This window comes from Hibiscus syriacus, unplaced genomic scaffold, assembly GCF_006381635.1.
Source record: "Hibiscus syriacus cultivar Baekdansim isolate YM2019G1 unplaced genomic scaffold, ASM638163v2 tig00110957_pilon, whole genome shotgun sequence".
Lineage (NCBI taxonomy): Eukaryota > Viridiplantae > Streptophyta > Magnoliopsida > Malvales > Malvaceae > Hibiscus > Hibiscus syriacus.
In genome coordinates, this window is record NW_024062933.1 from 186,521 (window position 1) to 253,880 (window position 67,360).

Sequence of the window (67,360 nt, forward strand, 5' to 3'; positions counted from 1 at the left end):
CATATATCTGGCAAAGGAACCCAATCTCGCTCTCCACATCGGTAAAGTATATCCGAAGAGACATTCCACAAAACTCGCCACAAAATATCACCATCTCTGATATCCTTGAAGATGACCATTCATTTTTCTTTGGTGAAGCCCCCAGGCCATTCTTTAGAAAGAAAATCCTTCAAAGGCAAATACCCATCTAGAAACACTCATCATGGTGCCCTTTCAACATGTTTGAAATGACTCAGAATCCACAGTAGCAACAAAGGCACACATCTTATACAATGTCCTTCTCCCTCGCGCCTACAAGAACTCAAAGACCGGAACGTCTCAGCTAGAATGACTGGAACATGATCCACATACTTGTCTAATCTTTCAAACAGGTCAACGACTGATACGTCTACATATCCTAGCACCTTTGGAAAAATAACAAGCCTATAAATCCCTAAATCAAACAAGTCAAGCTTCTTTCTCTTATCAGGGTGATGATCAATTACTTCTTTCAGAGCAGCCCAAGAGATGCACTCACTGTCTCCCTTCTTCTTAATATTTCTAACAACCCAATCTTCACTCATTCCGGTCATCAATAGTAATTTCTTCTTAAATGAAGGAGTGACTGGCAGCTTGGTATATATTCTATTTATTTGGGACCTCGGACAACGGACCAAAGCTTGATACTCCTCTATTGTTGGTGTCAGATCCACCCTACCAAATGTGAAACAGCTATAAGCTGGGTTCCAGAACTGCGTCAATGCTCTAAATAGATTTCGGTCAATAGGAACATCTAGAAGATAAGGAATATCGCCGTACAACTGATAAAACATCTCCTTATCGGCTGCTTCCCATCTTCTCCCTACCTCTCTTAGCTCTCTCAGATCATTCTGACGTACATTGATGTGAGTGTAATAACTCCGACACGTATTCAGGCATCACACTGTCCTCGTTGGTCAGTTGGGATTGTTTCGACCACCTCAGAACATCTGCATTGTCCTCAACCTCTTTCTAAACCATTCGTTTCCATATTATTGGCCTTCTATATGGACATCGATCTCAAATCAACACCATGTAATGAATAGTGCAATGCAAAACAAAAAAGAAACAAAGCAAAGACAACAAAAGATCGGTTAGTAAACATAAAGCAATTAAGTCGGGATAATATTTTGTTAAAGAATCTTACCCACATGTTGGCTACCCAATCATGCTTTATCAGATCCTACCCAACATGATATCTATCCCCATGCTTTGTTATTCATGTAATATCCTCCATACCGGGTTAGTGATTAAATTGTAAAGTTTCAGAATTTGGTGATTTAAAGTAGAATGATGGAAAAGTTCAATGACTTATTTGAATTATTTTGTGTAGGATTGAATTATAAAGAAGGAGGATTAGAAGGACAAAATGGTCTTTTTATAGTAATATAATTATTTGGGGTTAGTATTATATTAACCACGTAGAAGTATAAGAAATCAAAACAAGCTTCCAGAGTCCTCTTTTTCTTTCTTCTTCTTCATACGTGAGACCCAAGCTAAGGTAAGATCTCTTGTTAGTGAATTTCTTGATGAATTTATAATTGATTCATGACCATTAGGCAATAGTTAAGTTTAAAGGAAGTTTAAATTGTTTTAAAACCTCAAGATGAGAAGTATATGAAGAATTAAAGAAATGAAGTAGAAAAGTGAAATCTTATATTAGAGTTCATAATAAGAATTGGAAGTGAGATTTGACTTGTCATCAAGTTAATTAAGGGATAGGAAGTGTTAGAATATGAATGTGAACATGTTGCAAAACTAGTATAATATTTGCAATTACATAGGAATGACTAGATTTGGAGTTTAAAGAAGTGATTATGGAGTAGAAATGAGTTTAAGTATGTGTATTAAAGTTAGGAATATTAAAGGGAGTGAAATAGGAAGGTTTGAGCTGAAATAAGGTGATTTTCGAGCTCAAAATGGGATTTCTGGGCTAGGGGAATTGGTACCCATTCAAGGGGAATCGGTACCCATTCAAGGGGAATCGATATCCATTCAAGGGGAATCGATATCCATTCAATGGGAATCGATCCCCCCTCAAACGAATATGAATTTCCAGAATGCTAGAGGGGAATTGATACCCCCAGGGGGGAACCGATTCCCCCATAAAAAAAAGAGAAGAGAAACTAAACTATCAATCACTTAAATTGTTAGGCTATTAGAGGTTAATTTCAAGACTTAGACATATGATAATCATCTTGAAAATTTTGCTTATGTAGATATTGAGCCTAATCGAGTTCTGGAACAATCGACAAGTAGGATTGATCGAGGGAAAGACAAAGAAATCTAGGTGAGTGCATATGCATAACATGAATATGTATTCTATTTAGTTCTAGACTTGTGATAAGTCTAGATTTAATATTTTAATACATGATCGTATTTCATATTATGATACATGACATGAATTCATACTATATGCATTATGTGACATGAATATGCAAGAAAAAGGTGTATGAGTTATGTGATAAAGGTATGAAAATAATATGTCTACGTGATACAAATTATGTGAATTGTGAAAGCCCATGTTATGTAGATGAGAACTATAGGTATAGTTGGCATGCCAAGGGTAAAGGGTCTACGTGGTCCTTCGGGATATATATATATTCTTTGGAACATGTGTGAAGTCTTGTGAGACACATACTTGATCCCTAGTATATGTATATGATTCTTAAGGAATGATATGTGATCTTTATGGACATTATTATATGGCACTACAGTGCAATTCTACGCAGCACTCTGGTGTAATTCTACGTGGCACTTCGGTGCAATTATACGAGCTGTGGTGACAGCATAGTGCACAACCTCACAATACTCACATACCTTAGGTTCTCAGTATGGTACCATGGGCTAATGAACTTAATAAGGTGAACTTATGAAGGTGAATGTGATAAGTATATGTGTAAGAAACATGGTTCTGGTTATTGCACTATTTACATACATCTTATCATTGCAACCCATCTCATTATGGCAATTCCTTTATATTTATTGATATTATTATATTACCTCACTAAGTCGATGACTTAGCGTGTGAGAGTTTCACACGTAGGATCCGATAAAGTAGACAATCGAGGTTAAGCAGCTGGACAACATTACTCCTGCAACTATCAGATCAGAAGCAACTTAATCAGTAGGTCATTTTGTTATAGAAATGTATGTTGGCATGTAACTAAAGGGTTAAGTTGTGTATGCTCTGAGTATTTTGTGAACCTTGTATAAACTTATACACATATATATATGTAGATTATCGTATTTTCTTAATATAATTTAAATGTTTTGTTATTTTGTTAAGAATAATGCTTTAAAAAGATAATGTGACATCTCAGACTCGTACCCGGGTCGGGTACGGGTTGGGGGTGTTACAATTCACAAAAAGAAATCCTAACCGCATGATATCTAATTCGCATGCTTGTTCGAAAAATAAACCTCACCGCGTGATATCTAGTTCGCATGCATTTATTCGAAAAACGACAATAAATGACTCAAAAAAAACTTTTCCTTGTGTACCCTCCTCACGAGATTCTTAAGGTTCGGGTTTAGCTCAACCTAAGTTCAAGCTCTATGTTCACTATATGTTGGGTTAGGTTCTAAAGTAATAGGTTCTCGAATTGCCCTTGCCGGTGCCCCCTTGGGCTGCCGAACCCTCAATCCTGGCTCATCACAGGCTTTAGGGGATCGAGTTCAATTTCGAGGGAACACACCTCCTTATGTCCATGCGGAGGTGATTACCATCACGAGGACCATAAGGCGTGAGCTCCAGGAGCGATCCACTATCCCATGCGGAGGTGAAAACCACACGAGGGCATAGTCTCTCACTCCTACTTAATTAGGACGGAGCTGGGTTTTAGCTCATGTCATGAAAATGCAACTGTGCAGTGTGCGAGGAAAAGAGAAAAAAAGACACAATAAAAACACTCAAAATATCCTAAATTCACACAATTAATCTGAAATCATTAGCAAACAAATCAGTAAAACTATTTAATTGTTAATCGAATTAAATCAAAATACAAACAAAACTTATTAAAAACCAAACAAGGGATCAAAAATCAAATTAAAACGAATTTATAACTTTCAATTGCAAAGACAATTAATTAATCGACTATCGGCCTGACTCTCTAAAAAAAGTCCCCAGCAGAGTCGCCAAGCGGTCGAAACGATTTTTTTCTTAAAAGTGAAAAAGTGGGATTTTGAAAACCACATTAATTTTTAATTTACCTATTTCAATTTAAAAACAAATGTGATTTAAAAGACCTCTCGTTTTGATTTTTTTTTGGATTTCCTTTACGATTGAAAAAATACGGTTCAAAGAGTCGCCACCAATCTTTGATTAGGGTGTGATTGGACCCAAAAACGTTTTGTCATTTTAAATAAAAATTAATTTTAATTAAAATAACAAATTAAGGTCTACGTTACCAAAAATGAGTTCGGGAGTTGGTTATGTGTGGGGAAGGATTAGCACCCCCACAACGCCCTAAATCGGTACCTCGTCGATTAATTAAAGTCTTTGCAATGAACTTTACAAATTTGAATTTAATTTGATTTTTGATCCCATAAAACAAAGATGTAAATTTAAAACATTTAAAAGCACTCAAATAAATTAAATTAAAATTACCGAGTCATTTTAGAAAAATAAAAAATGTTCGATTATTTACAAATATCGAGACCAGATCTTAAAAGCTATAACAACCTTTTCTCGGTAAATTTAAATAGCCGAACATTTCTTTTTCTTTCATTCCCAAATTTTAAAGTGATGGATCAATTTTTAGGCGTCATTAATGGGATACACTTTTATCTTAAAATCATTAAAAGCGGACCTCAAATGCGTTATGACAACCCACTTAAAATAATTTTAAATTAAAAGTGTATTACCCTTAATCCAATTATGTAATATATCGAGTTATGCAAATAAGGATATCATACAAATTGTGCAAAAAGTATGTCATGTCAAAAATTAATTAAACAAAATTAAAAATATCATACAACGTGACATACAAAAAATTATATACATATGTTTTAATTAAAAATCATAAATTATGCATATTAACATATTATGTACACATGTAACCTAAATATAAAAACAAAATCATAACATTCTAAACTATAAATTTTAAAAAGTGTATATATACATAAATGTAATGATTAAATTTAAATGAATGTAAAATTCGACATGCAAATTAAAACTAAAGTATGGATCAAAATGAAACATGCGCATAAATGAGGGATATACACCCAAATAATCTAATAAAATTATAACTAAAACTGGAAACTGGAAATGACTAAATTAGGACAAACATAAAAGGTTGATTCAAAAACAGTCCTAAGGGTGACTAAAGTATAAAACAAGCTTAAACATTGGGGAATGGAAACATGATTTTACTAAGAAATTCAGTGACTAAATACTAATTTAACCAAAAACTCTAATATATAACCTAAATAAAAAGCAAACCTAAACTAATTTACTAACCTCACCTCTGTCGCTCCTCATCTCTCAACTCTATCTCACGCCTCTCCACTTATCCCACGCAACTGTAGACCAAAAAAAAGCAGACCAGAAAAAAAGGAACCGACTGCCACTCCTCTCTTACATGATGATCGGACACCTCACACTTCCATCTCCGACGACCTCATCAGCGAGACTCTCTAAGGTAAACGTTTCCTTTTCTCTCTTATCTAAACCCTTAAATCAAATCATATGGGATTAACAGTTACAACAACCTTTAACCTCCCATCACTGGAAATGGCTTCGATCACTAAATGTAAATATACTACTATTCTTTTATGCTTTTGACTTGGTTTCAATTCGAAACATATGCACAATTCAGAATATTATGAAAGCAATGGAAAATGGAAATTGAAAACAAATACCCTTTTGATGCTATGCGTTGCTTTGATTCAATGAAAAATGGAGTTCCACCGTTTCCTTTGACTTTCAAATAAAAAGAAAAATCCACCATTGTACAATGTTTTTTCTTCTCTGTAAAAAAGAACCAACAGGTTTCCCTCTTTTCGTTTACAATGATTTTCTAAAAACCCAAAAAAAAAATTAAAAATTGCCCCCTCTTTTTCTTTAGTGGTAATTGAAAAATAAAAGACCCCCCACTTTTCGTCCTCAATTCCAGTAGTTAATATCCATTAAAAAACTGATCCTTTACAGTTTTTTAATCCACCCCCGGAAGACTGGCCTCCACATTTTTGCTCAATCTTTCAATAACTGTTTTAGTTTTCCAGGGAATTTTCATGTGGGCTAGAAGTTGGATCGTTGAATTGGGCCTCCAACTGCTCTGTTTCGGATTTGCTTTGACTTAATCCCGGATAAAAACGAGCATCTACAATTATTACTAACTTGATTCGGCTAAATACTGAATATCTCCAATCTCTCCCTGACTCCCTCCATGTCTCTTATAGGCTAGTCTTTGGATCTGCAGTGCATGATTTGCACTGCAATATAAACTCTGTCCTCAGAGTAGCTGAAATTTTGGTATGTTAACGAGTATCCATATCATATAAAATAAATATATAGAGGAGAGAAGAGAAGAATTGTGGTTCCATTCCATGTATTAGAATCACCAATAATTTATATATATATATATATATATATATATATATATATATATATATATATGTCTAAACTATAACATAAAAACAAAACAATGAAGATGGTCAAGTACAGTTTACAGCTCAGCTCGGTCGGACGCCAATACTTTTTAGTAATATAATATTATATCCCGAGAGGCAGGATTAGCATGTAAATGAATTAATAATAATGCCCTTGTGAAAAATTGGATGTGAACACGTGAATTAATTTTGATGGTCCAGCGAACATGAAGACTGGCTTGAAATGGTAGTGGCGGAGGCCGATGATGTTCTCGGCGTCGCCGTCGACGACTGCTTCTGCTTTAACACCACCACCGGCAGGATGCTGGTTTTCCGCCTTTCTTGCTCTTTCACTAACTCACCTCCCATCATCTCTAATATCTCCAAATTCGTCGCCTCACTCCTCTTCTTCCCTTTGAAGAGATGAGATTCCACGTTTCTTTGCCCCAGCATGTCCTTTGTAATGCTTATTACGGCATCGTTTTTACATTCGGATGAATATTGGGTGTCGTCGTCAAGTTCAACCCATTCCCCTGAATTCTCACGTAGTTGCTTCCGTTTCCGCTTTCTCCGAATGCCATTGAAATTGCTTAATCAACCTATAAGTATATATATTGTAGTATTCGTTAATTTTGGTCATGGAAGATAGCTTGCTTTTGATTAATATGTTTTGGATTTTGTTTATTTATTGAGCTTGATTTTGGTACTTACGACGTCAGAAGCACCCTCGCCGGCGATTCTAAGAAACTTTGTTCGCGTCGGAGTAAGAGTAACGTCGCTGGAACCGAAACCAGACTCTCCGTTCCCCAAAGACAACACCAAGAGTTCTTCCACTCCGTTACAAAACGGAAATTCCTGCTTATTATTCAGCACGTGTGTTATGGCCGCCGCCGTCGGGTTGTTCATCGCTACCCCGCCTTCCACCGCCAGGATCTTCGTTCTCTCATCTACCGATCTCACTTCCACCGCACCCACCACCGTAGGATCAGCTGACGTCGCGTAGCACACGTCCTTCATCTTGAAATCATAGCCGTGCATTTCCAATGCATCAGCGCGGGAAAACAAGAACGGCGATTTGGAACAAAGATCGTAGAAGGGTATCAGCACCGGCTTCAGAGTATCCTTCAAGGTCAGCTCCCCGAAGGTTCTGCCCAACCGTTTCTTCACCCCGTATGGACGGAAAAGTCGACGGAATAACCCTTGAGGGGTGGAGGGAAACAGTTTCCGACAGTTTTTCACGAGGAACTGAAAAGCTTGGTCGGCAGTAAAAAGGGGGGCGCCATTTTCAGCCCGAGTGAACAATAACGCGGCGAGAATCGCACCGGCTCCAGATCCTGCAACGACATCGAAATATTGGGCAACGGAGGCATTGGGATTTCCCGACTTTTGACGGAGAAAAGTTTGGAGGGTAAGGAGGGACCGAGCCGCCAATATACCATCGGAAAAGCTACCGCTGTCAATGGAAAGGATTCTTACTTTCCCATAAAAACGATTCCCGGATTTCACAGGATCTTCAAGGTGAGTTTTTGCGGCGCCGGCATTCTCGTGATCACCGAAAAGGAATTTGTTTTCAAGGATGGAAAATATTTGGTTAGTGAGGTTGTCGACTTCGTTAACTAGGAGTGCCATTTGATCAAACAAAAAACTTAAAAAGAATTAAAGATATGAAAATGGAACTGGAAGAATAGACAAGTTGATAATCGGACTTGGACTTGAACTTGGAGAGCTCAGAGATCTATATGCTATATATACACAGTGATGGAATTGACGAAGAATAAAACGAAAAAAATAAAGTAGTGTGAAATTGTCGGCTGTTGACGAATTCGTGCATTTATTTTTATTATAAATAAGAGTGTGAAAGGAAGAATCCAGGAACATTCTTTACGCTCAAGATTAATCGGCGAGTTTTGAATTGGATTTGCCTTGCCTCGCTTTGTTGTTCAAATTGTATTTGGCGCTGTCCTTTTGGTGTACTCAAGTATTATCTCCTTTTCTTATAAATATATTTTCTTCTTTCAATTTTATGCGTTTGCATTTATGCCGTACCTTGCTCAAAGTAAAGCGACAGACAAAAATAAAAAAGTGTTGGCCATATTTTTTTGGAAAACTATATTTGTGGTCCTTTGATTATAAGGTACATTTTATCTAGTCCGTCTAATTATAAAAAGTTATAAAATTATCACTCAATTAATTGAACGTTATAAAATATTCTATTTTCGTTATCTTTTTTATATAATATGATATGTTGATTTTTCACACATAATAAATTTAATAACCAATGTTTATAAATTACTTTTAAATCAATCTTAATCTACATAAATTAAATTTAATTTTTTCTCCTCACTTGGCCTTTACATTGAAATAAAATTTTTCTTCTTCTTCTTCCTTTCCCTTTACTTCCTCTTTTCCATCCTTCCCTCGTCTATAATTTAAATTTAAATTTACGCAGTAGTAAAATAAGCTTGAAGATGTAATGTACTTTCAGGTCGATCCTAGAGACAGTCATGTTGACAGAATGTCACATGTATGGAATGGCAGGAAACCAAGTGTAAGTACCTATAATATGTTTTATAGGAGTCTTTATTTACCAAAATAACATTTGAATAGATAAAAATTATTAATTAGCTAATTAACGTTTTAACATAACATGATAATCTAATACAAAATCACATACCGATATAGTAGTATTACATGTACTCAAGATTCTCGATAATTCAAACGTTGGTACATAACAACATTTGATTTATTTAAAATTAAAGAAAAATATTAAAGAAAAATATTTTAAAATAATAAAATTTGAAGATCATTTTTTATCATTAAATCATATTATTTTATTGGTTATATTTTGATAGGATTATTATATAATTAAACAAATGTTTCTTTCAAGGTTTTTTTTTAATTACACAAATGTTGCCGACTATAGGATGTTACTCTATTAAATATTTCAACTATTAAAAGTTATAAAATTGTCTCTTGATTATAGGTGTTATTTTGTTGAGTCTCTCGATTATTAAAAGTTATAAAATGATCACTCGACTATTTATATGTTCTAAGCTCATCATTTTCCGTTAAAAATTGACGATGATCTAAATTGAATGTTAACGAACTGATTGGGATATGATAATATGATATCATAATCTCAAGCGACTATTATATCTTAGTCAGCAAATTAACTTCAAACTCAGACTATCATCAAATTTTTAACCAAAAAAAAAGAATTTGGAACATATAAAGAGTCAATTGAGCATTTTGTAACTTTTAATATTCGATAGACTCAACAAAATAATACTCTATAATTAAGAGGCTATTTTATAAATTTTAATAATTAAAATACTTAACGAAATAATATCTTATAATAGATAGAATCGTTTATATTTATTACTTTTTTTCCATTAAATTGTCTAAAATAGTCACTCCAATAGCTGAGCAATTAATGGACAGTACCCTACAAAGTAAAGGCAGTGGTTGTTTGAGAGAAAAATCCAACTAGGCCCATGTAAGATCATGTGTTACTGCTGCTCTTCATATATATATTTGGGATTATTTAATAAATGCAGGTCTGGTTTGTTGTACCGACAGTTTTATTACTGGCTACTCCTATCAAGATGTGAATAAACACCATCAAACTGACTACACAATGCATATATGCAATTCTGCATATGTACATTAAAAGATTGTGTGAATTTCGTTAGTCAATGGGTCCGTACGACAGCGTAGGACTAGGGATATATCAATATGCCGTCTTTGTTCATTTTTTTTCATTATTCACTCTTGTGTATAGTTTTGACTCTCTTCTATTTTCGTACAAATAATATTTTAATATTTAAATCATAAGATTTAAAAAAAAAATATTTGTGTAGTATTTATCGGCTATCAATTCATCTTTAATTTGATTATAATTTTAAAATAAATGTGTTATATTTTTTTTGAAAACGTCGTCAAATAATTGTTAATTATTTGCCATTCTAAAATCTTAGACATAATCCCCCATTTATCATCACCTCAAAAAAGTTTAATTATTTCGGGTAAAAGCTTTTAGGACGTTTATAGTGTATAGACAAGATCTTTAGACAATACTCATAATAAACTCATGTAACTTACTAAAACATGATTCAAAGTCTGATTAATAAATTCATCTAACATATTAATCTACAAATAGTTATAATGATCATATGACTTACACGTGCACTAAAGATTACTATAAAACACCCCGATTAATACTGGAAAAAATGATGAACCGCCCACAATTACGACAATCCTTTTTTAAACACAACTATAACTTTATTCTTCCTTATGATGATTCATTCACTTCTTTCTCGAAACAAGTTAACAAATATTTTCTCATTGATAAAGGCAATCCACCTAAATAAAAAAAAACAAACTATTAACAATTATCGAAACCAATTTATTTCCCACAACAAAATATGTGTTATATTGCTTATTTTGAACGAGTTCATCAATATATTTTCTTGATGATGCACTCAGAATTACTACTTAAATTCAATTTCTCATAATTATAATAAAGAATTAGAAGAATATTTTAATTAAATGAGAGGTTAGGCGTGAAAGGCGATGATTAAGGAGGCATCGTCCCTTTTCTATTTTGATAATTAGGAATGAGTGTGTACACATTCTAGTCTCCATTATTATTGGATGAAATTAAATTTTTGACCTAGTTTTGCTGTAGTGGAACTTTTTTTTTTTTGTTAATAATAACCAAGCCGATTGATTAATATCAATATTATTATAATTTGGTCGTATAGTTAATTAACCATTAACTTTTCGAGAAAGAATGTGTATGAAAAAAATGCAAACATAGGATGTCTCAAATTTAAGTTAACAACTTATAATTGATGAAAGGATTTATTTGCTATGAATTAAATATGAAAATTTGAGAATAGAAGAGAGAATTGGTAATCGTTGAGAGAAATGGTTAGTAAGGGGGATCGAGGAGGATATGTGTGTGTTGGGGCGAGTAGGGAGACCGCCAAAAGTGGCGGTTGGTGATTGAGAGAGGAAGAATAATAAAATACGATAGAAATCGTTGAGAGAAATGGTTAGTAATGGGGATTTATTGGATGAAAATTTGAAAATTTGAGAATTAAATTAATACAAAAATACACGAAAATAATAAATTGAGTCTACTACTAAAGGGATAAAATTATTCCTTTGCCTTAAATTAACATTATATTATGTTTTATTGTTGGTTTAAGGCTTCAATTGTCTAGTTTCAATTTTACATTGATTAATTTTACTCGTGTTACAATTTTATTTTATATTTAAAATGATCAATTTAATTCGTATTTTATAAAAATTGATTACGATATTAGAATGAGATTTATGAATACAAATTTTTAATGTATATTGTTATCATAAAAGATTATAGAAATTAAGTGATCAATAATGTTATAAAATTATAGGGTATTAGAAATATTGTGAAAATAAAATTATATATATTATTAAAGTTGTATTTATAATTTGACGGAAAGTGTTATAAGTACAAATAATAATTTATTCTTAAATCAGTTATGGGTTATGGTCTCCGATAAGTAGACAATCTTGTATTTTCTCTTATCTCCGATAGAGAGTTTATATTCAAGAGAATTTCATCTCATCTTCTTGGAAGATCATAACAAAAGGAAGATTAAAAAATTTCAACCTATTAATAAATCCAAGTATATTTTTTAAATTAACATTTTATTCTTGATGATTTGACATGATATATCCTGATTATTTTTATTTTTGTTATCATTTGTTTCTAACATATCATTATAATTTATTATAATTTTATTCATGTATTGACTAAACTAATTATATTTATATAGACACATATTGATTATTTATTACTCAGAAACTATTACGATTTTTCTTACATTTAATTATTCATTTGTAGGATTTTAAAATTTAAAACATATTTAAATAACATTGGATTTTTTATCAAATAATCCAATAAATATTGATATAATTAGTATTATGTTTGTTCATGTGAAAGAAAAGACAAGTCCTTCTCTTATTTTTTTAATAAATCATGTGTTTAGGTATATGATCAATTATGTTCTTTACTATTTAAATAATAATAAATAATAATATTAATGTTCGTTCCAAACATGGGGTTTATCCTTTTAAATTATATAAACAATATATGCAGTGTTTGTTAATTGATTAGTCAACAACTGTTGTTAAAGTGACAGTAATCTTAAGAACAAAATGTTTGCCTTAATAATTTCATATTTGTATATTATTATTCCTGTAATTGAGATAAGACGAGACGAGCTTGAGCTGTCCGATTTAGAGATTGCATACATGCATGGTACGTGTCAGCAAGTCATAATTGTTAACATTAATTAATTAATTAATATGTTACAATTTGGCTTAACAAGTGACTGGCCTGTTTGCATGAATGTTGATATTGGAGAGTAGATGTTTATTTTAGAGAATTAATTAGAAAAAAAAAAGAAAGAAAAAGACAAATGCCAACCGATTGATGATATATATTTAGACCGGTATTTATCATTACAGTACACCGATCTGAATAGAAAATCAGAATCATTGAATGTATTTCATGACTCTAGGTGAAAAGTGATTTTTCACTCGACTTGCTGCAGCAGTTTACAACAAGGTGTAAACTTGAAAAAGTCTTAGTTATTGAAACAATTGAAGTACATAAATTATCACAACAAGTGAGTGAAACGGTCCTCAAAAGTATTAGGCGTCAAGCAAATGATGACTGGTAGGCACAACGGAAAGAGTAGTCTTATCTATTCCAAGTTGTTTGTGCTTAACTTATCTATTTATAAATTGTTTAAATTATTTAATGTTTTCTAAATTGTTAGTCCATGACCCAACAACGCCGAGCCCAGTGTCGTTCGGGCCCAACAAGCTTAAACATTTTGAACTTATAAGCGTCATATTTCAGTTTTTTTGGCCCAATAGGCCACCCGGGTTTTTTCTTTAGCCCATTGGGGCATCGGTTTTATTTTGGAGAATATGACAAAACCTTTAATGATTCAGAACTCGTCACCTCGAGGTGAGGATACTAAAATATCCTACTATAATTGATTAAGGCTGCTCGGTATCGATACTACCCTTGTGAGTATCGATACCAAGCCATCAGTATCGATACCCCATGAATGAGTACCGATACTTCCCTTCCCAAAACCCTTGTATTTTTAATGGTCTGAAGAACAATATCGATGTTGTTCCTCCAATACCGGTATTCGGGTCCAGGGGTGCCTTATTTAGACACAAATTTGGCTCTCTAAACTCCTTTAAAAGCCCTATTGAGGTTCCCAAGTGCTCTTGAAGTCTTATGTGAGTTATTAGGGGTCATAAAAGGTCTTTAAACATGATAATAACATCAAATACAAGAATCTACCATGAAAGCTTACTCATGCTCAACAACTTCCATTTTCTAACTAAATGCATCTTATTGACTCACAAATGATATGAGGAAGTTGTAAATGTGACAAGTTCTAATTGACCATTGGTCATGACCATTGCTCAAATAGCCATTGACCAACTAATATTTTTTTGAATTTGAAAGAATTCGTCACGTCGATGTGATAAGTTCTACGCAATTTTTTTAATTTATACATTTTATTTTATTTTTGTAATTTTAAAAAATATTTTTTAAACGGACTCTTCATGTCGAGGTGACGAGTCATTTTAATGATAATAAAATAATAGTCCACGAGGGGCCCACTTCACGGGGACAATTTAAAAATAATATCTTCAGGAACTTGTCATCTCGAGGTGATGAGTTCGATGTTCACTGTAGAGAATGTCGTAGATTTTAAAATAAAATCTATGTTGGTCTAATACCCTAAATAATTAACCCGGTTGGGGTATTGGGCCCAAAAAAAACCTGAAAAGCTGTTACTAAACATTACAACACCTGAAACCTTGAAAGTTGTTAGAAATGAAGAGCGGTTCTTGAAGCTAAGATGTGGGTCATGAGACTCACCCCGTTGTTGATGCATTGTATTTCTGCATCGTCACAATTGGGCATGGTGATAACAAAGTTTTTGTGAGGTATGTTTTTTTAATAAAATCTGGTTACTAATTACCATCTTCATATTGTTTGCTCTTGAAGCTTGCTTATTAGTTGAGGCTATAATGCTTCAATATGCTTGCTATTGACACTAATTGTTGTGGTCCTCTTAACTGCTTACTTAACATTTTATCCTATTGCAAAATACAAAGCGAAGGTTCTGTGGATTTAAATATGATCAAGGCCCTCCTTATTGGGATTTCTGCGTATTCTTCTATTGAACCTTGTTTTAAATTTCATTTTGGCTGTCCAATTAGATACCCAAACTTTGCTTCTTATCGGTACTTTATTAGTGTAGTAATTTGTACTTGATTTCATTTTTTTCACAATAAAACCAAACCCAATCAACCTTAGTATTAGGTTAAGTCACCAAATATCCACTAACAAAATTCAACAATTGAAATAGTGCCCCACACTATCATCAGTAGATCAATGACTTCATTGGCCGCAATCACTTCCTTTTGCTTCTTTCACAGGCATTAAAGGACAAAGTATCGGCAACATTTCCAGTTCATAAACAACATTCCAAAAACACCAGATGATAACACCTAACCAAGGCTTGCAACATTAAGAAACTTTACATTGAAGTCTAGTCTTCTTTTTTAATTATGCACATGATCATCATAATAAGAAGAATGAAATCTTTTTTGTTGTGATTTAGCTAGAGAAAATTCAGTGTACCTTTTTTGAACGTTGAACAAATTAATGAAACAAAGAAGGTGTTCTTTTAGACCATAGTTAGCTATGTCTTCCATAAACCCAACCTTTATGTTTACATTCAAGTTCACTTGATTATATAAAAAGCTATGAATCCTCAATAATCTCTTTGCTCTACTTTCTGATGCTGGATTACCCCAACCTTAACTCCAAAAGCTTCTTTTTCATCTTCCCCACATTATTTCTTTATCCTCAATCTAATGGGAGAATCAAAATCAAACTCTTTCTAGCTGAGCTGTACTGAAGTAGACTGGACTGTCCATGTCCTCATCGCTAATCTTAACTGTGGGACTAACACAACCTTGAATTTTATTTAGGGTAAAATCCATGTTTAGTCACTCAACTATCACTTTGATTTTGTTTCTGGTACCAACTATTTTTTTTTTCCAAATCATCATTAATGTTAACATTTTGGTTTCGTTTTGGTCACCTACTGTTAAAACATTAACATAATTGATGACAAATTTTTTTATTTTTAATAACGACACGCACCTTATGATGACATGTCAGCATCATCGTTAATTTTTTAACCGTAGGTGACCAAAATAAAATAAAAATGTAATATTAGTGATTCTTTTGAAAGAAAATATAGTTAGGTGACCAAACCATAACCAAAGTGATAGTTGAGTGATTAAATAGTTAATTTACCCTTGTATTTAAGCAATGCGCCATGTATCTTGTCTTTTTGACCAAATAAGATATAATATATGCGTTGCCGGGTCAAACTCGATAAATTTGTAAAACTTTATTGAAGTAAATAAAAGAAACAAGAAAGGAATCGATTTCATTCTATATCTTCTTAAAAAATAAAGCATTGTGGTTGGTAAAATGGTGGGGCAGATTATTAAGATAAATTATGTCGTTAAGCAGTGGGATTAGATATAATTGCAAACAAATCATGAAAGAAAAGATGTTACGTGATAATCAACAACTGCTCTAATATAGCAAGCTTGGGCTTGGCGTTACGCAAACTTCGTTATTTATAGATTTAATAGTATCCGAGGTCTTTAAATTAAAATATCTATAAATAGCTAACCCTATTCCATATGTAATCGGGTGAGAGGAAGTAAGGTAGTAGGTTGTCCCAACGCCAGATTGAAAGCAGCTTCCTTGAAAGACCTCCGGCAGTCAGAATTATGATATTTACGTGAGACTCCACGACAATCAATGGCAGTGAAAGAAAACAATATCTTAACTTTAATTATATTAAAAAAAAATTAAAGTTCGAAACATTATCACTAAGTGAATGTAAGAACCATTAGAAAAACGTTGGAATTTCGGTTGATGTCATGGATAAGTAACTTCCTCTAACCTAAGTATTATTCTGATATCAGCAACTTAGAAAGAATTAATAATTTTGTCACCCATCAACTAACAATTATAAGAAGTGGGTAGATTTATGTCATTCCATATTAGATAGAAAAGGGTCCTTTGCCCTTTGAAACTTTGATTACTATACTCAATAAAATAATGCACTAAAATTAATGAAATAAAAAAAATAAAGGAGTCGATGATCTAATTTTATATACAGTTTAGTTTTAATATAAAAATATAATATCGAAACGTCTTCTAAATAATTGAATGAAATGTTTTTTATATTAAATTATTAATTATATTTGATAATTTTTATAGTTTACGAAAAACTTAATTAATAACCGTATATATTATTTTCAGTTTGAATTAGATGGAAACAAGTGAATAATTAATAATGCAAATCCACAACAAAGACAGGTTAATAGAGTTCATGTTCAAGCAAACAATTAGCCACAGATTACGGCTCCTTTATTTTTATTTTCATTATTTTATGAATGCTCCATTAATTCATTATAGCTTTTGCTTAGGACAAAGACAACCTTTATTAATTATAAGTTGATCTCATTTGATCCTTTTAAGTAATAAAAGTTATAAATAATTGTATGGTTTTAATTAATGAATCATTGAATTAAATATTAATAATTTGAAAATAATTGTAATCATTAAAATAAAAATAATTAACTCGACCATTCGAAAAAAATTGTGATTTCCATATGACCATGCATGTACACAAGTTTCACTCTTTTTTTTTGAATTAATCACTAATATCCGATCTATTGACCGACTAACTCAAATTCAACTATATTAGGAATTAAAAAATATCACTTACATTATCTCAACCATTTTGCTCGGTGTTGAACGTGATTATTCAAAATGAAACAAATACTTTTACATTATAATTTTTTTTTCATTTCTGACCAATTCTTTTGCGAACTGGTGAGTTTGGTCTGAGTTATTTCTTCCGCTTCTAGTTTATTAACTCGCAAACTTTCTTTTGGGTTAATATATTATTTGATACTTTTAAGTTTACTTCTAATATTTGTTTTTTATTTCAGTTTAATACATGAATTTTATTTTAATGTTGAGTTTGAATAATCATATTCATAAGCTAATGGATATTTTCTTTGCTCAGCATAAATATTTTATTAATGATAAAGTTAAATATTCCTTAAGTCTGAAACGTGTCTTATTAAAAATCTCATAATCTTATGTGGAGAAAAAGATTACAACACATCAAACATAAAATATTCAACTTATGTCTTTTTCCTAAAATACTATAGAAATTTTAAATATTCAATAACTATTGTTATATTCAACTTAATGTCTTCTATTAAGAATATATATTTGTTCGACTCAAATGTTATAAAAGCTTAGACGTGGTTTTATATTTTTTAGGCTTATTTAGAAATAAGTGTTTAAAGTAAACCGTTTTCTTCAAATAACAGTCTAAATCTTTTTTTTTTGATTCATCCAAGTGTCTAATGTTACAAATATTACCATTTTAGATGTTCAAGCCATATATTCGTTAAAACTTCGTTAAGTGACATGTATCGCATTCTAATAATTTTAAAAAGCTTATTTTAATTTAATTTTAATTTTTATATTCTTTTAAAACTGTAATTTCTTTTAAATTACAAAAACTCATAAATCCCTAAAAATCTTAAATCTCTAACCCTAATATGATGACATCATCCTTGCATGCCATGACCACCGATGTTGACGTTGTTCTTTCCATCTCCCTAGTCATATGTCATTATCCTTGTCATTGATTGGTCATCAGGATTGCGTGGAGTAGTGATTTGCAGCGTCGGAGTCCATCGGGTTCTGCGTTGATTGGCTCCTGTTCTGGTGGCTTTTCATAGGGTTGTTGATTGTCGGGTGGAGGTTCGACAACCAACATGGGTTTAGGGTTTGAAATTAGAGTTTTGAAAGTTTTGGGATTTTTTTGAAATATTTGGGTCTTTTTAAATAGAGAAAATCGCCTCAGTGACCAAAAAAAAGTTATAATATACGATTTTAACCAACTTTTTTTGGATTTGCCAAAATGACCAACAAAATCGCAACGCGAAATAAAAATCGCAACGCGATCCCCAGAATCGCAAATCAGTTTCCAGAATCGCAAATCAGTTTCCAAAATCGCAACGCGATTCTTGAAAATCGCGATGCGATAGTACAAATTCGCATTGCGATTTTCCATAATCGCAACGCGAATATGAAAATCGCAACGCGAACACATAAATCGCAACGCGTATTCGTAAATCGCAACGTGTATCCGTAAATCGCAACGCGTATGGGTAAATCGCAATGCGTATCCGTATATCGCAACGCGTATCCGTAAATCGCAACGATAATACATAAAATCGCAACGCGTATCCGTAAATCGCAACGCGATATTTAAAGCGCCATTATAATCGCTACGCGTATTTTATTTTCAAATTACAAAAAGAATATTAAGACAAAATCCCGTAATCGCAACTCATAACCTAAACCTAAAATCACAACTCAGTCCCATCTCCATCTCTCACTCTCTACGGCGAAGAAATCCGTCCCCATCTCCGAAGATTTCCGTCCCCATCTCCGGCGAAATCCCTCACAACCATTCACGGTCAGAAATCCCTCACAATATTCAGAAATGGAAAATCAACCTCCGAGGGTTAGTTTTTTTAATTATTTTTATTTTGAAATGTTTGCATTATTGTAGGTTTTCATATTGAAACTGATGATAAGTTTACTGGTCATTTCAATAATAGATTAACCATTTCACTTAGATTTCATTTCGCGTTACGATTCTGTCGTTGCGATTTTCATTTCGCGTTGCTATTCTCTCGTTGCGATTTTCAAGTTAGTATTTGTCTTTGTCTTTGTTCTGTCTTTTGGTTGAAGTAATGCAATCCATTCAAGTTTCAATTTGCAGAAGAGTCGCAACGAGATAAATGAAAATCGCAACGAGAGAATGACTGTCGCAACGAGAGAATCGCAACGCGAAATGAAAATCGCAACGAGAGAATCGCAACGCGAAACCAAAATCGCATTGCGATTTTCATTTCGCGTTGCGATTCTCTCGTTGCGATTTTCATTTCGCGTTGCGATTCTCTCGTTGCGATTGTCATCTCGCGTTGCGATTCTCTCGTTGCGATTTCATTTCAACCAAAAGACAAAACAGTGTTGCAAATTTTAGTTTCAAGAATAAACTACTACTTTTTATGTTTATTGTTTTTGGTATATCTTCACAGTGTAGTTTTGGTATATCTAACTTGGTATGTTTATTGTTTTTGTAGAAATTTTTTTCGGCTCAATTGACCTTGAGAAATAAAGTCAGCCTGGCCACTACAATTGCAAAGAAGCTTTCACCTGCTCAAAGACAATTGTTTGAGGAAACCTGCTTCGGGCCATGGCTGAGAGTACAGCATCCGGGTGGAGATGCTAATTTGACCCATTTGTGGCTTCAGACCATGACATCAAATCTACCCGACAGTATACACGTGGTGAGGAAGAGATATGGTTTCATTTTCCACCAGCGTATACTTGCTTTGGGCGGAAGGAGTTCTGCTTAATCACTGGTCTACGATTCGGACACGATGATGTAGGCCGGTACACTCGTCATATCGCCCGCCCATCATGGTTATCCCGGGTTTTTCCGGATGAGTCAATGGAGAAGCCGAACCTACATGTCGACGACCTGAAGAAATTATTTAATAAGAAAGCTGGTTTCACTCGGATGGAAGACGTCGATGTTGTCCGAGTATGCCTTCTACTACTTGTGTATGCCGGCTTTTTAGGCAGAGAGGCCAGACAACCTATTCATCGGGAGCTAATAATATTGGTAGAGGACCTGAATGCATGGAATCTGTTTCCGTGGGGTTCGTATATATGGAAAGCTACCTGGACTAAGTTGTCGTCTGCCTTTGATGACCGCAAAAGTTTGCGGGGCGATGGGTCCAAATACACTTTGTCAGGCTTTGTTTGGGCCTTTAAGGTAAGAATTTCTATATAATGTTTCTAAAATTATAATTAATTATTTAACAATTACTAATTTTGTTATTATATTGTTTGTAGATTTGGATATTCGAGGCTTTCCCCAGCATGCGTACATATGCAATAAAAACGTCAAATGATATTCCCAGGGCTATTTCCTGGAAGAGGAAAACTCTGTTGGATTGGGAAGACTTAATACCATATGCCACAATAAATAATGTAAGTTAACACAAATACTTTCATATAATATAAACAAGTTATTAATAGTAGACGTTTAACTTTGTTTGAGTTTTTATATTTTAGGAGGCCAACATTCCATTACAAAGACTGACACCCACGGAGGAAGAGCTTGCCACTGATTGGTGGCAAGCTAGTCAGAATTTTTTTGATGGCACGGATGATGAGCAGCATCCACTTCCTCCAATTCGAGAGCCATCACCTCACCTAGAGCCATCACCCGATCGACCCGACTATACACCTCTAGAACGAGAGCCATCACCTATCCCGTCACATCATCGAGCCTCTTCTCCACCATCACCTCATGATAGGCGACCGGCAAAGATGCCACGACTCCTATCTCCCTGTTCTCCACCTCCACCTCAACGGGATGAGTCAAGGGAGTTACGTGATGAGGTCAATGCCTTGCGTGAGGAGATCGGTACTCTACGCGATAACGATGGTGCATGGCGTGTGGAGGTGTCAACTTTACGTGGTGAGGTTGCCGCTCTACGTGAGATGATAGTATCGTTGCAGAATGAGGTTCATACTCTACGCAACGAGGTAAGTTTAAGATTTTCCATATTTAACTTAATGATAAATTTACTCGTAATTTCACTTAGATTAGCCATTTCACTTAGATTGCTTAGTAAATTTATTCGGTTGCTGCCAATTCTGCTAAACTGTGTATTCTTTAACACTGTGAAATAGTATTTGTCTTTGTTTGTCTTTTGGTTGAAAGTAAATTTGTTCGGTTGCTGCCAATTCTGCTAAACTGTGTATTCTTTAACACTGTGAAATATATTTGTCTTTGTTTTGTCTTTTGGTTGAAAGTAAATTTGTTCGGTTGCTGCCAATTCTGCTAAACTGTGTATTCTTTAACACTGTGAAATAGTATTTGTCTTTGTTTTGTCTTTTGGTTGAAAGTAAATTTGTTCGGTTGCTGCCAATTCTGCTAAACTGTGTATTCTTTAACACTGTGAAATAGTATTTGTCTTTGTTTTGTCTTTTGGTTGAAAGTAAATTTATCCATTCAAGTTTCAATTTGCAGAAGAAGAAATAGTTTACTTTCGCAACACGAAACTTAAAATCGCAACGCGAAACCAAAATCGCAACGCGAAATGAAAATCGCAACGACAGAATCGCAACGCGAAACCAAAATCGCAACGACAAGATCGCAACGCGAAACCAAAATCGCATTGCGATTTTCATTTCGCGTTGCGATTCTTTCGTTGCGATTTTCATTTCGCATTGCGATTCTGTCGTTGCGATTTTCATTTCGCGTTGCGATTTTGGTTTCGCGTTGCGATTTTAAGTTTCGTGTTGCGAAAGTAAACTATTTCTTCTTCTGCAAATTGAAACTTGAATGGATTGCATTACTTCAACCAATAGACAAAACAAAGACAAATACTAACTTCAGGGTATTAGTTTTGAAACATATTTTTCTTTGTTATCTGATGCATTTTGTGAACTATGATAGAATAATGACTTGGGTGAATACAATGCAAGTTTGAAACATATTTGTCTTTGTTTTCACTGTTTAAATATCATGTCTGTTTATTTACTGATTTTTGTATTTAATTATTTAGCGGCCCGATAGAGTGGATGCTTTACGTCGGGTTATGCTTGCACGACGGAGTTCACGCATCAGACAGCGTGCACGTGCTATTAAGTCTCCGTACACCCCAATAGTGCGAAGACACCGCAAGAAGAAGCCCGACTCGCCTGTCATCCCTCAAGAGTCCACTCCTATCGTTGAAGAGGCCCCCCATATCATTCCTCGAGAGTCCCCTCCCACCGTTCAAGAGGCCACTGTCATCATTGAAGAGGTCCCTCCCACCATTCAAGAGCCCGATTCACATGGCGTCATATGTAGGCTTCTTGAGAAACCCTCTGACGTGCCGGACATGATGGATTCAAGTTGGCTCTCGTATGAGTTACCGGCCAGTACCATACCGGTATCTGAAGAGGAGAGGGAACAACTACCGGACACAATTTTGGATAACACCCTTTGGGCTAAGACCGCAGTTGATTTTTATCTACATGAGCGGAGCAAGGGGTGTTTCACTGACATATGCAAGCTCACCGATGATATCTTTTTGTTGCTTGAACGGCCTTGGTGGGGCGTATTATTAGGGGTCGAAGACAATGCTATTTCGATGGGGGTAAGTCTTATATTTTTCTTATATTTCATTTGATTAATTTTTTTTTTAAATTTATGTAAGTCACTAATATATGTCTTTTTTTGTAAAACAGCATATCGATGCGTGGGTGACACGTCTTCTAATAATAAGAAAACTTAAGAAAAATAAAAATATACGATATACAATAATGCCGACGTCTTTTCACGCCGTTCACTTGAAGAATGCACGAGATGAATCATTTGATTTGGGCAATGGACAAGCTAAACTTTATCCTGCATGGTGGGAGGTCGATAAGGTTAGTATTTATTTTAGATTGAGTTTAAAGGTTTTATGAAATAAGTGCGCAAATGAATGAATTATTACTTATGATTGCAGGTGTTTATCCCTGTTTTGGAACGTAAACATTGGATTCTCGTCGAGCTTCAGCTCCCATCCCTTAAGACAATAGTGTATGACAGCATGATAAATTACATATCATTGGCTGATTTAAGAGATGTTATTAAGGGATGGAGCTCTCATTTGGCTAAATTCTTGGATGCGATCAATTATTGGACTCGTTCTGGAAACAAGAAGCCAAAGAAGCTCAATATTACAGTTATTAGAGACGAGACCGCGCCACAACAAACGAGCGGAGCCAGAGGAGATTGTGGTCCTCTCGTATGCTTGACGTTGGAGCGTTTGACGACGGGAAGCATCAAGTATCTACCTCCCACCGATAGAGATAAAGCTGCAGTAGGCTTGTGGTTTCGGCATTATATGGCTAATCGATATATACGAGACGCTGCCTACCTGCATCCGCGTTATAAAAATGTCCATAAACAATTGGTAAGTTTATATACTTTTGGTTTGAAAATGTTTGGTTAAGTAACTAGAATTCAATAATTTGCTGTTTGTAGGTTTTAGATGTGTAGAAAGTGTTGTTTGAACAAATGTTTGGTTTCTGCAGGTTAATCTCAGAAGTGAACTGCGTGAAAATGATGTCGAGCTGCAAAAGTTGATTCAATAGTTTAATTGATTGTTTTTGATTGTTTAATTGATTTGTAAAAGTTGATTCAAGTAGATGATCGGAAATAAGAATTATTGCTTATTTTTTGATTGTTTAATTGATTTGTAAAAGATGATTTGTAAAAGTTGATTTGTGTAATTGATGCGAACATAATTCTTATTTGTGCTTGTTTAATTGATTGAAATGTAATGGTTGATTTTGTTGATTTCAATCTGCATTATGTTGAAGGCAAAAATGACTATCGCAATGCGAAATGAAAATCGCAATGCGAAATGAAAATCGCAACGAGAGAATCGCAATGCGAAATGAAAATCGCAATGCGGAAATGAAAATCGCAATGCGTTTATAATTTCGCATTGCGATTATCTCGTTGCGATTTTCATTTCGCATTGCGATTTTCATTTCGCATTGCGATTCTTTCGTTGCGATTTTCATTTCGCATTGCGATTTTCATTTCGCATTGCGATTTTCATTTCGCATTGCGATTTTAATTTCGCATTGCGATTCTGTCGTTGCGATTTTCATTTCGCATTGCGATTTTCATTTCGCATTGCGATTCTCTCGTTGCGATTTTCATTTCGCATTGCGATTTTCATTTCGCATTGCGATTCTCTCGTTGCGATTTTCATTTCCGCATTGCGATTTTCATGTTGGGATTTTCATTTCGCGTTGCGATTGTATTTTCCGTGTTGCGATAGTCAAATGCATGCCTAATAGTGATAACAACTGAATAACAAGAGTTGGTTAAGTCAAAATGGTTGGCCTGAGTCATTAATTCAACTGAAAATGTTAAAAGTTCACACATAAAATCCACATAATACAACGTTTGCATTTAAAAATCACCTAAGTTAACAGTCTCAAAAGGTGAAGCCAATCGTGATTGGGATTTTAAAGATGATTGCCTTTTGCTTGACACATATGAGCTTTGGATTTTGATGAGGATCCATATTTTGGTAGAGGAAAAGATGATTTTGATGGCACTGGTGATCCACATGTCAACCTTGTATGACCACTTTCCTTGCACCGACTACATGTCGATCTCTTCTTCTCTTCACCCTTAGACGGTATACGATCGTGACTTTTTGGTCGGCCAGGTAGCCTTCTGTCCATGGCTGGTGGCAAAACTGTTTGTAAGTCATCTGGTATGTCCCACTCAGAAGGATGTGGAATAGGGTAGACAATCTCGGCATAAGTCTGTCGATAAACTTCTGTAGTGTAGCAATCCATAGCGTATGCGCTTGAATCATCTTGGTTTAAATGAAGAGCAACTTTTATAACATGGCCACACGGATAACCAGATGTTTGCCATTTCATACAACTACACGTCTTTGCATTTAGATCGACTAGCCCATTTAAGTTATTATCCAGTACTTGAAACAAAGTGTTTGAACATGGTTCAACTCTCCATGACGTTGACTTCACAACACGTTTCGTTATCTTTTTTCAGTCCATGGTGTAACACGATGTTCCAATGTTCCTGTAAATTTAAATAAACAATACTTAGTAAAATATATAAATATGATAAGTTACGAATTCAAAGAAATAATACCTGCATGGTTTCTTTTCTTGTAGTACCACTGTTGAATAGAGGCTCGAAAAAACTCCATTAACATAGTAATGGGTAATTTCCGGGAATGACGACTTAGAGCGTTGATTGATTCTGCACTATTAGACGTCATGAAACCATATCTTGCTCCAAGTTGATGTACTCTTGACCATCTTTCAAACCCGACATCTTCTAGTGTTTGAGCACACTGAGGCAAAACACGTCTTAAACAATTTATATGCTTATTGAAATCCACTTCCCGATAAGCTTTTACAGCCTTCCAGTATGTCCATTTGTGCTTTTTATACCAGCAGACCTTGATTTTAGATTTCTATACAAATGAACACCACAAAGTCCATGAAAAGCATCTGGGAAACACCTTCTAACAGCGTTGTCAATTGAGTTTGCCCTATCGGATATGATTGTCAGATTGCTAATAGGACCTATGCAATCCCTAAGATGCCCCATAAACCATGTCCATGAATCAGAGGTTTCAGATTTGCCAACCCCGTAAGCTATTGGCAATATCCCATTGTTAGCATCCATGGCTACTGCTAATAAGTTTACTCCAAGGTATCGACCTTTCAAATGTGCTCCGTCAACTATAATAACTGGGCGCATGCAAGTAATAAACGAACGAATCTACAAAATAATATACACAAGAATATAATCATTTAAATGTGAAATGCATGTAACTAACAAAAATGAGTCAACAAATTATATTGATTTACTAACCGTAGCACCAATGGCGATAAACAGCAACTCAAAGCGTCCATCTCTATCTGTTTTGATATGAGTTACCGACCCAGGATTTTTCAGCTTTAAATTGTGACAATAAGCCGGCAGTTGGGCAAACGATGCTTCTGGCGACCCCCTCAACAATTCCAAGGCATAACATTTGGCTCTCCAAGCTTGAGAATATGATATACTAATCTTGAACCGAGCATTCATGTCAGTCATAATTTCATGTCCCCGATATACCCTGCCATTCAAAAACATTAACTCAGCCAGAAAACCACCCAACACCTTTTGTTTGCCTGTCTATGGTGAGGAAAAACTTGGGTTCTTGAACATGTATGTTTATCAATAAAAGTCCTAACTTGAAACATTTTGCAATCTTTTATTCTCTTTGCAATCATACGCCACGTACAGTTTTGTCAATCATACACCTTGTTTCGAAACGATCTTTGCTTGATTTGTTAACTTTTAGTTGATAGCCATCTTCCACACATTTCGTATACAAAGCTATCTTCAAGTCTTCCTTTGTATCAAAACAATCATCTTTCTTGACACGAATAACTTTTGTGTAACAATCAACTGCTTTCTTTGCCAACTCTTCTTCCGGTAACTGAAGTAATTCTGGCATATTCCAGTTATACTCCCGTGGCATTTTCTTTTCTTCGGGGACTTTTTCTTCTTCTTTTTCTTCTTCAGGATTATATGAATTACAGAATGGATGTTCAACATGTTCATTCACAGTCGTAACTTCCTCCTCATTATCATCAACAACATCTCCTCGGCAACGGGTGTTTCATCATCAAAATTCGGGTATTGACCAATATGAAATCATTACACACATGGTCTGTTTCTTCTTCTGAAACATCATCAAAATCCGTGTATTGACCAATATCAAAGTCCGGATATTGACCAAGACCAAATTTCGAATACTGACTAGTACTCACAATTTTTTCTGTTGGCTCATCATCGTCTAACTGGTCAATACGAAAACCGGAATTTGGTGCTGAAAGTTGATTGGGATTTGGATTAGAGAAAGGTTGTGGGTTTTGAGAAAAACTTAGTTGATTACTACCCGCTACTGACCCAACAATACTACTTCTAGGTTCAACAACATACAATGTAACATCATCTTGTGAAACACTAATGTAAGCAATGAATCGTTCAACATCTTCATTGTCGGTTAACAAATAAACTTTACCATTTCTCTGATAAGATAGCCTAAATCCACTTAGGGGCTCTAAATTCAATTTATTTGAAACACGTAGCATTAGAGTTTCATAAGTTAACTTTTGTAAAGACAATTTTAGTTGAAGATTCATGGGTAAAGGCATATATTGTAAAACACCATGAACATTATCCCATGACCCTCCAAAACACAAATCTATCCAACATGATCAACATTAGATGATTTCATGGTTGTAAATTAATTTACTAAACAGACGAGCTGCGAAACTAAAACCTGTTGCCGGATTGGGAAGGATGTCGTTGGATATAGGAACGGATGTCACCGGAGAGAGTGATAGATGGAGATGGAATGAGTTGCGATTTAGGGATTTAGTTTATGATTTCAGTGTTATATACCCAAAATTTCAGTGTTGTGATTTACAGATTCTCGTTGCGATTTACGGATTATCGTTGCGATTTACAGATTCTCGTTGCGATTTACGGATTATCGTTGCGATTTACAGATTCTCGTTGCGATTTACGGATTATCGTTGCGATTTACGGATACGCGTTGCGATTTACGGATTATCGTTGCGATTTACGGATACGCGTTGCGATTTACGGATACGCATTGCGATTTACGGATACGCGTTGCGATTTACGGATACACGTTGCGGTTTACGGATACGCGTTGCGGTTTACGGATACGCGTTGCGATATACGGATACGCATTGCGATTTACCCATACGCGTTGCGATTTACGGATACACGTTGCGATTTACGGATACGCGTTGCGATTTATGTGTTCGCGTTGCGATTTTCATATTCGCGTTGCGATTATGTAAAATCGCAATGCGAATTTGTACTATCGCATCGCGATTTTCAAGAATCGCGTTGCGATTTTGGAAACTGATTTGCGATTCTGGAAACTGATTTGCGATTCTGGGGATCGCGTTGCGAATTTGTTGGTCATTTTGGCAAATCCAAAAAAAGTTGGTTAAAATCGTATATTATAACTTTTTTTTGGTCACTGAGGCGATTTTCTCTTTTAAATATAATTTTAATTTTTTACTTTGAATAAAATTTTAAATTTATCCAAACATGACACGTGTTACTTAACGAGATATTTTAAAGGTCGTTACGATCGAGGTACCTAAAGTGGTAACGTTAGTAACATAACACCTAGATGAATCGAAAAAATTTTGGGCACCTATATAAAAAAAAAAGTAGTATAGTTGGACACTTATTTTTTTAATTAAGTCTATTTTTATTAGGGTCAATATTTTTATTTAACCATCGGTATTCGATTTATTGATCGACAATTTCAGATCATATTTTACAAAGGCTCATTATAGTGATAACTCTCTCAACTCAATTAGCTCCATTCATAAATGTCATAAATCGAACTCTTAATCTTATTTAAGAGTTCTAGTGTCTTATTCTACTAGACCATATGATTGTTGATTTATTGAAACTAAACTTAGTACATTGTTAATATAATATTTATTAATTAAATTTGAATAAATGTTGGTATTTAAATTATATAAAAAGGTTAGAAATATTCTAGACATAATAATTTATTTGGAAAATTATGAGTTATTTAGTTAAATAGTATAATTTAGTAAAGCTAAATGGAATGAAAGTGTGAGACTAAGTAGTTGCGACTTGCGAGGAATGTGGAATTGCGGAAGAACTATGCATCATACCAAAAGTAGCTATCGGTGGGTAGATATATAAAATCAGGTAATCGTTCTGGTTTTAGTTAGTTATGTCAGGTCATATTAAATTAGATACAAGTCGTGTCATGTCAATTTGATGGTTTGATTCAGACCAGGTCGGATTCAAGTCAAATAAGTTTATGTCATTTTCAGATTGATTTTATCATCAAATTCAGTTCGGGTTTCGATCGGGTTAATTTCAGTTCAGATTAATGCAAGTTCAAGTTAAAATGGTTCAGATCTAAATTAGTTAAATTCCAGGTTAATTCAAGTTCCGATGGAATTCAGGTCGGATCTCGTTAAGATCGAGTCACATCATTGACAAACAAAATTCAAGTCGGATCTTACCGGGTACGAATTTACTTCAGGTCAAGTCATTTTCGGGTTAATTATTTTTTGTCTTTCATGAACGACGAATTGTAATTTTTAATTGTATATGATTTGGAGTAAATTACAAAATATATAAATAATTGTGTCAATTTTAATAAAATATAATTTTTAAGGACTAAATTGAAGAAACAAGAAATTACATATAAAAATTTAAATAAATTGAACAACATGAATGTATGAGGCATCAAATCGAAATATAAATATGGACCAATTTCATATACAAATATAATGTTAGTGACTAGATTGAAGAAAATTATAAAAATATAAATAAGTATGGGTCTATTTCATATACAAATATAATTTTAAGGATTAAATTGAACAAATATAAAATTATAAATTTAAATAAATTACACAACATGTATAGACCAAATCCAAAATAATTGTAAAATATGAAATTGAAATTAATATAAAAATGGACTGAATTGCATTTATTTTAAAAGTTGAGAAAAAATTAAATCAATTTTAATATATATAATACGTATGATGAATGTTATGATAATATGATAATGCATGTATATATAATGTACACTATACTTATATTATAAGTATGTATATATTTTTATATATAATGTTATGCATACATTATAAGTATATACTTATATAAATATATAATATATATAACTATGCACTATACTTATAAGTATATATATACTTATACATATGTATACTTATACCTATATATATATAATATCACACACACACACACATACATACATATATATATATATATATATATATATATATATATAGGTATATATATAAATATATATAAGTGTATAGTATAATATATACAAGTGTGTGGTGTATATATATATATATATATATATCATTAAATATAAGTGACTAAAATAAAAGATTCTAAAATTACTATTCACATTTAATAATTAAGCACATTAAAAAAAGAAGGAAAAATTAAAAGTAATTAGAATGTATGTAGTACTAAATTGCATTGAATTGAAAAATTCAAGAAAAGATTTATAATTAGACTATGACTAAAATGAAAGAAATTAAAAACCAAATTACAAAATAGAAACCACATATTATTAGAGGGTAACATTTCTAATTAACCTAAAAAATCTATTGGGAATTAAAAAAAAGGCACCAACATATGTCAAAAACATCTTCCCTTTTTTTAAATTCTGGGGGAAAAAATCATTTTTTCCTCTTCCCTCTTCTAAATTTTAAAAACAAAATCAAATTTTCTCTCTTCTAAATTTTGGTAAAAAAATCCAATTTTTCAAAATTTGGCAATTTTCTCTTCTAAATTTCTAAACAATTAATTTTTCCCTAAAAACAATCTTTATTTGAAAAAGTTCTCCCACAACTTATGTGGATATATATAAGTTTATTGTTTATTTGAAATTGATGATTAAATTTTAGCTAAATTATATTTAAATTATTAATTAATTAATAATATAAATAAATTCAACTTATAAATATTTAAATTAATTTTATATAATCTAATAAAATCGATCTTTTATCTTGGTGCATGTTAGCTGGTCTAACAGCGAGTGAAGACGAAGCTAAACTTTTCTGCTCGAGTGATTTTCTCTTCTTATTCTATGAAGTTTTTTTAGGGGTTTTGTTGAGCTATGTATGGCGAAACTCTTACTGACTGGCGTAAGCTTTTTGCGATGGGGATTGACTAGGAATTGGAGTTTTTTCCACCAGCGGTGATAGAGGGCTCCTGTGTAGTTAATCCGCCGAAAGAAGTATTTAAGGAGGGGATTTCGGATTGGAAATTCTCTCTAGTTGGACAATTTATAGGTTCGGCTCCAGCTTTTGGCTCCATTCAGAAAGTTGTTACGCTGTTATAGGGAAAGGCTTCTTCGATTAAGGTGAGTCTTGCTGGGCAAAATCTATACGTTTTTTCATTTGCTAATTCAATTGCTAGGGACTGGGTTTTAGAAAATGGTTCATGGCATGTACAGCATAAACCAATCTTTCTTAGGAAGTGGGAACCTAATTTGAAAGAACTTCAGTTTGATCTGTGTCGAATGCCCATTTGGATTCATTTGTACAATGTTTCTTTGGAACTATTCTCAAGGAAGGGGATTAGCTATATTGCAAGTGCTGTAAGGAAGCCTCTTCATATGGATTCAATTATAGCTGCTAGAGAGAGGCTTGAATACGCTCGAGTATGCATTGAGATTACTGCTGGGTCTCTAATTCAAGACCTTATTGATGTTGTCCTGTGTGATGAATTAGTGGCAAGAATTAGGGTCTTAATTCCTTGGATGCCTAGCTCCTGCACTAATTGTAGGCGTTTTGGACACCCTGTGAGACTATGCCCTCGGGGGAAAAGAACTGAGCAAGTCTGGAGAGTCAAGGGGTCTGTAAAGAGTGCAAAGCAGAATGTTCCTTCTGCCAGTGGTGAAACTACAGGAGATTTAGGTGATGTAGCTATTACTTCTAGTACAACACCAGAGTGGATTAGTTCTGACAAAGTACATGATCATCCGACTAATGATACTTTGTAAAATGATCAGGTTTGAGTTGATGGCTCTCTTATTAAGAGTAATGTTGCTACCAATTCAGTGCCAGATGGGGATAAAGACTGCACTGTAATTCTGGATATGATCAAGCAGATTGAAAATAATGCTGATGCCAACATAGTGTCAGATAGGGTTAAAGGTTGCACTGTCATACTGGATATGGCCAAACAGGCTGATCAGTTAAGTAATAAGGTAGGGGAAAATCATGTAAGGAGGGTAAGGTTACTGTAGGAGCTTCAAAGAACAAATTTGAAATCCTTAACACTATTGACCCTGATAGTGTGTTAGAAATTTATGCTGCTGATTCTGGTAAAAAGCATAGAGGTGCGTATTTGGGAGTGGCAAAGCTTGTTCAAGAGTTGAAACTGAAAAAGAAAGAGCACGTGGATAGAGTCAAAAAAACTTGAGGAAAGAGGGGTGTTTCTTCCTCAACAAATGTATTATGCTAATCTATTTTTGGAACATCAGGGGATTTAATAATCCCCTTTATAAATTGGGTTGTTAAGACTCAGATTAGCATCCTTTGCCTCCTGGAAACTAGAGTGAAAGAGAATAACTCCATTGCTATACTGTCTAAGAAATTTAGTGACTGACAGTATTGTTGTAACTACAGTCATGCTGAAAATGGCCACATATGGGTCCTTTGGCAAAACAATGTGATTTGCTTTATTAGCTCTACATTTGATGAAATCATTATTCTTAAGGGTTGTTTTAAGGGTATTGAATTCTTTATCACTGTTGTGTATGGTTCGAACGATAACTTTATCTGTAGACACTTTTGGACTCAACTTAGCTCTGTGGAAGTTTCTGTGAAAAATAAGGCTTGGTTAATTGGTGGTGACTTTAATGTCATCCTAAATGTTGAGGAAAGTTCTGCTCAAATTAACTGGTACCTTAGCTGATATGACTGAATTTCAGAGTTGTGTGGAGGATTTGGGGTTGTTTGACCACTCTTACACAGGTCCATTGTTTACATGGACAAATAAACAACATGACACTTACTTAGCACGCAAGCTGAATTGAGTTATAGTCAATCCAAATTGGATTGAAGCATTTCCTGCTTCTGATGTTGAGTTTCAGGCACCTGGTGACTCTGATCACTGCTCAGCACTAGTATGGCTACATAAGGAAGCTCATGCCACCAAGCCATTCAAGTTTTTTAATTTCTGGGCTATGCGCCCTGATTTTATGTTCATTATTAAGGAATCTTACCAAGCTCAAAAGGTTGAAAATATGTCTTAAAGAACTTAACAGGAACCATTATAGTGACATATCAGGGCAAGTAAGGGAGAAAAAGGGGAAATTAAAGAATCTACAACTTGCCATTCTTGATCCTACCACTGTTGGAAGAAACATTAATGTTGAATTGGAAGTTGAAAAGGAGTTAAAGGCCTTTGAGGAGGTTGAGATGTTATTTTACAAGCAAAAAGAAAAAATGGATTGGATTAGAGAAGGAGATAAGGTACCCATTTTTTCCACTCCGTGGTTTCTACTAAAAGGAAAAGCAATACAATCAGAGTTCTATACAACCAAAGTGGTGCCAGACTTGATACTTTCGAAGACATGTCTAATGAAGTGATTAGATTCTTTGTGAATCAACTTGGGGTGGCTGAACCTGAGGTAAAAGGTAGTAATATCAGGGATATCAAGGATTTACTTGGTTTCTCCTTGTCTAGAGATGCAGCAGATAGCTTATGCAAGGTTGTTTCTGAAGCTGAGATCAAGAAAGCCTTGTGGAGACAAGGGAATAACAAGTCCCCTGGCCCAGATGGCTATAATGTTTTCTTTTTCAAGAGGACATGGTCTATTGTTGGAGAGGATTTCCTAGCAGCAGTCAGGTACTGTTTTGATCATTCATTTATGCTTTTTTCATTTAATGCAACAGTTGTAGTACTTGTCCCTAAAGTGCCCAATCATAGCCTAGTGAAGGATTTTAGACCCATTTCTTGTTGCATTATTATATACAAAACTGTCACTAAAATTTTAGTGGACTGTCTCTCTTCTATTTTCCCTGATATGATATCTATGAACCAAACTGCATTTGTAAAAGGGAGAAGCATAGTGGATAATACCCTACTTGTTCAGGAAATTGTTAGGGGTTACTCTAAGAGAAATATCTCCCCTAGATGTGCCCTTAAAATAGACTTGCAGAAGGCTTTTGATTCCTTAAACTGGGGGTTTATTGATGTGATTTTGCATGCCCTTGGGCTGCCTGAGAAGTTCATAGGCTGGACATGGGCCCTGTTTTGCAAATCCAAGACACTCTATTGTCTTCAATGACAGTCTTGTTGGATACTTCAAAGGTGCTAGAGGAGTGAGGCAGGGTGATCCCCTATCACCCTACATTTTTTTCTAGCAATGAATGTTCTGTCTAACCTCCTAAATGTGGCTTCCACAAAAAGAGTCTTTAGCTATCACCCTAAATGCAAGAGGATTGGACTCACCCACCTTTGTTTTGCGGATGACCTACTCATTTTCTGCAAGGGTTCTATTGACTCTGTCATGGGAGTGCAGACTGTGCTAGATCAATTCTACTTCATGTCAAGGTTGAAGCTGAATGCTAGCAAGTGTGAGATGTATGCAGCTGGTATTCCTGATGAGCAGATCAACACCATCAAGGAAATTACTGGTTTCAAATTGGGCTGCCTCCCAGTTAGATATTTAGGAGTCTCACTGGTTACCAGTAAGTTGGCTGTGAAAGACTACCAAAGTCTCATAGATAAACTTAGGACAAAGCTAAGTTTATGGGCCAACAAGCACCTTAGCTTTGCTGGAATGCTGCAGTTCGTTCGTTCTGTTTTACTCAGCATCTCGAGTTACTGGTACAAGCAACTCATATTGCCTAAAGAAATTATTAGGAAAGTTGAGCAGTTGTATTCTCGATTCTTTTGGAAAGGGTCTGATGCTCATGCTAAAGGTGCAAGAGTTAGTTGGAAGATTGTTTTCCTACTGAAATCTGAAGGTAGATTGGGGATAAAAGATGTAGGAGGGTGGAACAAGTCTTGCATTGTTCAACTAATCAGGAAGCTTTTGGCTAATAAAGGCTCCCTTTGCGTGGCTTGGATGCACTCCTATGTTATTAGGAATGCTGATTTTTGGCAAATGGAAATCCTTAAGAATGCAAGCTGGAGCTTCAAATATTTGCTGAAAATTAGGCCTGATGTTGCTCACCTCTTTTCGGGTCAGGTCTGTGATCATAGTACGAGGTATATATGGGAAGAATTGCGCACCCCTGCCCCCAAGGTTCCTTAGCACCATTTGGTCTGGTTCTCTGGACGTATCCCCAAACATAGTATTATTGTTTGTATGGCCATACTAAACAGGTTGCTTACTCGGGTTAGGCTCTTGGGAATGGGCCTAGCCATTGAAACTGATAAATGCTTACTATGTGGCAATGAGACAGAGACAAGAGATCACTTGTTCTTTGAATGTCGATTTGCTAAGGAGCTATGGGCTCCATTCTTGAACTGTGTTGCATCTCTCGTGGAACTAGCAGCTGGGATGGTGAACTGGCTTTGGCTTCTCTGCTATCAAGGGTAAGTCTCTCATTGTGAGAATTCTTAAACTTGTTTGGACTGGTCACGTTTATGTCATATGGAAGTAAAGAAATGGAAGATTGTTTGGGAGCAGAGCAAGATCAAAGGAAGAAGTGATGGGAGATATTAAGGAGACCATCTGAATCCGGCTGAAAGATAAATCTTTCAACAGAGCAGACTCGTCCAACATTGCCCTGTGTGTAAAGTGGGGTATTGCCTGAGTAGGACCTGTCTCATTGTTCTGTGTTTATGTTAGTTGGATTAGCTTAGTGTGCTTTCTTAGCTTTGCCAAAGAGTTGTTTATTGACTCTGTATTTTGTAGCAGGTTTTTTTTACTTCTTAAGTAATGAAATTGAATTATCCAAATCTAATAAAATCATGTTAAATAAATAAATTATTTAATGAAATTAATTTACTAATTATAATTAAGATTTATAATAGAATGATTATAATTAATATAGAAAATAAATTTATTAATTTAATTATCATAACTAAAAATTTATATTAATTTGTAAAGAATAATCATATTAATTATTATAGTTTATTTAATTGTAAAAAAATATCATAACTAACAATTTGTTTTAACTTTTAAAAAGTAATCATATTAATTATCATATTTATAAATTCAAAATCTCACAACTTCATCAATTATAATTTATAAGTGAAGTAAATATCAGTTCAATTTAATAATAGATCAAATCATTTACAGGTTGAGTAAATTACAGATCAGGTTTATTACAAATCAGGTTAATAACAGGTCGAGTAATATCAGTTATTTATCGGGTTAATCTCAGGTTCAATTTCATATCAGGTCGGGTGCAGGTTGGGTTCGGTTATCACATTATCATGTTCAATTCGGGTTCTGGTTGTTCTCAGTTCCGGGTGTAGGTCGTAAATTTCCAGGTCAGACTAGGATTCAATTCAACACCAGTTCGGACTTAAATCGATTTCGGATCACCACGATCTCGGGTCATAAACAATTTTAACTCAAATCGGTTTTAATCAATTTTACAAGTCGGGTCAATTTTTTATATTCCTATCAATGGGATGTTTACCAGTGAAATACTTGTCGTATTTGTTGGTAGGGACTGGAAAATGCATGAATTGGCCGGTTTGAAAGGCAAATTCCGCAACAACTCTTCATTAATACTATCTTCCATAAACAACAAACAACAGTAATTCCTCACTCTTCATCATCTACTCTATTTCATTTCAAAGGACGGCAAGAATAACAAATAAATGAAATTAGAGATAATACGATTTTATGTTAAGAAAGTAAATTTTAAAATCTGTAGAAAAGAATAAATTTTAAAATTACAGGAAGATAAAAATATATAATTAATAAAAATATTTAAAATATATCATAATTTAAAAATTTTAAAGAGATAATTATTTTAATCACTTTACATATTCTTTGACAGTAACGGGTCTAGAAATATTTTTTAGAATGTACATATGTATAATAATTTTGAAAATTTCCATATAAGGTGGAAACCAATAGTAAAATAAACAATTAGTATAAAAATTTTGAATTCCAAAACGATGAAGATGTAGAAGTATGCATCGAATGACACGTTCTCCCTTCAAAAGATTGTTTCAAGTACCTAGGGTCTATGAAACATAAAGATGGGGGTGTAGATGACGACGTAACACATTGTATAAATGCGGGATGACTAAAGTGGAGGGTTGCTACTGGAGTTTTGTATGACAAGAAGGTGCCTCTAAAACTTAAGGGAAAATTTTATAGAATGGCAATAAGACCAACGTTGCTGTATGGATTAGAATGTTGGGCAATCAAGAAGGATCATGTAAGGAGCATGGATGCCGCAGAAATGAGAATGCTTCGATGGGCATATGGTAGGACTATGTGGGACATGACACCAAACTCTACAATTAGGATGTCCTTGGGGGTGGTACCTGTATTCGAAAAATTGAGGGAGAGAAGGCTACGCTGGTTTGGGCATGTCCTTAGGCGAAAATCGTCGAATGCGGTCATGAAGGTAGAGTCGATTACAGTCGACGGTGTCAGAAGGAGAGGACGACCAAGGAGGAAGTGGGTAGATTGCTTGAGATCTGATTTGAAGGATTTGGCCCTTACCGAGGAGATGACCTCTGATAGGAAAGTATGGAGACTAAACTAGGGTAGCCGAGTAGTACAACCATAGGGTGTTCTTTGTCTTCTTAAATTGTCTAGTAATTTCCATGTTACTTTTTAAACGTTTCTTTCATTGGATTTTATGAAGGATTAGAACTTAGCGGAGTAGTGTTGCCTTAGTTTAGGTTCTAACCCATTTAGACTTTATTCCTTCTTGTAGCTTGTTATCGCTGAATTCCGTGTATCATTCTCTTCATGTTTCCTCTTTTTAAATTTAGCCAGGACTTACGTTTCTGTCTATATACAGAGATTTTTAGACAGAGATTTATGTGCAGGGTTTACTTCCCATTACAGACGTGCATATGAAGACTATTCAACTATGTATTTATTGATTTATTTATACATGTATTATATTTTATCTTTATTTTTAATTTTCTGACTGCCGGAAGTCTTCCACGGAAGCTGCTCTCAACCTGACATTGGGGGCAGCCTGCTACCCTACCTCCCCCTATCCCATTGTATATTGGAAATAGAATTTTGTTGTTGTTGTATTCTCATTATGATTTGCATCTGTCACTTTCTTTGATGAAACTTATAACCCTTTATTTAGATTATAATATTATGTATTTGAACTGAAAAATATATTCTATGATAGAAATGTATAGTTATTAAAAAATATTAATAAATTAATAAAAATATAACTCAAATTTTTATATTTAAATATATTTCAAATTATTGGAGAAATACAGTCTAACGTGGGCATAATGTTTTGTTGAGACAAATTGTATGGGGTTCACGAGACAGTGTAGATGAAAACGTGGGAGAATCGGGGGTAGGCGTTGGCCAAAACGGAAAGGAAAGGGTAAAAAGGGAAACAGAGAAGGTGTGGATGACGATAGGGTTAGGGGTGTGCAAAATTACCCGACCCAGTTGACCCGACCCGCCGACCCGTCGACCCGGATCTAAAAAACCGGGTAATTCTCTAAAAAAAATTACTCGGCCGGGTCGGGTACCCGGCCCGACATTTCCCGGGTCGGGCCCGAATCACAAAATCTAGTTTTTTCGGGTACCCGGTTAGTTTTTTTTATATATATAATTATATAAAATATAATGAATTATTTATATTATGATTATTATATTTTGTATTTCGAACTTTTAAATTTTATGTTCGGATATTAGAGTATGTAATTCGAAGTTTCGAACATTTAAATTTGTGTATATATTTTTTAAAATTAATAATTTGAAAATAAAAAATTAAAAACCGGGTATCGGGTACCCGATTACCGGATACCCGCAAAATCCGAGTACCCGATTACCGGGAACTCGTAACATCCGGGTCGGGACACGGGCCGAGAAATCGTCGACCCAGAAAATCCGGGTACCCGGATTTGCACACCCCTAGATAGGGTAGGCATAGGCAGAAGCGGCAAAAGGTCTCTCTCACGTGCCGGATGTGGGTTTTGGCTACGGTCACGCCGGTGCCAATAATGCCACGTGTATGCCTAATATTCCAAAAGATCTAATTAAGTTTGAATGTTTGACCGTTCCATTTTTCTCTTTTATCATCGTCCCTGAAGAGGCACCCTTTCGATTGTAAGCCGTTTTGTTATTCTTCGCTGACTTCTCCTTGCCGGCTTCTTTCTCTTATCTTTTAGAGTGTTTCCCAATTGGAGACTTCAAGATTTCTTTTATTACTGTATCCGTCTCAAATTAGAAATTTATTACAAGAAAGTATCTAGTTTAATTTTATGCTTAATGAAAGAAATTTAAAAACTAATAAATAAATGTATGTTTAAAATATAAAAAATACATTAATGATGTTAATGTATATCTAAAATATACATTAATAAGTATGGCTGGAAATGTTTCCATACTGGAAGCCACCCTTTGCTCTTCCCATTGGAGGATGTTTTGTCCAACCTTTCTTTACAAAGTGGTTTCTCTATCTTTATCTTTCTATCTTTTCATCCCGACTTTTTTTCCATATAAATATTATATATATAATTCAAACAACATAAAGATATGTAGGACCAAACCACAACCTAATATTTGAGGCCTAACCTTTGTCTTTCCCCTCGTTGTTCATTTGTATTTCGTGTTCACAATTTCTCCATGTCGGATTTTAGGGACTTGTACTACCACGCGAGTGCATTCAAGAATGATCACGATCAGCAAAGTTTTGGGGATGAAACTGATAGCATCTATAGGGTTTCGTCATCCTCTGTTGAGCCTTCAATCATGAGCTTCACTGATTGTTTACACACTACTTCCATGGACTACGGTTCACTTGAAATGGCTTTTGGTCTGTCGCCGTCATCATCGGAAGTGTTTTCTTCGGTCGAAGGAAGCAACCGGACGACGAAGCAGCTGGTCGGTGCTGAGGATTTAGGAGGCGGTGCCGCTGAAGTTATGGGGACTCCTAATTCTTCAATTTCTTCTTCATCCAGCGAGGCTGGTTGTGAAGAAGATTCAGGCAAGAGTAAGAAAGTTGTGCAGCCAAAAGGATCAGAAGATGGAGGTGAAAGCTCAAAGAAAGGGTAAATTAACCAAGTTTTTTCTGGCTTCATTTTCATAATATCGATAACAAATCTAGTAAGTATAACTGTTAGGTTGTATCTAACAGGAACAAAGCGAAAACGAAAGGAGAGAAAAAGCAAAGGGAACCACGATTTGCTTTCATGACTAAAAGTGAAGTTGATCATCTTGAAGACGGGTATAGATGGAGAAAATATGGACAAAAGGCTGTGAAGCACAGCTCATATCCAAGGTTTGGTTCTTTCGTTTTCTTAATTACCTGCAAAACCATATCTGAAACCACGATCTTTGCATTACACCGCCACCTTCTTTTGATTACAACGAGAAGAGTCAATACGAAACTTAACATGCACGCAATAACTTGAGGGTTTCCGTATTTGTCTTTTCAAGTTACTAAAAGTTAACTTTTCTTTTCCTTTTTGTTTGGTTATAGCCTTTCTAAGGAAACAAAGACAAGCTTGTTGTGCAGATTCTTTATCATTACCTAAGGCACAATTTTTCTGGGTTTTTTTTTTAATCAATGCAGAAGCTACTACAGGTGCACTACACAAAAGTGTACGGTGAAGAAGAGAGTTGAGAGGTCATTCCAGGATCCCTCGATTGTTATCACAACATACGAAGGCCAACACAACCACCCACTTCCTACGACACTGAGAGGAAGCGTGGCTGGGCTATTTCCACCTTCCATGTTAACCCAATCGCCACTGGGAGGACCAAACTTCCCACACGAATTGCTCATGCAGATGCCTAATTATCACCACTAGATGAATAACCAAGCCACTGCTGATTCAATGTTTGCACAAAGCGTTAGCCCTTTTCAGCAGTACCTCCATCACCAGGCTACGGAGTTTGGACTTCTTCAAGACATGGTTCCTTCCAGGTTCCTTAAACATGAACCATGAGTCTCCAACTCTCTTACTTCTACACCTTTTACAGTTTACTGTATGTGTATATAGAAACACGTAAATATATATGTGATTTGGTTAATTTTATTACTAGCTTCATCTAACTTCTTTCTGTAGCCTAAGAATTATTCTTCAAATACTGGTCTGGAAGGGGGCCTAACACCAAGGACTAGATGGGAGTGGGATTTTTTCTTTCTTTTTTTCCCACTTGAAACTTGGTTGAGTCTTTCACATAAGATAGGGGTATGGTTGGTTTTTGAAGAACAAGAAGCCTGGTTTTAAGAGGATATGCAGACGTGTAATACTGGATTATTAAAGCTGCATTTTTATATGCATGTTTCTTTATCATTATCGTTGACGGAATTATCGATGCAGAATTTAATGCAAGTGCATATAATTTATGATATTGTTAAATTTGACTTGAGAGACGTTGTAGCCACGTTTTCTGTCAAGTCTTGGACGAAATTATTGGAGATAGGTTTCGTGTTGAGATCACCAAATTCAAGGGTGTAAAAAATACAAAACATATAAATCACAATGGTAATAATATGATCCAGCTCCTCCTTCAGCCCCACCTAATTTAAAATATTTAATTCCTTTTCCTTTTACTTGGATTACTGTGAAGATTTAGATGCAGGAGGAGGATTAATGGACTGTCAAATTGGATCAAGCTAATGCGCCTGCCCATCATTTTCAATCTCAAACAAGAAGGAAAAAAATAAATTTGTTTTGATATATTTTATATATTTATTAACAAATTAAATTTTATATATTCTTAAAAAATATAATGTTAAAATATATCTTTAACATTCGATAGAACAATTATTTTAATTTTATTTTTAAAAATATTCTAACTGTTTCATTTTTAGTCAAATTGATTCCTTTTATTAAAAAAATGTTGATGTAATATTAGAATACATATTTAATTATTGATATATAATATGTCATGTTGTTTTTTTATGATATATAATAATATACCACGTTATTAATTAAGTATATGTAAAAAATATCATGTTAATAACAAGCTTTGATGGCGTATTAATAGTTCATTAGTTAATAATTTTTATCTAAAAATAATTTTAATTAAAATTAAAATATTAAAAATTATAATATTTAAAAAAATTAAAATGGTTAATCAAAGAAACGTAAAACTAAAATGGTTATAGATCTTTAATGTTCATTAGTTTGCTACGCTTGGCGAGCATCACTAACTAAGAACATTGTTAATCTAATTTACAAAAATTAAAATTTTAAAGGGCTCAACGTGTAATTATAAACTAGTTAAAAATTTAAAAGTAAATTATTTAAAACAAAGGGTAAACTATAACAGTGACCACCTAACTATTGCCTCTTTTCAATTTTACTATCATTTTTTTAAATTTTGTCAATCAAATCACTCAACTATTTAAACGCATTCAATTAAGCCACTTGCTGTTAATATTTAACGGAGAAGCTTATGTGCAGTTAAAATATTTGATATAATTACATATTTGATCAATATTACTTATATATTCTATCAATTTAGTAATGTTTTTAATAAATTAAAATAAACTTAACCCTCAAATCATATGGTGTCATGTGTCACTGGTGCCAAGTGTAATGGCATGTGTCACCATCCGATTGGACGATTAAATTGGGACAATGTAATGACAAATGTAATTATTTTATATAAATTTATTTTTTTATTTATAATTTATGAAGGTAAATGATAAAAAGTAAGGGTTAGTTTGCTTCACTGATAACAATTTCCAAAAAATGAATTACATTTATGAAAAATATTTTTCATAAAATGTTTGTCATTGTTTGGATGTTGTATTGTAAAATGTTTTCCACTTTTTCGTTAATTTTCTTGAAAACATTTTTATGAATCTGTTTTTAATGAACAAGCATACATATTTTATATTTTTTATTCTTTATCTTTTAATTTTATTAAGTTAATTTTATTGTTATAAAATTATATTTTATAAAAAATTGAATTTAAAGCATTTTTATTTCTATAAGTACGCCAAATACCATAACAATTAAATTTTATATGTTATAAAATTAAATTTGTAAATATATTATCAAAGTATATAATTAATAGTACACCATATTAAAACAATAATAATACATCACATTGAAATAATAATATTGTCAAAGTGTATAATTAATACTATATTACATTAAAACAATAATATTATCCAACCATAATAATACAAAGATATTGTCTAAGTCATAATTAGTACTACAACACATTAAACCGACAGTATTGTTGAAGTCTATAATTAGTACTACAACACATTAAAACTAAAATATTATCTAAGTCATAAATAATAGGCTTGAATATACAAAAGGTGCCCAACCTATTTTTTTTTTCAATTTAGTGTCTAACGTTTATTTCGTTTTAATTTGGTGCCTAATGTTCCATTCCGTGACTCAAAATGGGTCCACCGTGATAGACCGTTAAGTTTAACTGTTAACCTATTAAAAATATCACATGACATATTTTTTAATATTAAAAAATGATTTCTAAAAGTAATAAATTATTTCGTTCCGATTTGGTGCCTAACATTTATTTCGTTCCAGTTTTGTGCCAAATGTTTCTTTCCCTCTCTTCCCCTTCTCCACCCATTTTTTGAAATTGAATTCAAGAACCCTAAATTGAATTCAAGAACACACTATTCTTCCTCTTCTCTTTTTTTCCACTCCACACTCAAAACCATGCACGATTTCTGTTGAATTTCTTCTTCTTCGTCGTTTGGATTTTTGCCAACAAAGTTATTAACAGCTGAAGACTCAGATTTTTTTCGTTTTCATCGTCCAAAAAAGAAGTTAATCTCAAGTTAATTCTCGACATATTTTTTAATATTGTTGCAGAGAAATAAGGAAATGAAACCAAAGAAAAATAAGTTGATAATCTTCAATCTTGCCATTTACAACTATTTCAAACTCATCCCATATCTCACATAATTAATTCATCCACTTATTATCAACCCTTAGAATCCCACCAATGAAATTAACAAACAAATGAAAAAGAAATGGAAATAAGGGATAATACCCAGAAACAAAAACACCAGTTCCAAAAAGAAAGAACAAGGTAAGAGTCCCCCAAAACGGGTGGGTTCTTGAGTGTGGAATGGAACAAAGGAAGAAGAAGAAGAAGAGTGGGTTCTTGAATTTAATTTCAGAAAAAGGGTGGAGAAGGGGAAGAGAGGGAAAAAAAAGTTAGACATCAAACTGAAACGAAATAAACGTTAGGCACCAAACTGGAACAAAATAATTTCTTATTTTCATAAACCATTTTTTAATATTAAAAATATATTCCATGAGGCATTTTTAATGGGTTAACTGCCAAACTTAACGGTACGTCACGGCTGAACCCATTTTGAGTCACGGAATGAAACGTTATGCACAAAATTGGAATGAAACGTTATGTACCAAATTGGAATGAAATAAATGTTAGACACTAAACTAGAAAAGCGGACATAGATTAGGTACATTTTGTATATTTAAGCCTAAATAATATTACACCATATTAAAAGTTCACATCTTAAACTTTTGAAGCCAATTTTTCCTATGTTTTGTTCTTTTAGCCAAGAAAGCTTTGGCCTTGGCTTATTTTTGACTAAAAAATCGAACACCTCACAAAGAAAGTCGTAATCAAATCCTTCTTTATCCATTGACATAACTTCTTCATAAAGATATGTGGTCTTATCCTCTGTAAATATTTTTAGTGTTCCAAGTTTTTCACCTGCAAATTGAATATAATCATCCTCGACACTTTATTGGATATTCTTCCTTTTACGTTTTGATGTACCAGATCAAGATAATTTTGTTTTCTCCACATCGAAGTCTTAAGTGTCGAAATTTAACGACATCAAACCTTCATTAACATCATCCAAGTCTATATCGACAAAAATTATAGCAAAACTTTATGTCGTCATATCTTAACCAACAACAAGGGTCATCTCATCATAAGAATCATTTTTTTTGTTCAAAAATTGTCCAAATTTTGGATGTACATGTTAAATATTATACACAAATAGAATAACAAATAAAATGTAACTTTCATATGTTAAAATAAGAGTATATAAAGTTTACCGTCATTATAGCATCATATGTCACTTCGTCACGGATTATAATTTTCATGTTATCGTCTCACCCTAATCCACTTTCTTCACAAATTGTACATATTATTTTCCATGTATTTTTTACAGTCCTTAAATGATTTTCCATGTGTTTAGTTTCCAATTGGATTTGGAATTTTTTTAAAATAGTTGTAGCAACGCGTTTTATAGAAATTGATTTGAATGTATTAGATGGTTTATTACCTTTTTGCGCCTCCTCTGCAAGTATTTTGAGAAAATGACGTTCCATTGGTTTTGTCCACCTAAAAAATTGTTATGTACTCATTGTTATATTAATAATTATATAAAAAGAAAGTAATTAGATATTTAAAAATTTAATACAATAACAATTAATATATCCAAAAAACATTAATTTATAACAAACTAAAAAATACAAAACTTAAATTCCATAACAATTTTCAATATCAAACCTAACTGGAAAAACTTAAATACCATAACAATTTCTGTAATCGTCTTAAAATATACAAATTATAATATCAACAAAAACTTAAACCATAATAATTTCAATATCTAGCAAACTTAAAATTAATAATTTCAACATCCAACAAATATAATTTCAATGTCCAACAAACTTAAAACAATATCAATTTCAATGTCTAACAAACAAAAAAACAATATTCAACATAAGTAAAATAGAAATACTCAACAAAAAGTTCTAAATAAAATTAAATATTCTTTTTTATATAATCATTCCACATAACTAGTACAATTTTATCTCTCTTAGTGGCCCATTCTCTAGCTTCTTCTCTCTTTTTCATACACAGATTACAAGGATTTTTAGTTATTACTTACCACTAAAAGCAAGGTCGTAACAAGCGTAAACACTTGTTATCACAAGAGTAAATTTGTTATCACAAGAGTAAATTTGAAGTTATTACAAAATCTTTAACATTACCCTTAAGCTAAGCCCAATATCTCACATTGTCAAGAAATATAACTTAAACACTCCAATATGTCTATATAAACTAGCCTCATTAAAATCTTCAACTCATGAAACTAATATTTATTAAATTATGATATTAGTCCCTATAGTTTTATTTTTTAAAGCATATTCTTTTAAAATGCTAAAGCACAGATGGTGATCAGTGTGTGTCTTTACGAGGTGCTAGCTCGGATAAAGTTCGGATGACCATCTACGCCTTTCATGATATGATGCCAGCTTAGACAAAACCCTGTAAAATCATCCGCACCTTGTTAGAAAATATGTTAAATAGATAACATTTGATTAAATGGTACCTGATAATTAATTATTTTGTGTCAGGGTGATTTTTGGGTCAAATCACCTTATTAGGTACCAATAATTGGCAAAATGTTGCCCCAATAATTGCAATATTATTGCTGCCCAAAATCATGTGATTGTGCATGCAATTGTAACATCAAGATGCAAACTGACCTTCTACAATTTACCACTGCCTTCTCGCCAGCCCCCTACTCAAATTATTGTTCACGCACGTGAAGAATTTTATTTTTCAAATGATGAACAGTGAATAATCATGAAAGTATGTTGTCTTCAATTTTTTAATTAAGAAAATGATGCACAATGAAGACGCCATGCAAGTATCTCGTCTTTATTTTTTTAATTCAAAAAATATAGTGAACAGTGTAGACTCCATGCAAGATTCCGTCTTCAATTTTTTTAATTCAAAATATGATGCATGAACAGAGCAAAAGTGCCAAAATAAGACAGTGAGAATGTTTAATTCCGAAACTAATGTACTCATCCGATTAATTTCTTATCTAGTGTATTTTTTATAGTATCTCCTAAAGTGTTTAGGATTTCTTGGCGTATTCAGAGCTAAAATTTTGCTCCATGGATTACCAGGTGTCTTTAGTTAATGTTTTTCCTGATTATTGTGATTTTTGGAGATTTTTCTGAAAAATCACATTTTCTTTAAATATTTACATGTCAGACACCCTTTGAAATAATATTCTCGATCTAACATCCTTTGTATTATTTAATTTTTTTAGTATTTTATTTTTTCCTTAAATTATTATGTTAAAATCTGTACTGAAGCGACGTCATTCTTCTAGTACTTTTAACATGAACCTTCCTTGAAATCTTCATTATCACCTCCTCAAGAGTAATGTTTCTCTTGAAGGATATTTTAACATAATGATTTGATATGAAAATAACGCCGGTTTCATCTTCCTGAATTTCTCAATCATAATAAACAATAGCTGAAACTCGCTTCATTCTTACACATAAACGTAAATAATTTAAATAATATAATTTTATATTATTACCGTATCGGTAAAAATATTTTGACGTATGCTCCCGCTTTCTAATTTTACAACCACAAAAATTAATTGAAAATAATTACTATAATATTTTTTCAAATAATCATATATAATTATAAAAAAATTATATATTAAAAAATTACCTTACAACGAAAGATCGAACGAACTTCTGAATCAAAGATAAGAGGATTGTCGGGTGATATTTAAGAAATATTATCTCAAAGGGTGTCTGACACGTAAATATTTAAGGAAAAGGTAATTTTTTGGTAAAATCTCCAAAAATGCGCAGTAATCACAAAGAATTTAACTAAAGACGCTGGGTAATCCTATGGAGCAAAAACTAAAGACACCGGGTAATCCCATGGAGCAAAATTTTAGCCTGAAGACGCCGAGATATCCAGGAGACTTTAGGAGGTACCGTAGAAAATACACTAGATGGAGAATTAATAGGATGAGTGCATTAGTTTGGGAATTAAACATTCCCGCGTGCCTTATTTGGTCACTTTTTCCAATCAATCTGTCTTTGTTTTTAATGTAACTTTCACATTATTTTGGAAAATAAAAACATGTATGCAATATTTTGAAGGAAAAAAAAAGTTGAATCACAATATCTCTGCAATTTATCCTGTTACTTAGGGATGGGCATGGGTTGGGTCGGATTTTCGGCCAATCGGACTCGACCCGACCCGAGAATTTATATCTCCACCTGAAACTCGACCCGATCCGAGTTTAGAGTAATTCTATCCAACTTCTACTTGATCCGACTTTTGAGATAAAACTTACACCAACCCGACCCGACCAAAAAAATATAAAAATATTAATTTTATTTAATAAATAGGGACTTAATTGAAAAAAATAATATAAAGAGGGCTATTCTTACAATTATCCCTAAATATATAAGGTATTTTTATATTATTTTCGGGTTGGGTCAGATTTTTTCACTCTAAACTCGAACCCGAATCGACCCAAACCTATTCTCTAAAAAATCCGACCGACCTCGATTTATTTTAAAAAAATCAGACCCGATCAGGTCGGAACCCGTCAGGTTCGGGTCCCGATTCCCGACCCATCCTTAATGTTACCTATAATAACGATGCGATATGTATCACATCATTAATTTAACAAAAGTGAAAATATTATGTCATCATCATATATTAATCGTTAGTAACTGTTAGTCAACTAACGATTCTCTTCCGATATGAGGTGTTTTGACAAAAAAATTAAAATATTAGAAGCTAAAATGTTCAAAAAATAAGGATCAAAGTGATTATTTATACTAACGTCGAAGATTAATTTTGTCATTGTGTTTCAATGTTTTGTTATCTCCATCGGCTGCTGTATGATGTTTTTGAATGTACCATCTTCACATTTGTGGTAGAGAATTGGATAGACCAGTTGAATTTGTGACTCTACCATTACATTAGTTGCATCTAGCAGTAAATGTGTTAAACATAGTGAAGTTTTTTATAGTGTCAAGGGCGAGGAAGATGTTAGAATTCAGCTGATTTCATTGCAAAGGCAAGTGGTCCTCAATCTTAGATATAAAAGTATAAAATAGTGTGTCCCAAGGGGATAGATATCCGAGTATCACAAGTGGCTTTTTCTCATTGGAGCAACAAATAACACTTACAAAATTGTTTGAGAGCTTCACCAAAATTATCTGAGTAGATAAAAAAGATGGATGCCTCTAAGTGTTTTGTGGATCTAAAGAGTGCCAAGTGGAGATGCAAAGAAAATATGGAAATCTTGAGCCTCTAATGAAATGAGAGCTATAGATACTCTGCATGGATAAGGATTGAGGAAGCACTCACTTCTTCCTACATAAACCTCTGCCTATTCCACCACTCTCAAAACTTAAACCAATAAACCCCCATTACCGGAAAAAACATCAAGGTTTTAGAATGGCAGCTGCAACCATGGCTCTCTCTTCCCCATCCTTCGCCGGAAAGGCTGTCAATCTCTCCCCTTCCGCCCCTGAAATCCAGGGCAATGGCCGTGTTTCAATGAGGAAGACCGCCACCAAGCCCAAACCTGCAGCCTCCGGTAGCCCATGGTACGGTCCGGACAGAGTTTTGTACTTGGGTCCACTCTCCGGTGAGCCTCCATCTTACTTGACCGGAGAATTCCCCGGTGACTACGGTTGGGACACCGCTGGTCTCTCCGCTGACCCAGAGACCTTTGCCAAGAACCGTGAGCTGGAAGTCATCCACTGCAGGTGGGCTATGTTGGGAGCTCTTGGGTGTGTTTTCCCCGAGCTTCTAGCTAGGAATGGAGTCAAGTTCGGTGAGGCCGTGTGGTTCAAGGCCGGATCTCAGATCTTCAGCGAAGGTGGACTTGACTACTTGGGTAACCCAAGCTTGATCCACGCTCAAAGCATCTTGGCCATCTGGGCTTGCCAAGTTATCTTGATGGGAGCCGTCGAGGGTTACCTATTGCAGGTGGGCCTTTGGGTGAGGTAACTGACCCATTGTACCCAGGCGGCAGCTTCGACCCATTGGGTCTGGCCGATGACCCAGAGGCATTCGCCGAGCTCAAGGTGAAGGAGATCAAGAACGGCCGATTGGCTATGTTCTCAATGTTTGGATTCTTCGTCCAAGCCATCGTCACCGGAAAGGGACCATTGGAGAACTTGGCTGACCACCTTGCTGACCCAGTTAACAACAATGCCTGGGCCTACGCCACAAACTTTGTCCCCGGAAAGTGAGCTTTAGAGAATGGGGGTGTTTTGTGTTTGAAGTTTTCTTTGTTATAAACTTGTTGCAAATCAATGAGATGTGATTTTTGTGTGCCCAAAGTGCAGTTATAGTTTGCTTGCCTACCTTCTTTTAGCATCTTTAAAATCTCCGTTTTATTTCAAAAGGAAAATGATAAAAGTTAAACATACAAGGGGCAAACCAATAATTAACCAAAAAATGAGGGTTATATCGTTCTTTTGATAGTATGGGGTTATAAGAAATTTGATACAAATCTCAAATTCGATAAAACACTCAAACTCAATAAAATATATAAATTCTTCATTTCGACGAACAAGTTTTCTACATTAGCACAAAATTTAAAACTGTAATAAATTTGAGACAAAATCTAAAGTTCGATTAAATACTCAAATTCAATAAAAAAACATTTTTTTATTTCGATAAACAAGTTCTCCATCTTTTTTACGAACCCCTTAAAAGATACTAATCAACCATGATTGTCAATTTGATCTAACCCTTATCTAATCTTGGATGCATGAAGTAATATTATACACATGATGCTGATTATCAATGAACTTTTTTTTTTCATTATTTATCTTTGTGAAGAATTAGACTCCCTAATGTTTTTCAAATTTATTATGTCCATGAAATTAAACTATTTTCTACTTCCCAAAAGCATTATATCTATCGTAGATACTTATTTTTGTTTAGATTCAATATAAACTTTTATTTTTTAAATTTTAAGTCAATAATTTTATTCACTTTTTAGTCTTATAAAAATTTATGGTAGTTTAATGAGTGGAAATAAACTGTTGAGATTAACAATAGAAAATAAGAATATATACATCGAAGAAAATGAATTAATCTCAGTCGTCTATTTTCACTCATCCAATGATCCTAGATCTCTGTAAAATTAATTTTTTTGCAGTGTGTGAGTGGTCATAACCCTTAAATATATGCTAATATTAAATAATTTGGACTTATGTGTGTGTATATATATATGGGTTAGAATCCACTTATATTGTGTAGAATATTTTTAGTTTTACACCTTTTTAGGATTGTTAAATTAAGGGATATCAAAGGTTGAGATTAACTCATCATTTTTTCCAGTGAATATCTTTTCATTTTTTACTATTAATCTAAACATTTAATTTATCTCATCTAATAATCTCAACATTTAATTTAATCATCCCTCGCATGTGTGACCAATGCTCGACTCTTAACCTTCTTCCCATGCCAACCTTCTACCAGCCTAAAGCCCATACCTCAAAGATCAAGACCCGTCTCAATTGACGACTTCGTCAGGTCAATAGGTACCACAAGTTCTTATCCAGTCGTCTCAAACCGATTTACATTGGATATAGAATTTTTGTGGTTGATTTGTTTCCATTTTTATCCATTATCAAATCATGCTCGTAATATCTGTCAATAAATTTTTTTACGCGTCTTTTACACAAATGGTAATAAACAGGGTTGAGGAGTCAAGATTTATATACGGTCTATAAGTACCAAATTCAAGAAATATATTTACCTACATGATCTCGGTTAGTAACATTTCAAGCCGTCTTGCCTGTTTTTTTTTTTCTTGGTAGATGTTTTGTAATGACGATCCCCAGTAAGAAAACAAAAGATTAGAATGAAGATTATCAAAAAGAAGAATGGTGGGTTGATCACATTCTCAAAACACCGATCATGTATCTACATCAAAATAAGTGAGATAGTCATACTATGTGACGCAAATATCTTTTTTGTTCGCTTCTCGTCAGCAGGTAATTCATTTTCTTATGATCACTCTTTTGTTAAATTATTTGCTAATTGTTTTTTAAATCATATTATTTTGTTTACTCATAACAGCACTCATTCTCTTATTAAGATTAACTGAAAGTAAAAGTCAATTAGATAATTTATCAACATAGTAAGGTCGTTGGCAAACTTGATGCAATCAAAGAGAAAGAAAGTAAATATTTAAATCATTTCATTGAATATATATATACCACAATGTAAAATTCTTTTAGTTTTTTGCAGATTTAGGATCATTAGATGAGTGAAAACAAATAACTGAGATTAAAAGTAGGAAAGGTGAATATAATTACTGGAAAAACAAAAATGTAAATATTAACCATCTATTTTCACTCATCCAATAGTCCTACATTTGTATAAAATTAAAGAGTTTTATGTAAGTGGATCGCATAATAAAGCATTATACAAAGACACGGAAATCCCATTACTCCCCAGTGACACGTATATTGACAATTTAAAAAAAATTTATCGGACTAAATCTTAGTTGGTATTTTTTTTAATTAATTGTAAGTATGAAAAATTTCAAACATAATATTTTTAATTTTAAAATTTTAAAAATCGTAGATAATTTAAATATTTAAAAATTATAAATATATAATAGGAGGGATTAATTTTATGATTATTTCTTAATTTTCAGTTGTCAGCAAGAAACGTTGATTTAATTATATGTATAGTTTAGATATTAATTATTCGATTAAGTTTCCGTTCGTATGTTGATATTAGGGATACGATGGGTCGGGTCAGATTTTCAATCGATCCGATCTGAAAATTTTAAAACTTCAGTCTGACCCGAAAATACATTTCTTCCACCCGATCTGAATCCGACACTCTTTTTTGAGATAAAATCCGAATTCGACCCGATTAGAACCTGAAATAATATATTTATTAAAAAAATATTCAATAAAATAGAGATTTAATTGAAAGAAAATAATACATAGAGAGGTATTATTGCAATTATACTTAAATATACAAGGAAAAATTATAATTTTTTTCATGTCGGGTTGGATAGGGTATTTTTTACCCTAAACCCAAACCCGACCAGACTCAAACTCGATTTAAAAAAAAATCAGAACCGATAAGGTCGAGTTGGAAGCCATTGGGTTCACGTCCCATGCCCATCCCTAGTTGATATATGTCCTTCCTTTTCAAAATATATAATGGGTCGTTTAGAAATACTTATGGAAGTGTTTTTGACCCAAAATTTCATTGGAAACGTAAAAGCATTTCCAAACAACTCTTCTCCGGCTAAAAAATCATGTTTAAAAATTGATTATTGACTCAAACCAATCAATTGAAAAAGCTCTATTTTTACGTTGAAAAAACTCATTTAAAAAATCATTCCGAAACAAACCAAACAACATATTCATTTCTGATAATTTATGTTCATTCATATTGCATGATTGGTATAGATTATAATTATAAATTGAGCCGCTACTGTGTTTTTGCCAAAGTATAATTTTCTTTTATATTTTTATCATATTCAAACTCATAGTTAATCATTTATCAATTCAAGGGAGCCTATTACATAAACAATTATGATTAATACAACAGACAGCTTGCAAGGATTTTGAATTTGTTCTTCATATATGGCAAGCCATATAATCATCCCAAAACCCTTAATTTGGAAGGAAAAAATAAATCTTGAAAAGCGATATTTTACCTATTGAGTCTGTTCCTATAGAACTGAATCTTCTAAATCTTCACTGTCCTTTCAAATAGAATGCACCCGACAGTCCAGCATTGATATGCAATATTCATGGGTTTGGCTATTTTTCTATTTTAGTATAATCAAATCTTCCTTGTCCCTGCAAATGCAATGCATTTAGCAGTTCAATACTGATAATGTTCATGGATTTGGTTGGCTTTCCATTTCAGCATGGCAAAGAAGATAATAATGTCACATACTCACTGATGATGACTATTCTTATAATTGAATATATTGTACATTTACAGTCCTATAGATATGCATTTCATCCAACAAGAATGTTATTCTATAACATCTCGAAAGTCTAATAAAGAACTCCTTAACCTTCCTGTAATTTTTTCTTTTGTCCTTTGTTTTTCTAGCAATGGCATCCCAAGCACGGGAAAGAAAACCAAGGGAAAACAAAAGATCGATATTAAAGTCATCGAAAATAAAGATGACAAATTGATCACATTTTCGAAACGACGAACTGGAATCTACAAAAAGTTAAACCAGATAGCCACACTGTGTGGTACCGACTTTCTTTTCATTTGCTTCTCTCCTGCAGGTAAGCCGTTTTCGTTTGGTCATCCCTCGATCGAATCTGTTGCTAACCGCTTTTTAAATAATAATATTGAGCCTGCCCCAGACAACACTGAATCTCTTGTTGAGGCTCAACGAAGAGAAAGAATAAATCGGATAATTCAAAATTATAATGAGGCGGTGAACCAACTAGAGGCGGCCAAAGAGAGAGCAAAGGCACTTGCTCAGGTTAAGCAGGCCGGCGGGAGTGAAGGTAATCATTGGTGGATAGCTCCCATCGATCAACTCGACCCTCAAGAGCTACAACAACTTGAATCCCGTCACGAAGAGTTTCTCAACCAGCTCTACATTACAAGGAGCAAAGTGATTGAAGCCATGACTTCTTCAATACCTACTCCAAGGGATCCTCCATCGACTTGACCACCTCATTTAACATGTGTGTAAATTGGTTATTAATAAAAGTGTTGCTTCTATTTCTTAGTATTAATTCTCAACAATATTATCTTGTAATCACCTCATATTATTAAAAATAATATTTTTTTAAAATTAAATATTATATTTACATTTGCATATATAAACTAATTTACTCATTGAATTGTCAAGTTTTGTAATAAGACAATTTCAATATATTAATATTATCTAAATTATTGGTGTTCTACGATTTCATATCGGCTTAAAATTAAAGACAATTAATTCGTGCGAGCGAAATAATATGAAAGTTTAGAAATGAACGAAGCATGCTAAAATATTGTTATATTAGATAAAATTAATCATACTTGAAAATAATGAAGGATTTAATCGTTAATATCCTATATTAGCTATCCCATTCAAAAATTTCAACTAAAATGATAGGAGTAAATAACCAAATGAAGAAACGTACTAAAAATACTGTCACATTAAAAAATAAAATAAAATAATTATACATGTAAATAATGAAAGATATAACTGGCAATATATTGTATTATTTAGAGACGTTTCTAGCTTATGTTCTCAGTTTGTTATTGCAAATGTCAATCTATTTGGAAAATAAGGTTAAAGGCAGGAATTTTATGTGGGTGAAAATAACAGTATAAAATTTTAGAAGGTCAAAGATATATTTTTTGTATTAAAAGTGCTTAAATTGAATTTTTAATTTTTAAGAGGAATATAAATAATTATTTGTTTAATTAAATGAGCAGGAATTGTGAGGTTAAAATATTTTTGTTTAACTAAATGACTAAAACAATTTAATTTCAATTATTATTTTTAATATAATTAATTATTTAATCTAATTAAGTGAGATAAAGTCTCATGCATGCTTCTTAATATCGTACCTATTTAAGAAATATTATATAATATTTAAATCAAAAATTTTATAGCAATACTTAACATTGTATTTATCTAGAGTTTATCAAATGACTTCGATGATAAAAAATGTTATTCTTTTTATAGATTTTAAATTTAAGTAATTGTATCTATATTGTAACCCCCTCATACCGATGTAGGTGGCCCGATCCGATCCAGGGTGTCACATTAGGGCCACCGGAGCGACCCACCGTAGAAAATCTCAGAAAATTTAATTTTTTTTATTAAAACATGTAAAATCATAAAATTATTTATGAATACAAAAGTAAAATTTACAGTATTTAGAAGTAAAACAAATTACAACCTACATGCCTCCTAATCACCTACACCGTACACCGCATGCAATGCCAATGGAACTCCCCTACTGACTTCGATAGCCCCACTAGTATGATTCTTTTATCCTGAAATGATGAGTAATAGAGTGAGCTTTGGAAAGCTCATTAATACAATACTACCAGTTGATGCTATAGGACATGCAGATACTTGTAGAAGAATAAAATTTCCTTATTGAATCAAATGTATACAAATTTTCGGAATAAGCTGGGGTTCTACTGGTAATTCATCGAGTAGCAGCCGTGAAGATATCAGTTCATAGGAAACATTCACAGTATCAAGTTTTTATGAGATCAAATAAGATGTCTAGTGTGTTCCAACCAAAACCAGTGAAAATATATAAATCTTTTTAAAATATTAATTGTTTACAACATATTTTCAAAACCATAGTAGAACCCTCAAACCGAACATCGTTATGCAGTTCCCATAACTGTATCCATAAGGGCTTACCCTAAGCACACAACAAAGGGAGCCAACCTAAGGGTATGCCTTGGGACCTATAGGCCTACCCAAGGGTATCCTTAAGTCCGTAAGGATTTACCAGCTGGATCAGGGTTGTACCTCCATACTCCATAATCCTATCCATATAAAAATCTAATAGAAATCAATTTTAACTGTAAATCGTAATATCTGGATCGTGATCCAGTCATATGTCATAACCATGATAATGAAATAAACTGTATAACTGATCTCCACCTGTACACCGTATAGTCCCATGATTAACCTAAAGGAGTGCCTTGGGGCCTGAGAGCCTACCCAAGGATCACCTTAGGTCCGTAAGGATTTACCAACTTGATCAGATTTGTACCTCCATACTCCAGTCTACCCATATAATATCCCAATAAAACAGTTTGAGTATAATCCATGAAAAAGTAAACCATAGTTTAGAAACCAGTAAATTCCATGATTCCATAAATTAGGAACAATTCATATCCTTCAGTGAAAATAGGTAACCATAGTACATATACTATGTAGTCATAGTTCATAAGCCAGTAAATCATTAAATCAGTGATTTCGGAAAATCACGTTTTAAAACAAGTAAAATATTTCCATGTCACATAAGGAACACACTAGAGGATCCAGATATTCTTAAGAGCTACTTAGAGATCATGAAGGTATTCATAATCTTTTTGTATCAGATTTACTTAATATTTCAAGTATGACATGAGTGATTCAATTACTTAACAATCAAAGGAATTCAAGATTATGAATTGAATTATCAGGATTTTAAGTCCAATCGAATCAAAGGGGGTATTCAGGATCCTTTGCATCTGAGTTATTTGTGTGATCAGTTATGATCAGAGTGATTTGAGTTGATAAGAGAGAAATGAAGGTTCAAAACATTTACAATTTGTTTCGATATATCGAATTATCGAATAACACGAGTTGAATAACTCCCAGAACTAATGCATGTCGACTGATCAATTCATTGCCCTTCCAGGGTATTCCCCCTTTAATACCAGAAATTCTTATCTATAGTTCATCTTCAGGATCATCTCTGAATATATCTTAAGGAGACGAACATATATTCCAATGGCCTTTACTTCATTCTCACGCTGCAACACCATCAGGAAATGATGGCATACTTGATTTATGGTTTACAACCCATGGGGACAGTATATCATATAAGATCATCAATGTTTCCAAACTTATCCAAGTTATTCACTTAATTCAAGATCATCGGTGTACTTAATTCAACTAGTATTGAAATTTATCCTGGTCGCTTAGGAGTTTCCTGAGTAATTCGGTCGTTTCAGCAAATTCGAATACATATAGTATTTTTATTCCATTTAACTTGGTCAAATAATATAGTCATATAGGTATTCGAGATTGATTTATTCATTTCATAGCTTGAGGGCATTAGTCATTCCAAATCTTGGAAATACTTTAAGTCATTACACTTTAGGGGCATTTTGGTCATTTACACTTTAGGGCATTTCTATAAATCCAATATAGATCAAAAATTTATTTCGATAATTCCAAAGTTCAAGTAAATCAAGATATGCATTCTTAGGTCGTCTCCATTATCATAGTCATCCATTATGTTTAACACTTAAGCATATCATTCTCATTTCCTTCAAATCTGTCAGTGACATAATTTTCGATAAACTAAGCTTATCTTTTAGTGTTCAGGGTATTTTGCTCCTTTGATCATTATAGTTATTACGAAGCTCGAGGATATTTCAGTAATTACTTTCAATCCGATCATATGAACTTTTTCTGATAATTAGCCATGTTTATCCTTTTAGAGTTATTTTTCGCCATCCGGAGAAGTCTTGTTATTTTTCCATTACAATGGCATTTTCGTAATTTTATCCCGTTTTGCTCTTTTCGATAACTTCTTATCCAGTTAATCCTGATATTTAACCTTTTAAGAGAATTTATCTAACTTTATGGATCTTGAATCGGTATTCATTTATTATTGGATCACTGAACTTATTATTATTTTTGATTGATCTTCCAATTTCTCTTTATCGAGTCATCTGAGTCTTATACTGTTTTCTGTCCTTATTCCAATTTTACATCTGAGTCCACTGATAATTAAATATATCTAATGTATCAATCCATTACATTCATGCAATTATCATCCATCAATGAGTTTAATAAGCATACAAAAGGTAGTAGAGTATTACCTTGATTTTCATGCCAAACCGATCAACCATTTAAATTCCATTTGATCACCCTCGAACTTGAATTCAACATCCAATAATTCCTCAGATACAAAGCAACCGAATTTACGTCAGAAACTGAACTCAATTGAGAAACCATATTGAATTCCAAAGGCAAAACATCAAAAAATAATTTATCGGGTGCGAATTTGGAAAAATGGACTTCGGATTCAGACTCATGACGTCAAAAAATATAAAATAAGACCTTTTCGAAAAAGTTAACTTTTTGGTCAGCGATCAACAGTCAAAGTCAACAGTCAACGGGTTGACTCAAACGAGTCGACTCAGATTGAGTGGACTCGGACCAGACGGGTTGGGCATACGGGTCGGGTCGACCCGGTTCTGGAAACTTCCTTAGACCCAAAACAAGGTCCACTCGTACCTAGCGGCGAATGGGGTGCGTGCGACGACGACAAGGATGATTTCGACCAACCGTTCACTCCTGAAGCAATCTAGCATCATTTCAGACCAATTCATACCAATCATATCTACCAAAACCAAGCTAAAACTAGATAACATTAAATAACCGAATGATCTCAGCTTATCCTCAGTGATGGACGATGAGTTTTGATCGAAATCATCTGGGGAACACCATGGTGTGGCCGGTGAGGTGTGTGTCGGTCTCCGGTTCAATCAAAAATGGAGAAAAATCGAGGCACGTGGGTGTTGGGACCATCGGCGCACTCCATGGCACAGCAGAAACAAAAACTCAACGGTCTCACCAGCGATCCAAGTACGAAAAACTGAAATTGGGAGGAAGGGATGCGAATACTTACATTGGGTTCCTTAAAAAATAGCAAGGACAATAGTGAATACTGGTGGTGTAGATCGGTTCGAATGTAAGTCTTCACGAAATCACGTCTTGGCCTCTACTCAGTTCACCCGATTAAGAGCAATATTTTTTCTTCCCCAAAACAGTTTTGAGAGAAAAACAGCTGAAGGTTTTGTGTGTGTGTTCTAAAACGGCTGTTAGACCTAACACACCCTTTTATAGCCAAGTTACCCTAATCATATTAGGGTTTTATTATTTCAAATTAATTAAATCTATATTTAATTAATTAGAATTTAATAATCCTTTTATATCCAAGTTACCCTAATCATATTAGGGATTTTATTATTTAAAATTAATTAAATCTATATTTAATTAATTGAAATTAAATATTCGAGATTATTAAAACATATATTTAATTAACTCTAGATATATATTTTAGTAACGTACAACAAATTGTACATCTTTGCTCGTTTTAATCCTAGGGTGTGACCTTGTAGGTTCTTGTAACGTTAGCAACAATTATTAGAACAATTATAATATTACATATATATCATTGTCACCGAAGTTACAAGAAAATATGATTCGACATATCAACTTGGTGATTAACTCTTTTATGTATTACATCCTTATGTCCTTTATATCTAAAATATGCACAAGTCTTGGAATAATCACACTTGTATAGCCCATCTATTGTTTCTTGATATCTAGAGTAGACTGTAATTAACGAATAGTTTATGATATCTCATATCAACTTATTCGAGCATGGCCATGCGTTTCTAGTCTTACTCAATCAAGTGGCTTGTGATATATTTCATATTATGTAGGAAGGACAAATCGTATCTTAATCATACACACCCACTACATATATTGAGATATATTCAATAACAGTCTTTATAGAGCAACCAGTTACGGAGCTTGTTTAGATGTATCAAAACATACAACAATATATGTTGGGATAATATTGATCTCAAGTCTGAGAATCATACATATAGTCATCACCATGAGCATTGTTATGATTGTCACATAATAATCCAAGACATATGCTCATGGTCGGTCAATCCAATACATTGTTCTCTAACAATATAATCATGTATCAATTCTGACATCTCCATGTCAATGACAACTCGTTATCATCAATCATAACATGTTAATCTTAAGCGTATTATTATTGTCCATGGCCATAATAATACTTGATTAGAGATCTATTAATAATAACAATTATGTCATTATATTGACTTTATTATCTTACAGTTTATGTTACACACATATATATATAAATAAAAATAATAGCGATAATTCCTTTATTCAATAAAATCGGTAAATAAAAGTATTATTACAATCATCATATGATTGGCCTTTGGGCATACTCTAACAATGGGGTTGTTTCGTCGAACTCTTCAATGGCTCTCCACGACGAACTACGATGGTTTTTCGAAAGCGAAAGGATAAGGGTCATGTTTTGATCACCTTTTGACGGTGAGTCTATTGGTAGCATCAGAACGATGAACGGTGACCAGATAGCGATAGAATCGGGTGACAAAGAGGGTCGATATAGAAAAAAATGTCTGGAAATAGGTATTTGCTGCTGGTTTGATTCTGATCAGGGGAATAATTTTCACTGACCATTAAAAATGGTCAAATCTAAAATCGGGTCCCTATATTTCCATCACTTCTTAAAACTATCCCAAAAATTTCAGAAACTTACAATTTGGTCCTAAATTTTCCTTATTACAACTTTAATTCGATACTTAAAATTAATAAATTCTTACCACTAATTTTTGGTGTGTGACATACATGGTATATATACGTTGTTGTTGTTGAGTATAATGAATGTTGTAGGTGTGTTGAGACATGGCTATGTATAGTAAGATTGTAGACGCTACTAGAAGTAGTTAGCTAGGGTTATGAGTCTGTTACGTAGTCTGTTATCCCTAACTGCCTATTGTGTACTTTATATATCAAAGAACGTTGCAAACCCTATAGATATATGAGAAATATAATGAATTATTGTGTTCTTTTGATAATATTCTTTAGTCATTCTTAATATTCTGACATGGTATCTTTCGCCAGAGGTTCCAGAGATCTATAACTTCTTTCGGTTCTCGTCTTCTTCTCTGTGTTAATGGCTCAAGTTGAGCTAGGTTAATCGAGGAGTAAGCTTGATGATGCTCCGGTTGAATTTTCGTCAAGAAGCATCAAACCGTTCACCAACAAGAAAATAAACATCATTCTTGATGAAACGAATTACCTACTTTGGAAGCAACCGGCGTTTCTCACAGTGAGGAGTCACCGTCCTGAATGTTTGCTGACTATGAAGTTGAAGCCACCACCGGAGACTTTTGACAACGGCAATGGAAACACAATATTGAATGAGGACTTTATGGCACAAGATAGTGTTCTTGCGTCCTGATTAATATCGATGATGAGTCTGTATCTCCTTTCTCAACTCGTTGGAGCTGAGACGACAGTTGTTGTGTGGGATATAGTGATACAATTCTTTTGTGAATAGATCTGTGACGACCATAATGAGTCTGTTGTATAAGCTTCAGTCAATGAAAAAGGGTGATGATAGTATGAGAGTGTATCTCATTCGTGTTAAAGAGATTTGTGATGCCCTCGTATCATGTGGCAGTTCGATATATCTAATGCAACATATTACGAGTATTCTTAAAGGTTTGTCTCATGAATATCGGTCTTTCATGGTGATTTTAATGACTTGCATAAAATCTCCTTCACTGGAAAGTGTGTGTAATGTTTTAGTAGATGTTGAAGCTCAGTTGACGAGCTTTAATGAGCAATTTGATAATATATCCATGATTGCTAATGTAACGCGAATGGAAGGGATCAAGAACTTCCCCGATTCTGGTGAAACTCGTGATCAGAATCAAGATCGGTGAGTATCGTATTACGGTGGTAGAAATGGAGGTCGTGGGCGCGACCGTCAACGTGTACAGTGTCAATTATGGGGAAAGAATGGGCACTTGGTGGATAGATGTTGGCATCACTTTGATCAGACATTTCATAGGGTTTCGTTCAATCCTGGTGGTTCACAGCTAAGTGAAAATTCTGGAAGTGCTCACTACGTGGGGCACGATGAAGGACACAGTTGTGGATGTATCATATCCCATGGGTATACCAATGAGTCTCAATTGGCTTTTGTGTCTCAAGCTTGTGCAACACCAAATACGAATAAAAACTGGATTGTAAATTCAGGTGTCACACACCATATGACGTCTGGCTGTTAAAATGTCCCGTAAAACAAACTTCAAAGCCCCAGGTAAGCTTATTGTGGGTAATGGTATACCTTTAGATGTCAAGACAAATGGTAGGACATCGTTACCTTCTTCAATCTCTCGTACCTTGTTGCTAAAAGATTTGTTATATGTGCCTGAAATAACAAGAAATATTATCTTGGTGTCAAAGTTTACTAGGGACAACAACGTTTTCCTAGAATTTCATGTTAAGGAGTGTCTTGTTTGAGATGAAGTCACGGTAGGAGTTATTTTGCAAGGTAAAGAAGATGCTGGATTGTATACCTTTACTGCTAGGAATGCGAAACAAAATATTGCTGATGCTGAAGTTCATATATCTCAAGTAAATAATGGTACGTTTGAAATATGGCATAGAATATTAGGGCCCCAGTTATGATGTTCTTGCAAAAGTTTACAAAGATATTGATGTAAATCTTTCAAAAGAGATAAATAAAAGGTGTGTTGCATGCTATATGGGTAAAAGTCATAAAATGCCATTCCCTACATCACATACTATCTACATTGCCCCGTTTCAATTGATGTATACTGATTTATGGGGTCATGCACATGTTACCTCAAATGGGTACAAGTATTATATATCGTTTGTTGATGGTTATACTCGTCATACTTGGGTTTATTTTATGAAATATAAGTCTTAAGCAATCTTAGCTTTTTAATTGTTTAAACAATTGTTACTACGCAGTTTGGTGCTTCGATTAAGGCTGTGTAAAGCGATTAGGGTGACGAGTATAAGAGTCTGTCTTTGGAGTTGTTAAAAGCTAGAATAGTGCATCGATTAACTTGCCCTCACACGTCCGAACAAAATGGCATGGTCGAGCTCAAACACATGCATGTTATTGAATTGGCCCTTGTTTTGTTAGCGCAAGCATTCATGCCATTTTGGTTCATCCTTCGTCATTCTTTGCAGATGCTCACGAATAACACAACCTGGAATCCATAGTGGGTTGTGACGTCAAATAAGGGAATTCTCTTGATTGACAAGGGTTCTTGCATTTGCGACTTAATCATGTGTCAAGGAGTTAATCAAAGGGGCGAACAAGTTGGTATCATAATCCTTCGAGCTTATATGGATTTCATGTAGAACTTATGTCAACTTTGGAATACTTGTACTTTTCAGAACCTTTTGTACAAAAATACACAATGATCTATGTTCAATGTGCCTAAATTACTCATACTTAATTTCAATGTCAGTTGCGAATAAAACGGGTTCTGTATTATCTATATAAATAAAAAAAATCATTGAAAAGTATATGACAAACATTTTGGAAAATAAAAATAATACATATCAAATAGGTGCCTCAGATATCAATGATACAGATTTCTTTGAACTGGCATGCTACCGAATGACTCGTGCGTATCTCTTGCCGAATTCCCTCGAAACGTGTGAATCTCTTTCGAGATTATCAAATCCTTAAGATTTTGGATGTCTTATTTAAATTCTTAATTGAATATATCATTCTTACTGAAGATGTCATCTTGGTTCAGGTTCTTCCGGTGCATGAATCCTGAATCAATAAGCTCAAACAGCTCTTCATGGGTTTTCAACTTGAGACCCCCATTGGTTTCAAGATGTCCTTTGAGGGTTTTCATCTTGAACCATCCTTTATTTATTTCTTTCATTTTTCCAAATCATGCATTAAAGTTTTAGAAAATTTTTGGAAAAAAAAAATATTAACCTTGACGTGCATGATAAAATATGAATATATTCTCTTCCACTTAGAAATTCATTTATGATTATAATGGACTTTTTAGGCACGTAATGTAGGGTACGAATCACGACTATAAAAGAAAGGGATATATAGACTCAAACAAGTGTTTAAGGGTGATTGAACCAACGATCAATACATTCATTCATCTTTTGCTTAAATTTACTCCAGAACATGTTTCTTCTTTCTTCTTTTGGATCCCTCTAGACTGTCCACTTGTGGGTTTTCACCCTAGAGATCATTTTATTTGATAATATGGATATTTGAACCAACTTCATTTGACCATACCATCATTGTGGTTTAAAATCACTTCATTCGTGAGAATCTTCGTATGTGCCCCTTTTGTTTTCTTTATTTGTTGAATTTGAAACTTCAACTTGATTCGAGTACAAGTTACTCCTCGTATTTGAAACATCTCTTACAATCTTGATTTGATTTGTATGTTCAAAGATATTGTCATCTAGTAGTGCTTTGTTGTCGATCGTCTTCATTTGTGTGAGCAGATTTTCTCTTTGCCTTGTCCCTAATGTGGAGAGTGATCATTGGTTAGGGTTAAATTCAAAGAAAGAAATATTTTAGGCTCAAATGGGACCAAAAATGGATATTTTTTTCTTTTGAGAATGGATAATGTAACACCCCAACCCGTATCCGACCCGGATACGAATCCTAGGTGTCACATTGACCTTTTAAAACATGTACTTGTATAAAATAGTGAGTAATTTAAAACTTTTATAACATATATATGACTAATTTACATAAAAGACATTTTCATTATTACAAAACCAATCAGAGCATGTATATTTCACTTATTTATTTACATATAACTATTCGAAACATTTATAAAACTGTTCATAGCTTAAACAATATATTCTTTTGAAAACATGCCAACTAGAACTTTATATGCTAAAATACATATTATTCACCTCTTTTCTGATCTGACCTTTAGTAAGGAGAACTGACCTGTCTTGCTCCACATTGCTCTTTACTCTTCTCGAAACCTACGTGTAAATCACTTACACGCTAAGCCAAAGACTTAGTGAGGCATATAAACATATAAGGTAAACGGTAACTAATAATCATACCTAAACAATTACTACTATCATTTCATACCACTCATACTTTTACATGTAACGAATATATGCATACATATATGTCATTATCATTCATATCTCTTATCTCATGTTCCTATGATCTCTTATGTTCATATCATATAACATATACCATAACCAATTGCACATATACATATCATGTCATGTAAACCATATATATATATACTATCATAAAACACGTACACCCAAGCAACTATATCATCTTCATTTCTTTCTTATTTTATCACTATCATTGATTCCTTTCATCATATGGTCTTATAAGTTACCATTTGTACAATCAATATCACACATGAAATTCCACAAGGAAACAAACATATTATCATATCACTTTATTAATATTATCTATTTAATAGCCAATGATACACATACGAGAACTAAAGATATGCGAGTACATAGAGGTTGTGCACTAATGCTGTCACCACAGCTCATATAATTGCACCGAAGTGCCATGTATAATTGCACCGGAGTGCCGCGTAGAATTGCACCGTAGTGCCATATAATAATGTCCATAAGGACCACATATCATTCCTTTAGAATCATATACATATACTAGGGATCAAGTATGTGTCTCACCAGACTTCACACATGTTCCAAAGAATACATATATGTCCCGAAGGACCACATATCATTCCTTAAGAATCATATATATATGCCAAGGATCAAGTATGTGTCTCACCAGACTTCACACATGTTCCAAAGAATACATATATGTCCCGAATGACCACATAGACCCTCGACTCTTGGCATGCCAACTATACCCCTAGCTCTCATGACACATAACATGGGCATTATCTTTTATATCATTTTACATATTCATGTAACCATATCATATATTCATATAAGCTCATGGTTCCATTCACATATACATGTAATCACGTAGTTCATGTCAATTCTCATATGAGTTTATATTCATATAAACATAGGATTCACCCTCATGTATCACATATACTTTCTCTTTCATATGGCTCATAACATTTCTCATGTGTTCATATAACATGTAAATCATTGTCATCTTATCATGTTATCACATAAACATATCATCTTACAATACACACAAAAACACATCAATACATATATTCACATATACCTATCATTTCATTTTCCTTATTATTCTTATCATCACCATTAATCCCTTTTACTTACCATATTCATATCAATAACACATATACCCATGCACACATATAAATCATAACCAATACATACTTCTATGAATTCATGTTTTTCACTATTGGAAATAGACTTATCGCAAGTCTTATTTTCCATTGAACCTCATATACTAAATAATATGCACTCACCTTAGCTTTACTTTGATTCGATTCTAATCCTTCAGTTGATTCGGAACGGGATCACGTTCTATATCTACATAATCATACATTGATCTATATCAGTATCATAACTAATATACTCTAATGGTTCACTCTTTAAACCAAGAGAAAAGTCAATTTCATCTTTTAATGAAGGTATGCATCGATGCACTACTGATGCATCGGTGCATAAAATGTATTCGATGTTTGTTTATTACTGGGATGCATCGATGCACTAATTGCATTCGATGTTTCCTTATTAATGGGATGCATCGATGCACTACTTATGCATCGATGCACAAATTGCATTCGATGTATTTATTTTAAAAGAGTGCATCGATGCACTACCAATGCATCGATACACCTTCAAACAATTTCTGGGTTTTAACATTGATGCATCGGTGTACTATGAATATGCATCGATGCATTCTGCCCAGAACCTCTTTTTGAACCCGAAAATTCCTTCTTTTTAGATTAAATCCTTAATATTTCAACCCCTTTCATATTCCTAACTTTCATATACATACTTAAACTCATTAATATTCATTTATCTCATCTTTAACCTCTAAATTTCATCTTTCATATGGAAATTCAATAATCATACTCAATTTCT

General features: G+C 33.7%; 3 protein-coding genes and 2 pseudogenes across 3 annotated transcripts; 4 read left to right on the forward strand and 1 right to left on the reverse strand.

Moving 5' to 3' along the window:
- Window positions 1–6,744: 6,744 nt before the first annotated feature.
- Window positions 6,745–8,288, reverse strand: LOC120148435 (annotated as a pseudogene).
- Window positions 8,289–34,440: 26,152 nt separating this feature from the next.
- Window positions 34,441–35,761, forward strand: LOC120148441. Its single transcript, XM_039161561.1, has 3 exons — window positions 34,441–35,288; window positions 35,406–35,618; window positions 35,713–35,761. Exons 1-3 carry the CDS (start codon window positions 34,441–34,443, stop codon window positions 35,759–35,761), a joined length of 1,110 nt encoding a protein of 369 aa, XP_039017492.1.
- Window positions 35,762–39,810: 4,049 nt separating this feature from the next.
- Window positions 39,811–41,106, forward strand: LOC120148445 (WRKY transcription factor 28-like). Its single transcript, XM_039161564.1, has 3 exons — window positions 39,811–40,250; window positions 40,337–40,480; window positions 40,775–41,106. The coding sequence occupies exons 1-3, from the start codon at window positions 39,826–39,828 to the stop codon at window positions 41,010–41,012; spliced, it is 807 nt and encodes a 268-aa protein (XP_039017495.1). The 5' UTR covers window positions 39,811–39,825; the 3' UTR covers window positions 41,013–41,106.
- On the forward strand, window positions 39,962–50,223 carry LOC120148444 (annotated as a pseudogene).
- A 3,751-nt stretch (window positions 50,224–53,974) lies between these two features.
- LOC120148442 (agamous-like MADS-box protein AGL62) lies at window positions 53,975–54,658 on the forward strand. Its single transcript, XM_039161562.1, has one exon. The coding sequence runs from the start codon at window positions 53,975–53,977 to the stop codon at window positions 54,656–54,658; it is 684 nt and encodes a 227-aa protein (XP_039017493.1).
- The last annotated feature ends 12,702 nt before the right edge of the window (window positions 54,659–67,360 follow it).

Excerpts from the sequence above, each read along its gene's own strand:
- LOC120148445 (XM_039161564.1), top strand. The coding sequence starts at position 39,826 with ATGTCGGATTTTAGGGACTTGTACTACCACGCGAGTGCATTCAAGAAT. Across the intron at positions 40,251-40,336 it reads GGTGAAAGCTCAAAGAAAGG|GAACAAAGCGAAAACGAAAG; the intron begins GTAAATTAACCA and ends TGTATCTAACAG. Across the intron at positions 40,481-40,774 it reads AAGCACAGCTCATATCCAAG|AAGCTACTACAGGTGCACTA; the intron begins GTTTGGTTCTTT and ends TAATCAATGCAG.
- LOC120148441 (XM_039161561.1), top strand. The coding sequence starts at position 34,441 with ATGAATGTTCTGTCTAACCTCCTAAATGTGGCTTCCACAAAAAGAGTC. Across the intron at positions 35,289-35,405 it reads GTCTGTGATCATAGTACGAG|GTTGCTTACTCGGGTTAGGC; the intron begins GTATATATGGGA and ends CATACTAAACAG. Across the intron at positions 35,619-35,712 it reads TGGCTTCTCTGCTATCAAGG|AGCAAGATCAAAGGAAGAAG; the intron begins GTAAGTCTCTCA and ends GTTTGGGAGCAG.
- LOC120148442 (XM_039161562.1), top strand. The coding sequence starts at position 53,975 with ATGCATTTCATCCAACAAGAATGTTATTCTATAACATCTCGAAAGTCT.